At 44.7% G+C, this 72,089-nt stretch overlaps 1 protein-coding gene across 1 annotated transcript; it reads left to right on the top strand.

The window, feature by feature from the left end:
• The first annotated feature begins 30,853 nt into the window (after positions 1-30,853).
• Positions 30,854-60,182, top strand: LOC123747896 (neurogenic locus notch homolog protein-like). The gene is made up of 5 exons (XM_069322208.1): positions 30,854-31,019; positions 54,888-54,958; positions 57,902-58,185; positions 59,087-59,568; positions 59,956-60,182. The coding sequence occupies exons 1-5, from the start codon at positions 30,854-30,856 to the stop codon at positions 60,180-60,182; spliced, it is 1,230 nt and encodes a 409-aa protein (XP_069178309.1).
• The last annotated feature ends 11,907 nt before the right edge of the window (positions 60,183-72,089 follow it).

Raw genomic sequence — 72,089 nt, 5'->3', positions numbered from 1 at the left:
AAATGCCCACTTGGGGACTGTAAGCCCCATAGAACTCAGTATATAGGCAAGACAACAACATCTCTTTCCAGGCGAATACCGATGCATAAGCATCAGGCCTCCATTAAGGAACATATAATCTCTTCCCACAACCAGATCATCACCAGAGAAATCTTAACAAACAACACAGAAATCATCGATAGATACAGCGATAGCAGGCGGCTTGACATCTGCGAGGCACTACACATCAAGAAGTCAACACCAGCAATCAACAGCTAATTAATGCACAACTATATTCTACCCACTTCAAGACTCCGCACCAATATAGAAGCATCAGGAAATATGGGCCAATAGGCCCTTTGCAGTTACTTCCATTCTTCCCTTTAATTTACCCAATTTATACCCATTGTTTCGTGTTCTGTCTTGTGTTGAAAGTTTTGTTCACCTCATCCAAAACTGTTGTAACGTATCACCTCACCCAAATGCGGGTATATAAGAGGAAAGCTGTTTAAATTATAGCATAGTAGAACTCTGTTTAGTGTTTGCAGATTATAGTTGTGTGTGTGTGTAAACTAAAGTCTTTGACAATGTAATAAGTTATTACGAAACGTGTTCAAGTGTCGTGTCAGACTAGAAATAAAAATGAATTTTGGAGAATTGATTTTTCAATTACCATTGACAGTGAAAAGAAACATAAGAAATATTGAGAAAATTCGTGTAAGAGTTATTAATCTTACTTTTTCTGTCATATTTAATAATATATATTGTGACGATAATCTCTTTCAAGAGAGATTGAGCCTGCTCTTCCCTACCTAAAGTTACGTTCAGTTAACAAGTATAAGATGCTACATTCAAGATACGTCACCAGTAGCACAAAACGTTTTGACCAGGAGGCAAAACGTACCTTATACCCCCCTACTCCACACACCCTCCACGTCAGCTCGTCATCAACCAGCCAACTACCCATCCCAGCCTACCTGCTCCTGATTGGTGACTCGCCGACCACACACCTGCACACTGCACCTCAGCGCCATCTACCTGAGTCGATGTCTGAGCCTGGACCAGCCATCAACTTCAGAATATTCTTTGTGCTCTAAGAGTTGACATCTCTCTCTGGCATACTAAGCTCTCTGGCTTTTGTATACTAAGGGAGGTCTCAGCCATAGCCAATATTCTCAGCACCATTTTACCATCTACTATTTTGTCTCACATTGTTTTTGCATTTATCTTTGTTATTTAATTGCACTATTCATTTCCCCAAGATTTGTCTTTATTTTTATTTATGTTTAAAGTATATATTAAAGTTTCATTGTTCATACTTTGTGTTTTCCGTGTTCCTCCCTCTCACTTACCACAGACAACAGGCAAGCAGTCTATCTTTTTTTATAAGTGTGACCAGGCATTGACACCTGCCATTGGAGGACTGCCGAACATCTACACTCCAACACTTTCTCTTCACAATATATATATATATATATATATATATATACATATATATATATATATATATATATATACATATATATATATATATATATGTATATATATGTATATATATGTATATATATATATATACATATATATATATATATATATATATATATATATATATATATATATATACATATATATATATATATATATATATATATATATATATATATATATATATATATATATATATATATATATTATATGAATAAAAACTCCAAACCCCAGAAATGACTCGAACCCGGACCACCAGCAGCACATTATAACTGGGGAACATGTGCTCCTGGCGGTCCGGGTTCCAGTCACTTCTGGGGTGTGGAGTTGTCACTTGCATATATGACTTGGGATCATTCAGGGTTGTTCGCATTTGTGTTGCTCACATGGCCCCACAAAGTGAGGTGATTCGATAAAATAACTATGCCCAAGATTACCATCAAAGTTCCGTCAGGATGATGGGCAAGTAGCCTCGGCTACCATCATCTTTTTTATGGTCACTGATGGTCGAGTGGTTAAGGTCTCCTGTACACCAGTTGCAAAGTGCTCATGGCGGTCTGGGTTCGAGTTACTTCTGGGGTGGGGAGTTTCCAGTTGCATATATGCCTGGGGACCATTCAGGCATGTTCGCATATATGTATTTGTATATATATATGTGCATATATAAATAGGACAATTTAGGTGATCATGCTCTCTGAGATAATGAAATACTTTGGCAAGTAAAGCCTAAGACTGTTGAATGAGTATTACCATCGTTGGATGTTTTGAAATCTGGATGGAGATTAATTGCAAAAACCTTCTGCTTTGGTGTAAACTGTATTTATGTATTAAAGTTATACAGTATCAATTGGGTAAAGTAACGTTAGTTTTACTGAAGGTCGATAGTGACCGTTGGCTGTAAATTTAATTAAAGCTGTCAGAGATAAGTTATTATCTGTATTGTATTACCTTGTTTTAGTAAAATTTTTAAAACGCTGTGTTTCAGTAAGCCTTCTTTCCGATATTTGCCATGTCTGCCTCATACGTAAAAGTCTAGCAGTGAAATATTATCCATTGAGTGAAGGTAAAGAAATGGAAGGAATCGGGGGGAGCGTAGCCTCACATTGAAGACAGCTACTGAGGAATGTAGTGAACTGAAGTCTTTTTTTTTTCTTCAGTGCTGGGCGGAGGTGTGTGTCCCGATGATCGCTATAGTAACAGGGTGAGCAAGAGTGGTACCCACATCCCCTTGACCACTACCTCGCACCTCCCACCCTCTGGGGTCAGAGTACTAACCTTGCAAGTCCTCAGAGGAGCTGCTGAAGTCCCTGTGAATCGGCTGGTGCACATGGGAGGTTAAGCGGTGACTGCATTGCGAGGGCAGAGGAGTGCAGGGTAAGAGATCAGGATACGTTAGAGAACAGTGACGGAGTGTCACCCATACGCCTTGATAAGGCTCTGTTCCTCTTCTTCCTCCATAACACTACACCCCCACTAATAGTACTCTTAGATACACTGGAATCTTCTTTATTTCACTTTCAGCTTATTTCTCTACCATTTTTTATGTAATTTTAGAGGCAGACATGATACATTTTCCATGTAGATAATTTAGTTTTTGTGCAACAGGTCAGATAATAAGTAGCTACATTTTTGAACGCTCTCACTAAAAGAGTGTGAGAGTGCAAAATGGCAAAAATATTGATAGACTGGAAAAAAATATAAAATGAAGCACTCAGAATTATACTTGGCATTCCTATAATACCAAAGTTTTCAATATACAGACAGAATTTAATATATCTAGCATTCAAGATAGAATATTTGAAATCAATCTTATGATTGTACTAAAATTTCTGGCTGATAACAAAATAAACATTGTGGCAGTTGAACTGTTAGAACACATTCGTAATGGAACCAGCGAGTCTAAATGGATTCAAAGAACAGCCACTCATATTAAAATTATGGGACTGCACGATGTATATACTGATAAAAGAGTACAGCACTTTCTTCCACCCCTGGCAGGTAGTACCTTTTAACATCCTGACGCCTGCATACCCCACCAAGAAACTAATCACAACCAACCCTCATGCTCAGCGTGCTGCTAACTTAAGCACCCTAGAATACATTCACAATATACAAATTAAAAATAACATAGCAGAGACCACATGCGCTGAAGGATCACTCAATACAGCTACAGGGAGGGCGGGGAGCGCTGTTATTGCTCCTCAACCCGTTGGAAGCACAATTCAATGTAATATATGAGTTAGTAACTGGGCGTCCACAATACAAGCTGAATTGGTAGCAATACTGGTAGCACTCGAAATTATTGACAACACTGAAGTGGACAGCTTAATTATTTCCGAGTCCCTTTCCTCACTATTAGCAATAAATAGTTTGCAATAAAATAATAACGTGCTTGTCTCCGAAGCCAGACATAGATATATAAACATAATTAACAAGAAGGTAAATATCAAAGTGTTGTGGATGTCGGAAAATCCGACACCATTTAATATCATACAGACAGATAAGAGCTGTGTTGTATAAACAAGTTACCCATAGAAAACGTAACTTGTAGTGGAATTACCGTCTATAGAAAACGGGATATCATCACCACATACTATTATAATTCACCAGCTATTTTGCTGGGAATTATTCTTAAATACATTAGTCTTTGGACTTTACCATCATAAAAACATCTTATATAAATTAACTTAATTATCAATATTAAAGTAGAGTAAATGTGACCCTTCTATCACTTTCTGAAATCTGGACAAAGTAGGCCAGGCGTCAGAGTGAGGGAGGAAGTGCAGCCATTGTTGTGTCACCTCCGAGACGTGTGGAGCAAATTCGGCTCCTATCATTCTGGACAATGTCGGCCAGACGTCAATAGAATGGAGTGTTAGATGCAGCCATTGTTTATACGAGACCAGAGGCTCACACGGGAGCAAATTCGGCTCCTGTTAATTTTACTTGGACGTAGTGTTATGGATACCAAAGGTGTACCATCTGTCAACACGCTGTCAACAAATCAAGTTAAGTGTTCTTTCCGAAACCCATTATTTATCATTAGTGGCCATTAATGTCATTATATAGGGTGACCCGGTTAGATCACATGGAAGCCTCAAACTAAAGGTAATTAAGCCAGGTCTTCATGTTCCATGTACTGTTTTCTCTGATATAGCTTGTCATATATAGGATTCTGGCTTCACAGCTAGCGCACTTTTGACAGGTCAAGTCGAGGATGCAAGATTTGTGCACCAGTTACTGGGTGATATGGAAGCTACCTCAAAGAGGATAATTAGGTGTCTACACCCTAGTTATACCTGGTGGACTAACCTGCTGTACTATAAGATAAGGAACCTCTTCAATGTATGTAGTTAATTTTGTAGTTTGATTGGCTGCATATATATATAAACTATTAAACCCCCCCTAATGTGTAGAGGATCGATTTGTGAGATTATAAGATTATTGCAGAAATACAGTCCACTTATCATTATACAAATTGCTATCGAAGTATATAAATTAACGTAAATATAAATTCTATATAAATTCATATAAATTAAATAAATATAAATCTCACAGGTCGGTTCCCACATTATTTGGACCTTCGGAACCGGAATATTCGGTCCTTTGAACCCACATTTGGTCATCTTAGTACCGGATGAACCAGTTAACCAGTGGATTCATTAAATATACTAGTGCAGTGTTATTTAAACAAAGGCCAGCCAGTCAAAGACGGAAGCGTAGCCTCGAGGGAGCACAGGAGCCTCCCTCAGCCCAGTTCAGCTTCGTCAGCGGTTTCATGCACACCCACAGATATTTGGTGGCGTGTTATTTCGTGAAATGACAGCGCTAATATAGAAGCCAGCCTAATTGGTGACTGTGTCTTCGCGATATTGTTCACGGATTTCGTGGTGTTACATTTCGCGAGAGATTATCCACGAATTTTGTGGACTTTATTTCGCGAGGTCACTAATAACATTTAATACTTCTAGATAATATTAGAAGTTTCATAGAGGCTAATTAAGAGGCTATTAACAATAATTGTGTATATTATTTCTCCAAAATAGAGAATTATTTAATATATATTGCACTAGTGATCTCAATATAATATTTACTAATTGCCAACCCACAACAGGGTAGGATATTAACCATTGACTAGTTGAACTATTATCGTTCATCCTAGTCCCATTATTACCATAGTCAGTTGTACTATATTGAACAACCTAACACCATTAATGAATGGTCCAGACCCTATTTTGGGTGTAATTTTTATCAACTCGAGTTGAGTTGTATATATAATAATTTACTTATGATCATTACACCTTTGAGTGATTAATCAGTGTCAATTCCATCCTGGGGTGATATAGAAGAGCTAACCTAAAGGTACTTCCGGTGACACTGGTTTATCACTCAAATCATTAGTGTGGATGATTGTATATATATAATGTGTATTAATTTTAAGTGCTAACCTCTAGTAGAGGTAGGATTATTGCCTAGTGAGTTCAGAATTTACCCTAGGCTACCATTAGAGCTTGTTCAGTATTATGAGCAGCCCAAGTACAAGTCCCACAAGGCTTCACCAACGAGCCAGTATGGATAATGCAGGGAGAATGAAAAGAATCCTTGCAGGTCTTAAAGGCCACTTAACAAGACAGATCAAGAAATGTGAAGATTTGTCACAACAATCTCAAGATGATTATGCTGACCTGGAAAGCTATTATCAAGCAGCTGCAGGTAAATTTGAGCAAATCAAATGCCAAATGGCTGTCCTTGTGGGGACAGACTACTACCATCAATTCATTGGTAGCCCTACTAAATATCAGGGCATAACCATATTAAACTCTGCAGGAGGTAAATTACTCTCAGGCCCAGTATCAAGCCTGAGGAGACCTATGCCTGCAGATAAACAATACCAATAGAAATCTAAATTTGTCAGCTGATTATATTTCTCCAGTAGCATTATACTAAGGAGATTACAGCTGACTATACCAACAGAGGTTGATGTTAGTATCATCATTTAAAGCTGGAGATGAGTTCATGAGGCTTCAGTGGCAAATCAGTGAACAGTAGCCTAAAACAGCTACAAGTCACTGCGACCAATGTCACTGAACCCACTGCAGTCTCAGAACCATACTTTACTTTAATGATGAGCTATTCAATCCTCTGAATCAATTAACTAAATTAAACCCCAATAAATTTGATGACTGATTTGATACATTTATTATTTAATCAAGATGTATTCCATGGGCCTCAGTGTTTATATATCAGTGACCAGTTACCTGAAGAAACTTCAAGTTATATCTAATGTCACTGATCTCACTGCAGTCCCTGAATCATACTTGACTGTAGTACTTGATCACATTCAGTCTTCTGGGTTAAATAATATGTAATAAGGCTTGAATATTAGCCTTTCAAGAGTTGACAGGGAAATGAAATCGCATTAGACTTCTAACCCCTGCAACTCTAGTACGGGACATCCGTCCTGTACGAACAGACACACAAATGTGTGATTATTAACTACTAACATCAAATTAATCTAATAATTCGAAGGAGGAGTATCGGTGTGCGTCTGTTCTAATTAGGACTTCGACCCGTGAGCAGCCCCTGGGGAATTATGTCGGAAAATCCGACACCATTTAATATCATACAGACAGATAAGAGCTGTGTTGTATAAACAAGTTACCCATAGAAAACGTAACTTGTAGTGGAATTACCGTCTATAGAAAACGGGATATCATCACCACATACTATTATAATTCACCAGCTATTTTGCTGGGAATTATTCTTAAATACATTAGTCTTTGGACTTTACCATCATAAAAACATCTTATATAAATTAACTTAATTATCAATATTAAAGTAGAGTAAATGTGACCCTTCTATCACTTTCTGAAATCTGGACAAAGTAGGCCAGGCGTCAGAGTGAGGGAGGAAGTGCAGCCATTGTTGTGTCACCTCCGAGACGTGTGGAGCAAATTCGGCTCCTATCATTCTGGACAATGTCGGCCAGACGTCAATAGAATGGAGTGTTAGATGCAGCCATTGTTTATACGAGACCAGAGGCTCACACGGGAGCAAATTCGGCTCCTGTTAATTTTACTTGGACGTAGTGTTATGGATACCAAAGGTGTACCATCTGTCAACACGCTGTCAACAAATCAAGTTAAGTGTTCTTTCCGAAACCCATTATTTATCATTAGTGGCCATTAATGTCATTATATAGGGTGACCCGGTTAGATCACATGGAAGCCTCAAACTAAAGGTAATTAAGCCAGGTCTTCATGTTCCATGTACTGTTTTCTCTGATATAGCTTGTCATATATAGGATTCTGGCTTCACAGCTAGCGCACTTTTGACAGGTCAAGTCGAGGATGCAAGATTTGTGCACCAGTTACTGGGTGATATGGAAGCTACCTCAAAGAGGATAATTAGGTGTCTACACCCTAGTTATACCTGGTGGACTAACCTGCTGTACTATAAGATAAGGAACCTCTTCAATGTATGTAGTTAATTTTGTAGTTTGATTGGCTGCATATATATATAAACTATTAAACCCCCCCTAATGTGTAGAGGATCGATTTGTGAGATTATAAGATTATTGCAGAAATACAGTCCACTTATCATTATACAAATTGCTATCGAAGTATATAAATTAACGTAAATATAAATTCTATATAAATTCATATAAATTAAATAAATATAAATCTCACAGGTCGGTTCCCACAGTGGATTCCTTCTCACATTGGCCTGCAGGAACATAATAAAGTTGACGCCCTTCCTAAGGTTGCAGTAAATAGAGACAGTGTTGAACGGAATCTTGAGCTATCAAATAGGTCCCTTAAAAGTGTCATTAGAGGAGAACTCTTGGGTGAATTTGAAGAAAGCAGAACACTGCAAACTGAAATTAGCAGGTCCGTTGTTGACCATAATGAAATGTGTGAAGTAAAACATGTGTATAAGGCAAGTAACAAAGTCAACAGGCTAACAGGCGTTGTCACAGCTCGAATACAACTTGGCTACAAGTATCTTTGGCAGTTCAGCTTGTATAGGGATCTATATGAAGTAGAGTGCAAAGTGTGAGGACAAAGAGAGGGACACATTCGGACATTATATCTTGGACTGTAGTAAAATTGAGAAATTTTGAGATAAATCTAAAATTAGGTTGTATGAAATGGCAAACCATCTAATTACTATTGATAAATTACCTGAAATCCTTGCACTGTATCCACATTTCGCTACCAGTAGATAAACGACATATGAGATTAAGAAACAAGTAGTGTATTGTGAAGCCTAATAATAAACAACAGCTCCCCTATGACTCTCCAAGATCTCCGTTTCTGAGTGCTTCATTTTGCATCTTTTCCAATCTATCAATACTTCTCCCTTTCCTCACTACTAGCAATAAACAGTTTGCAATCAAGTAATAACGTGCTTGTCTCAGAAGCTAAATGTAGATATATAAACATACTTTCCGTTACCCAAACAATTATGTATTAGCGATAAGACGTACCATTAATGTATAATGATTTAATATAAATATATAGCTCTGGAAATAGAACATTCTCTGTAACTAGCTGACATTGCAATTATAAGGTGTGAAGGATAGATGTAATTGTTAATGTAATTATCACCATTGAGGTCTGATAAAGACCTTTTGTGCCTTCTGTAATGCTTCTTGCGCTACCCATTACAGGATGAGTATGGGGTGCACAATAAACTAGCCGCCTCCGGCGGCAACAATAACTAAAATCAATCTCACTAAAAGACTTTCTTTTCTCAAAAATCTAAATCAGTTTTCTGTATGCGTGCAAAAGCCGTTTCAAATAGTCATCATTATAATTTGATATATGTCTTTGAATAGCAGAGAAATGTCAATTTAATTTAGCCATATCAGTTGTTTCGTTTTTGTATAATGGAGTCGTATAATATTCCTCTTCAGTCCGTATAAACCCCAATGCTAAATAATATTCACTGTAGAAATGGTGATTCTTTGTGTCTGTCATTTCCCGTCCTTTGGTAGGAGGACTTAGCTAATTAATATACTTGGTTTACCAATATTTTTACTAACCTAATTGTCAACATTATTACTGGCACACTTCTCTTTAACTTCCTCGGATACACGAGTTCTCGTCACATATTTCCACACTGACCAAACCTTATGGGGCAGTCCATGTGGACATTTGTGTTCCTAGGCATCAGAGCTGTGATGAGTAACAACACAGTCTGCCACCAGCTCCAACTTCCACTCACTATAACCTCCAGCAGATAGAAATGGTTCACATGGACCACTGTGGACACACACAGTTACACACTTCCCTGTTGACTGATGGTTGAGAGGCGGGATCAAAAAGCCAGAGCTCAAACCCCGCAAACACAATTAGGTGAGTACTTCCTCCATACCTTCCTTAAAGAGGTTGTCAGAAGTTCATTTATCCTTCCTTAATAAACAGCATTTACTTACCAATAAATAGCAAAACAATAATTTAATACTATTCTCATTTATTGTAGCAGTAAACTGCAAATTTTAGATGCTTTAATAGAAGCAATAAACAGTAACGAGTAGAATGGAATGATCAGGGGAAAGCACCAATCCAAGACTTAATAGCACTGGGAAGGGGTCATGATAAGGTTATGGGATGGGATGGAGGGGAATGGAATGGTGCCCAACCACTTGGACGGTCGGGATTGAACGCCGACGTGCATGAGGCGGGACTGTAGCTCTACCGTCCAGCCCAAGTGGTTGGGCCTGGGGATAACAATGTTCAGGGCTTCAAATCAAGTCCCTGCCATTACAAAAATTCGAAGCCTCAACGAACATTCCCTCATTAAATAATAACTATCACGTGAATATTTAACGAAGCAAAACATTCACATCTTCATGGCTATATTAAGAGGCAACGTAATAACCTCAATAATTATTCTGTTTAATCAATTCCTCAAAAAAGTGTCAAATTGTATGTTATATCTTTGTTATATCACAAGCTTTGGCTTGTGAAGATATAACATAGAAAACTCTCGTGTAAAGCATGACTCAGGCTCGCGGAGCCCTGACCGAGAATCAATACTCTGGAGTATTATTAGGGCTTTGACAAGGAACAACTACCAAGTATTCGCCTAGTTCAGTTACTTATGAGCTCATCATGGTTGAGTTGGCTGTGCGTGTGCCTGGAACGTCCATGGGGTGAGAGCTGCCTCCCACCCATACCAGAGTGCCGGGGTAGGCCAGGATTGCGAGTTCGATCCCATTACATGACCTAAATTATAGTTTAGGAATATATTAGTCATGGACTAATATAAACTCGCTATGTATATTCACCGAGAGGCTTCATTCACCATCAGGTGGATGTATGTGGTGAGTGAGAAGTCATGATGGTCACTCACACTTGGGCAAGCACTGCTGGTCACTCACACTTGGGCGAGCTCTGCTGGTCACTCACACTTGAGCGAGCTCTGCTGGTCACTCACACTTGAGCGAGCGCTGCTGGTCACTCACACTTGGGCATGCACTGCTGGTCACTCACACTTGAGCGAGCTCTGCTGGTCACTCACACTTGAGCGAGCACTGCTGGTCACTCACACTTGGGCATGCACTGCTGGTCACTCACACTTGAGCGAGCTCTGCTGGTCACTCACACTTGAGCGAGCACTGCTGGTCACTCACACTTGGGCGAGCACTGCTGGTCACTCACACTTGAGCGAGCTCTGCTGGTCACTCACACTTGAGCGAGCTCTGCTGGTCACTCACACTTGAGCGAGCTCTGCTGGTCACTCACACTTGAGCGAGCTCTGCTGGTCACTCACACTTGAGCGAGCTCTGCTGGTCACTCACACTTGAGCGAGCTCTGCTGGTCACTCACACTTGAGCGAGCTCTGCTGGTCACTCACACTTGAGCGAGCGCTGCTGGTCACTCACACTTGGGCGAGCTCTGCTGGTCACTCACACTTGAGCGAGCGCTGCTGGTCACTCACACTTGTGCGAGCTCTGCTGGTCACTCACACTTTGGCTAGCACTGCTGGTCACTCACACTTGTGCGAGCTCTGCTGGTCACTCACACTTTGGCGAGCACTGCTGGTCACTCACACTTGTGCGAGCTCTGCTGGTCACTCACACTTTGGCGAGCACTGCTGGTCACTCACACTTGGGCGAGCACTGCTGGTCACTCACACTTGGGCGAGCACTGCTGGTCACTCACACTTGAGCGAGCACTGCTGGTCACTCACACTTGAGCGAGCACTGCTGGTCACTCACACTTGGGCGAGCACTGCTGGTCACTCACACTTGGGCGAGCACTGCTGGTCACTCACACTTGAGCGAGCACTGCTGGTCATTCACACTTTGGCGAGCTCTGCTGGTCACTCACACTTGAGCGAGCGCTGCTGGCCACTCACACTTGGGCGAGCTCTGCTGGTCACTCACACTTGAGCGAGCACTGCTGGTCACTCACACTTGGGCGAGCACTGCTGGTCACTCACACTTGGGCGAGCACTGCTGATCACTCACACTTGAGCGAGCACTGCTGGTCACTCACACTTGAGCGAGCACTGCTGGTCACTCACACTTGAGCGAGCACTGCTGGTCACTCACACTTGAGCGAGCACTGCTGGTCACTCACACTTGAGCGAGCACTGCTGGTCACTCACACTTGAGCGAGCACTGCTGGTCACTCACACTTCAGCGAGCACTGCTGGTCACTCACACTTGGGCGAGCACTGCTGGTCACTCACACTTGGGCGAGCACTGCTGATCACTCACACTTGAGCGAGCACTGCTGGTCACTCACACTTGAGCGAGCACTGCTGGTCACTCACACTTGAGCGAGCACTGCTGGTCACTCACACTTGAGCGAGCACTGCTGGTCACTCACACTTGGGCGAGCACTGCTGGTCACTCACACTTGGGCGAGCACTGCTGATCACTCACACTTGAGCGAGCACTGCTGGTCACTCACACTTGAGCGAGCACTGCTGGTCACTCACACTTGAGCGAGCACTGCTGGCGGTGATATTTATGCAGCACAGATATAAAGTTGAGCAATACTAAGGGCTCCATCACGCCGGGACTGTCCTGCCCCTGGTGTAGTGAGGTGCCGTACGGGCCCCCATAGCGTGACCACAGGCAGGGTGGTGTCATGGGTGTAGGGGCCCCCAGAGCTGGACCACAGGCTGGGTGGTGTCATGGGTGTAGGGGCCCCCAGAGCTGGACCACAGGCTGGGTGGTGTCATGGGTGTAGGGGCCCCCAGAGCTGGACCACAGGCAGGGTGGTGTCATGGGTGTAGGGGCCCCCAGAGCTGGACCACAGGCTGGGTGATGTCATGGGTGTAGGGGCCCCCAGAGCTGGACCACAGGCAGGGTGGTGTCATGGGTGTAGGGGCCCCCATAGCGTGACCACAGGCAGGGTGGTGTCATGGGTGTAGGGGCCCCTAGAGCTGGACCACAGGCTGGGTGGTGTCATGGGTGTAGGGGCCCCCAGAGCTGGCCCACAGGCTGGGTGGTGTCATGGGTGTAGGGGCCCCCAGAGCTGGACCACAGGCAGGGTGGTGTCATGGGTGTAGGGGCCCCCAGAGCTTGACCACAGGCTGGGTGGTGTCATGGTTGTAGGGGCCCCCATAGCGTGACCACAGGCAGGGTGGTGTCATGGGTGTAGGGGCCCCCATAGCGTGACCACATGCAGGGTGGTGTCATGGGTGTAGGGGCCCCCAGAGCTTGACCACAGGCAGGGTGGTGTCAAGGGTGTAGGGGCCCCTATAGCGTGACCACAGGCAGAGTGGTGTCATGGGTGTAGGGGCCCCCAGAGCTGGACCACAGGCTGGGTGGTGTCATGGGTGTAGGGGCCCCCATAGCGTGACCACAGGCAGGGTGGTGTCAAGGGTGTAGGGGCCCCTATAGCGTGACCACAGGCAGGGTGGTGTCATGGGTGTAGGGGCCCCCATAGCGTGACCACAGGCTGGGTGGTATCATGGGTGTAGGGGCCCCCAGAGCTGGACCACAGGCTGGGTGGTGTCATGGGTGTAGGGCCCCCCAGAGCTGGCCCACAGGCTGGGTGGTGTCATGGGTGTAGGGCCCCCCAGAGCTGGCCCACAGGCTGGGTGGTGTCAAGGGTGTAGGGGCCGCCAGAGCTTGACCACAGGCAGGGTGGTGTCATGGGTGTAGGGGCCCCTAGAGCTGGACCACAGGCAGGGTGGTGTCATGGGTGTAGGGGCCCCCATAGCGTGACCACAGGCAGGGTGGTGTCATGGGTGTAGGGGCCCCCATAGCGTGACCACAGGCAGGGTGGTGTCATGGGTGTAGGGGCCCCCAGAGCTGGACCACAGGCAGGGTGGTGTCATGGGTGTAGGGGCCCCCATAGCGTGACCACAGGCTGGGTGGTGTCATGGGTGTAGGGGCCCCCAGAGCTGGACCACAGGCTGGGTGGTGTCATGGGTGTAGGGGCCCCCAGAGCTTGACCACAGGCTGGGTGGTGTCATGGGTGTAGGGGCCCCCAGAGCTGGACCACAGGCAGGGTGGTGTCATGGGTGTAGGGGCCCCCATAGCGTGACCACAGGCAGGGTGGTGTCATGGGTGTAGGGGCCCCCAGAGCTGGACCACAGGCAGGGTGGTGTCATGGGTGTAGGGCCCCCCAGAGCTTGACCACAGGCTGGGTGGTGTCATGGGTGTAGGGGCCCCCAGAGCTGGACCACAGGCAGGGTGGTGTCATGGGTGTAGGGGCCCCCAGAGCTTGACCACAGGCTGGGTGGTGTCATGGGTGTAGGGGCCCCCAGAGCTGGACCACAGGCTGGGTGGTGTCATGGGTGTAGGGGCCCCCAGAGCTGGACCACAGGCTGGGTGGTGTCATGGGTGTAGGGGCCCCCATAGCGTGACCACAGGCAGGGTGGTGTCATGGGTGTAGGGACCCCCAGAGCTGGACCACAGGCAGGGTGGTGTCATGGGTGTAGGGGCCCCCAGAGCTTGACCACAGGCTGGGTGGTGTCATGGGTGTAGGGGCCCCCAGTGCTGGACCACAGGCTGGGTGGTGTCATGGGTGTAGGGGCCCCCATAGCGTGACCACAGGCAGGGTGGTGTCATGGGTGTAGGGGCCCCCAGTGCTGGACCACAGGCTGGGTGGTGTCATGGGTGTAGGGGCCCCCATAGCGTGACCACAGGCAGGGTGGTGTCATGGGTGTAGGGGCCCCAGAGCTGGACCACAGGCTGGGTGGTGTCATGGGTGTAGGGGCCCCCATAGCGTGACCACAGGCAGGGTGGTGTCATGGGTGTAGGGGCCCCCAGAGCTGGACCACAGGCAGGGTGGTGTCATGGGTGTAGGGGCCCCCAGAGCTTGACCACAGGCAGGGTGGTGTCATGGGTGTAGGGGCCCCCAGAGCTTGACCACAGGCAGGGTGGTGTCATGGGTGTAGGGGCCCCCAGAGCTTGACCACAGGCAGGGTGGTGTCAAGGGTGTAGGGGCCCCCAGAGCTTGACCACAGGCAGGGTGGTGTCATGGGTGTAGGGGCCCCCAAAGCTTGACCACAGGCAGGGTGGTGTCATGGGTGTAGGGGCCCCCATAGCGTGACCACAGGCAGGGTGGTGTCATGGGTGAAGGGGCCCCCAGAGCTTGACCACAGGCAGGGTGGTGTCAAGGGTGTAGGGGCCCCCATAGCGTGACCACAGGCAGGGTGGTGTCATGGGTGTAGGGGCCCCCAGAGCTTGACCACAGGCAGGGTGGTGTCAAGGGTGTAGGGGCCCCCATAGCGTGACCACAGGCAGGGTGGTGTCATGGGTGAAGGGGCCCCCAGAGCTTGACCACAGGCAGGGTGGTGTCAAGGGTGTAGGGGCCCCCATAGCGTGACCACAGGCAGGGTGGTGTCATGGGTGTAGGGGCCCCCAGAGCTTGACCACAGGCAGGGTGGTGTCATGGGTGTAGGGGCCCCCAGAACTACAACCCTCCTCCACTCTTCTCATTAGTGCTTAATTGACACTTTGACCTTATCAGCAGCCGTGTGATGGAGTTTTTAAGCAATTATTGAGATGAAATTGCTTGTTTCATTGATATCATTATTTTAACGCAGCCACTGGGGAGAGGGGCGAGTACGCCAGGCTGTTGTGTGCTCTTGTTAGTCATCTTCTATATATATGTATTTTGGTTTATTTCATTGGTTAATGTTCACATATTTTGTACTCGTTACTTTTTTAATTCGTGTGTTTGCCCTCAACTGGTGCCCAGGGCGTTTGTTTGCCCCTCAAGTGGTGCCCAGGGCATGTGTTTGCCCTCAACTGGTGCCCAGGGCGTGTGTTTGCCCTCAAGTGGTGCCCAGGGCGTGTGTTTGCCCCTCAACTGGTGCCCAGGGCGTGTGTTTGCCCTCAACTGGTGCCCAGGGCGTGTGTTTGCCCCTCAAGTGGTGCCCAGGGCGTGTGTTTGCCCTCAACTGGTGCCCAGGGCGTGTGTTTGCCCTCAAGTGGTGCCCAGGGCGTGTGTTTGCCCTCAAGTGGTGCCCAGGGCGTGTGTTTGCCCTCAACTGGTGCCCAGGGCGTGTGTTTGCCCCTCAAGTGGTGCCCAGGGCGTGTGTTTGCCCCTCAACTGGTGCCCAGGGCGTGTGTTTGCCCTCAACTGGTGCCCAGGGCGTGTGTTTGCCCCTCAAGTGGTGCCCAGGGCATGTGTTTGCCCTCAACTGGTGCCCAGGGCGTGTGTTTGCCCTCAAGTGGTGCCCAGGGCGTGTGTTTGCCCTCAACTGGTGCCCAGGGCGTGTGTTTGCCCCTCAAGTGGTGCCCAGGGCGTGTGTTTGCCCCTCAACTGGTGCCCAGGGCGTGTGTTTGCCCTCAACTGGTGCCCAGGGCGTGTGTTTGCCCCTCAAGTGGTGCCCAGGGCGTGTGTTTGCCCCTCAACTGGTGCCCAGGGCGTGTGTTTGCCCTCAACTGGTGCCCAGGGCGTGTGTTTGCCCCTCAAGTGGTGCCCAGGGCGTGTGTTTGCCCCTCAACTGGTGCCCAGGGCGTGTGTTTGCCCCTCAAGTGGTGCCCAGGGCGTGTGTTTGCCCCTCAACTGGTGCCCAGGGCGTGTGTTTGCCCTCAACTGGTGCCCAGGGCGTGTGTTTGCCCCTCAAGTGGTGCCCAGGGCGTGTGTTTGCCCTCAACTGGTGCCCAGGGCGTGTGTTTGCCCCTCAAGTGGTGCCCAGGGCGTGTGTTTGCCCTCAACTGGTGCCCAGGGCGTGTGTTTGCCCTCAAGTGGTGCCCAGGGCGTGTGTTTGCCCTAAAGTGGTGCCCAGGGCGTGTGTTTGCCCTCAACTGGTGCCCAGGGCGTGTGTTTGCCCCTCAAGTGGTGCCCAGGGCGTGTGTTTGCCCCTCAACTGGTGCCCAGGGCGTGTGTTTGCCCTCAACTGGTGCCCAGGGCGTGTGTTTGCCCCTCAAGTGGTGCCCAGGGCGTGTGTTTGCCCTCAACTGGTGCCCAGGGCGTGTGTTTGCCCCTCAAGTGGTGCCCAGGGCGTGTGTTTGCCCTCAACTGGTGCCCAGGGCGTGTGTTTGCCCTCAACTGGTGCCCAGGGCGTGTGTTTGCCCTCAAGTGGTGCCCAGGGCGTGTGTTTGCCCTCAACTGGTGCCCAGGGCGTGTGTTTGCCCCTCAAGTGGTGCCCAGGGCGTGTGTTTGCCCCTCAACTGGTGCCCAGGGCGTGTGTTTGCCCTCAACTGGTGCCCAGGGCGTGTGTTTGCCCCTCAAGTGGTGCCCAGGGCATGTGTTTGCCCTCAACTGGTGCCCAGGGCGTGTGTTTGCCCTCAAGTGGTGCCCAGGGCGTGTGTTTGCCCTCAACTGGTGCCCAGGGCGTGTGTTTGCCCCTCAAGTGGTGCCCAGGGCGTGTGTTTGCCCCTCAACTGGTGCCCAGGGCGTGTGTTTGCCCTCAACTGGTGCCCAGGGCGTGTGTTTGCCCCTCAAGTGGTGCCCAGGGCGTGTGTTTGCCCCTCAACTGGTGCGCAGGGCGTGTGTTTGCCCTCAACTGGTGCCCAGGGCGTGTGTTTGCCCCTCAAGTGGTGCCCAGGGCGTGTGTTTGCCCCTCAAGTGGTGCCCAGGGCGTGTGTTTGCCCCTCAAGTGGTGCCCAGGGCGTGTGTTTGCCCCTCAAGTGGTGCCCAGGGCGTGTGTTTGCCCCTCAAGTGGTGCCCAGGGCGTGTGTTTGCCCCTCAACTTATTTTTTTTTTATTTTTATTATTTTCTACCACAATCGTGGCCACACATTTACAATGCTAACCAGCATATATACATTTTCTTCTGTCCTCCATAGACAGGGTTAGAGATCAGTTAAATATATAGTTCAGGGATTTATTGAACAATCAACCACAGAAGGTGATTCGGTACTTTTAAAATGCTAAGCTAACCTACATACGTAAATACATATATACACAGATTTACGTATGCTCTACATAAAGTGTTCGAAGTGTCATTAATGTGCATTTACAAAGGTGAAATGCAATTCTGATCAGCTTCCATATGTACTTTATACACATATATATACATACACACACATATATACGTACATATACATATATACATGCATATATATACACACACATGCATTCACATACATTTGTCTCTTTTACTCTGACAGGGTGAGATAGCTGACAGAGAAACTAGTGTGCAATTAAGCACTTAATCACTGAAGGTGATTAAGGTGCCCCTCAACTGATGCCCAGGGGTGTGTGTTTGCCCTCAAGTGGTGCCCAGGGCATGTGTTTGCCCTCAAGTGGTGCCCAGGGCGTGTGTTTGCCCTCAACTGGTGCCCAGGGCGTGTGTTTGCCCTCAAGTGGTGTCTAGGGCGCTTGTTTGCCTTTAAGTGGGGCCCAGAGTGTGTGTTTGCCCTAAAGTGGTGCCCAGGGCGTTTATCTGCCCTCAAATGGTGCCCAAGACGTGTGTTTGCCCTCAAGTGGTGCCCAGGGCGTGTGTTTGCCCTCAAGTGGTTCCCAGGGCGTGTGCTTGCCCTCAAGTGGTGCCCAGGGCGTATGTTTGCCCTCAAGTGGTGCCCAGGGCATTTATTTACCCTCAAGTGGTGCCTGCTTTGCGATGCCGCTCCTCTCTCTCTCTCATGAATTATTTTCACCCCCTTTGGCTATGGATGGTTCGGAGGTGTTTATGAAGTTCCATTTTGAGCATCGTGAGAGGTCTGATAGTTACTCCTTTTATGCTGAAAATTCTAAGGACCAAAATATTTATAGAATTAACTCGGGGTTGATCATGTAAGAAATTATTTCCATGTTCACATTTGGAAGCTGTTCTAATATTTTCAGTGTAAATTATTATTGTATTATGTAGAGTGTAAATTATTATGTATCTCTCTTGCTTACGGTCTGATGAATACAGTTTGAAAAATTTCCAGCGGGCTCAATAATTTGGATGTTTTACTGAATAGATTCGAGCAGTAGGGGGTCCTGACGGCTGAGTGGACAGCGCTATTATTCGTAATCCTAAGGTTCCAGGTTTGATCACCGGCGGAGGTGGAAACAAATGGGCAGAGTTTCTTTCACCCTGATGTTCCTGTTCACCTAGCAGCAAATAAGTACCTTGGAGTTAGACAGTTGCTACGGACAGCTTCCTGGGGATGTGTAACAAAAAGAAGGCCTGGTCGAGGACCAGGCCACGAGGACGCTAAGCCTCGAAATCATCTCAAGATTACTTCAAGATGAAAGTAGAAGTTATCTGCATGTTTTCCAGGTCAGCAATTTCACCAGCTTTGTATTAAGCTATTAAGGTGCAACAACATTTTACCTTTGTTTGCACTAAGGTGTCTTACAATGTACCAGTATTGGTTTGTCATCGCTTGTTTGAACGTTCCTGTTATCCAGGGCGTCTTTTAACGCGCCCTTCTCACTATAGCGTGATTTTGACAGTTTTATGTGGTGCCTGTTTCGATTTCTTTATTTTTATAACTCAGAAGCTGTAGCTTCTCTTCGTTGAACATCATGCAGTTGTCTGTGGACCATTGCAAGGCCTGGTTGAAATCAGCTCGGAGTTTTGCAATGGCCACTATATTGTCAACTTTTATAAGAATCCAAGTGTTATATGCTTAGAATGATACAGAACTATAACATGTGTTCTTGTCTGTGTCCCAAGTGAGAATGAGGCAGAGTGCTGGATCAGGTACAACACCGGAACGAACTGACTTATTCTAGGTGTGATGATCCAGATTTTATTTTGTTGACTTAAACTTTGGCTTGTGTTCATTAGGAAATTAATAATCCATTTTAATAATTTTCCAGTAATTCTTTTTGTGAGCATATTGAGTATTATAACACCATGGTCACAACTGTCGAAAGCTTTCGCGAAATATGTTTATTTTTCATCGTCATTTAGCTTGTTTTCCAAGGAATCGAAGGGTCATGAATGTGTCATCTTTGTCTAGCACTTGTGAAAAGCAGGAGTGTCCTGCACTAAACTCATGTTACCCAGGTTGATGTAGACTTTCGACTCCCTGTGCTTTGTGATTTTTACTTCTTGGCACTTCTTGATTTTACTTCTTGATTTTACTTCATGTGTGATATTATTGCTTACGGTCAATAACATTTACCTCTGCTCCTCTACCTTCTTTGTAGAGTGACATGAACTCTCCTAGTTTAAGTTTGTAGGGGATAGTACCAGTAATTCGCCTTTTTCTTAGCATTTCGATTTTCGTGATGAAAATACAATTCCAGGAATATGCCCAGAATATACAATTCTGGGCATAGTGTGGAGTGCGTGAGCATGTTGTCTATGGCTACTTCAACGTCCAGTGGGGTTAAGGTGACAACCGATATATGATCGAGGTTGGTGTTCCGGTTATAAAGAATTTATTTAAGTTGTAAATCTTCAATGTGTTTATTGGCTTACGCGGAAAACAAAATCGCTCTGTATATAAAAAATGAACTCCTATTCGTGTCGTCATCTGTGTAAGTTCCAGCTCGCTTGCGTAAGGACTCAGTACTATAATATAGTTTTTGATGTAGACTTTGCATGGGATAGCAAATGTATTTTGGGTTTCTCTATACTGTCTCTCCTGGATTTTATGAGTACTGCGGTTTGAGCTCGATGGCTTCTATTTCTGAACATAACCTTCCTGGTCATTTATGAGAGTGTGAGGCGTTTGAGCAGTTCTTTCATTGGTTTTCCTCAGGTTCAGAGAGGGTCGTTCTCGTTCCAATTTGCCTTGTTTCTTCATAAATGAAATGTTACATCAGGAAATGTTTAGTGTAACTTTGATTACCATTATCTACACTTTTTTTCCCAGCCTATTTTCGTGAGATTATGATTTATAATTCCCAGTTGAGCAGTTTATGCAAAATATTTTCACCACTAACATCCTCGTAGCACGAGAGATTATTTCTGTCTATGACGACTTTTTCCAGGAAATGTTGGAAATAATTTCTCACATCAAAATTAAATAAATTTTAATCATTAATAATAAACTAGATTCTGATGAGGATTCGTCCTCTATTTAAATCTATAAATTTCATTAAATAATTTCCACATTTAAGCAATAATTCACTTTATTAAAAATATCTATTAAAATTTAATCAATGAAATAAAATTATATGAGGACTTGTCCTGTTACAATTATAGAACTGTACATTAGCATGTTATGGTTGACGCAATACTCTAAAACTTTCTGTTGCTATCTCTTCACTCAGAGATGATTGATGAACTGATATTGTTTTGTTAAATCTATTAAGTAAGGGTGCTAAGATTGAAAATAATACTTAATTAAAAGGTATGTCGAGTTAATAATATTAATTCGACTTCTTAATTCATAAGAATTTAGCCTCCACTACTACTTTATTTTTAACCTCTGCACTAACTATCAAGTCGAGAGATGCGTGAGGAATGAGTTGTCCGCTCTCCTCCGAAGATTTCACAACGGTAAGAAACTGTCGCACGGAAGTGCCCTTATCGTACCCTACGAAAGGACCCAAAGCAGAAAACGGGACAGTATGTCAATTTCGCGAGCCGCTTCCACTGTCTAGTACGACTATTTTTGGCCTTATGTAAAGAAGGCTGTTACACCAAGCTCTAGTATACACTACAATAAATTCAATAAATTTATGACTCAACGCCACAGGAAAAAAATACAAACGTACAAGAAATCCCTTTAATAAAGGTTTCAACTTTGAAGATATGAAGAAAACACAGTTATTTTCAGAGGTATAGCCTGCTTTGTGGTGTATGTACACACAGAGGTGTACCCTGCTTCGTGGTGTATGTACACTGAGAGGTGTACCCTGCTTCGTGGTGTATGTACACTGAGAGGTGTACCCTGCTTCGTGGTGTATGTACACTGAGAGGTGTTCCCTGCTTCGTGGTGTATGTACACTGAGAGGTGTTCCCTGCTTCGTGGTGTATGTACACTGAGAGGTGTACCCTGCTTCGTGGTGTATGTACACTGAGAGGTGTACACTGAGTGGTGTACATGCATTAGGAGAGGAACCTCCCCCCCCCATTAAAAAAAGGTTCTTTAGACTCAGTTTATGTTATACTTGAACTATTTTCAGAATTAAATTATATATTGTACGCTCGTCAATCAGCCCGTTCTCCTAAGGTTTCAAAACGACAAGAAAACGGTTAATTTAGAGTGTCCTCACTTAACCTAACAGACTAAGTCAGAGGACCCAAAACAGAAAACGCGACAGTACGTCACTTTCGCGAGCCACTTCCATTTTCTAGTACGACGATTTATGACCTTAGGCAAACGAGCGAAAAGCGACGTTCTCTGTAGGAGGAGAGGTTGTGTCAATAAGCGCTAGTGGTTGCCTTAATAACCCTCTGGAGGTTGACGGGTAATAAGCTAAATTCCACAAAAGAATGAATAGAGAAGCCAGGGCCACCGTCCCTCGCGTCCCTTACTGAGAGAAGCCAGGGCCACCGTCCCTCGCGTCCCTTACTGAGAGAAGCCAGGGCCACCGTCCCTCGCGTCCCTTACTGAGAGAAGCCAGGGCCACCGTCTCTCGCGTCCCTTACTGAGAGAAGCCAGGGCCACTATCCCTCGTGTCCCTTACTGAGAGAAGCCAGGGCCACCGTCCCTCGTGTCCCTTACTGAGAGAAGCCAGGGCCACTATCCCTCGTGTCCCTTACTGAGAGAAGCCAGGGCCACCGACCCTCGCGTCCCTTACTGAGAGAAGCCAGGGCCACCGACCCTCGCGTCCCTTACTGAGAGAAGCCAGGGCCACCGTCCCTCGCGCCTCTTACTGAGAGAAGCCAGGGCCACCGACCCTCGCGTCCCTTACTGAGAGAAGCCAGGGCCACCGTCCCTCGCGTCCCTTACTGAGAGAAGCCAGGGCCACCGACCCTCGCGTCCCTTACTGAGAGAAGCCAGGGCCACCGACCCTCGCGTCCCTTACTGAGAGAAGCCAGGGCCACCGACCCTCGCGTCCCTTACTGAGAGAAGCCAGGGCCACCGTCCCTCGCGCCCCTTACTGAGAGAAGCCAGGGCCACCGTCCCTCGCGTCCCTTACTGAGAGAAGCCAGGGCCACCGTCCCTCGCGTCCCTTACTGAGAGAAGCCAGGGCCACCGACCCTCGCGTCCCTTACTGAGAGAAGCCAGGGCCACCGTCCCTCGCGTCCCTTACTGAGAGAAGCCAGGGCCACCGACCCTCGCGTCCCTTACTGAGAGAAGCCAGGGCCACCGTCCCTCGCGTCCCTTACTGAGAGAAGCCAGGGCCACCGTCCCTCGCGCCTCTTACTGAGAGAAGCCAGGGCCACCGACCCTCGCGTCCCTTACTGAGAGAAGCCAGGGCCACCGACCCTCGCGTCCCTTACTGAGAGAAGCCAGGGCCACCGTCCCTCGCGTCCCTTACTGAGAGAAGCCAGGGCCACCGACCCTCGCGTCCCTTACTGAGAGAAGCCAGGGCCACCGACCCTCGCGTCCCTTACTAAGAGAAGCCAGGGCCACCGACCCTCGCGTCCCTTACTGAGAGAAGCCAGGGCCACCGTCCCTCGCGTCCCTTACTGAGAGAAGCCAGGGCCACCGACCCTCGCGTCCCTTACTGAGAGAAGCCAGGGCCACCGTCCCTCGCGTCCCTTACTGAGAGAAGCCAGGGCCACCGTCCCTCGCGTCCCTTACTGAGAGAAGCCAGGGCCACCGACCCTCGCGTCCCTTACTGAGAGAAGCCAGGGCCACCGTCCCTCGCGTCCCTTACTGAGAAGCCAGGGCCACCGACCCTCGCGTCCCTTACTGAGAGAAGCCAGGGCCACCGTCCCTCGCGTCCCTTACTGAGAAGCCAGGGCCACCGTCCCTCGCGTCCCTTACTGAGAGAAGCCAGGGCCACCGTCCCTCGCGTCCCTTACTGAGAGAAGCCAGGGCCACCGTCCCTCGCGTCCCTTACTGAGAGAAGCCAGGGCCACCGTCCCTCGCGTCCCTTACTGAGAAGCCAGGGCCACCGTCCCTCGCGTCCCTTACTGAGAGAAGCCAGGGCCACCGTCCCTCGCGTCCCTTACTGAGAGAAGCCAGGGCCACCGTCCCTCGCGTCCCTTACTGAGAGAAGCCAGGGCCACCGTCCCTCGCGTCCCTTACTGAGAGAAGCCAGGGCCACCGTCCCTCGCGTCCCTTACTGAGAAGCCAGGGCCACCTAGGAGGGGGAGGGCACTAATTTTATTATCAGTAAACCCCCCCCCCCCCCTGATAAATTAATATAAAAAATAATGATAACCTGCTTCCTCCACCAATGGAGTACACACTGTAGAGTGACCCTATAATGATCTAACCTATGGTGGAGGGGATCAACGTCACCTTATTTGAGGAATCGAATCAAATCTGTCCAATTGTCATGAGGACACACCCCACTGAGCCCCTGCGGCTTACCCTCTTCTTGCTCTTCGATGATCTTTCAGTTCCTCTTTATATTATGTCTTCTGTCGACCGAACTGCGACTGTTTCTCTCTTTCTCTAGAAATTCTCACAAGGACAGGTGCAAAGACAAGTTGTCTACAGACAAATATTTATTAAAAAATACAGAGATTAAAGAAATAGCAGCATATTATCCTCAGGTCCAACAAACTAGCATCAGGCCTATATATTATCAGTGTTCCAACAAATAAACTACACTAGGCCACTGCTTAATCTTCGCCAGCAACCTCCTGCCCCCTCACCGTCTGGACGAGGCAACTTGCATATAATATAACTCAACAAGAAAACATTAACGCTCTCACCTTACACGGTGTTATTCATAACACATGAATTCAAGCACTCTCTCAAACAATAATGACGTCCATATTTCTCTGTATTACGTCCTGAAAATCCTTATCAGGTTCATCTATCCATGGGTCCTCAAATTAAGTAGGAACTCTTGAAGCTCTCATGTTGCTGCTTCCTCCATTAGCAACGACTCCTGTCCATCAGGTACTACTGCTACCTGAAGTTCCACCATATACATGCAGTTCCACTACACAAGCTTCACCATACACATGGAGTTCCACTACACAAGCTTCACCATACACATGGAGTTCCACTACACAAGCTTCACCATACACATGGAGTTCCACTACACAAGCTTCACCATACACATGGAGTTCCACTACACAAGCTTCACCATACACATGGAGTACCACTACACAAGCTTCACCATACACATGGAGTACCACTACACAAGTTTCACCATACACATGGAGTACCACTACACAAGCTTCACCATACACATGGAGTTCCACTACACAAGCTTCACCATATACATGGAGTTCCACTACACAAGCTTCACCATACACATGCAGTTCCACTACACAAGCTTCACCATACACATGGAGTTCCACTACACAAGCTTCACCATACACATGGAGTTCCACTACACAAGCTTCACCATACACATGGAGTTCCACTACTCAAGCTTCACCATACACATGGAGTTCCACTACACAAGCTTCACCATACACATGGAGTTCCACTACACAAGCTTCACCATACACATGGAGTTCCACTACTCAAGCTTCACCATACACATGGAGTTCCACTACACAAGCTTCACCATACACATGGAGTTCCACTACACAAGCTTCCCCATACACATGGAGTTCCACTACACAAGCTTCACCATACACATGGAGTTCCACTACACAAACTTCACCATACACATGGAGTTCCACTACACAAGCTTCACCATACACATGGAGTTCCACTACGCAAGCTTCACCATACACATGGAGTTCCACTACACAAGCTTCACCATACACATGGAGTTCCACTACTCAAGCTTCACCATACACATGGAGTTCCACTACACAAGCTTCATCATACACATGGAGTTCCACTACACAAGCTTCACCAAACACATGGAGTTCCACTACACAAGCTTCACCATACACATGGAGTTCCACTACACAAGCTTCACCATATACATGCAGTTCCACTACACAAGCTTCACCATACACATGGAGTTCCACTACACAAGCTTCACCATACACATGGAGTTCCACTACTCAAGCTTCACCATACACATGGAGTTCCACTACACAAGCTTCACCATACACATGGAGTTCCACTACTCAAGCTTCACCATACACATGCAGTTCCACTACACAAGCTTCACCAAACACATGGAGTTCCACTACACAAGCTTCACCATACACATGGAGTTCCACTACACAAGCTTCACCATACACATGGAGTTCCACTACACAAGCTTCACCATACACATGGAGTTCCACTACTCAAGCTTCACCATACACATGGAGTACCACTACACAAGCTTCACCATACACATGGAGTTCCACTACACAAGCTTCACCATACACATGGAGTTCCACTACACAAGCTTCCCCATACACATGGAGTTCCACTACACAAGCTTCCCCATACACATGGAGTTCCACTACACAAGCTTCACCATACACATGGAGTTCCACTACACAAACTTCACCATACACATGGAGTTCCACTACACAAGCTTCCCCATACACATGGAGTTCCACTACACAAACTTCACCATACACATGGAGTTCCACTACACAAGCTTCACCATACACATGGAGTTCCACTACACAAGCTTCCCCATACACATGGAGTTCCACTACACAAGCTTCCCCATACACATGGAGTTCCACTACACAAGCTTCACCATACACATGGAGTTCCACTACACAAGCTTCACCATACACATGGAGTTCCACTACACAAGCGTCACCATACACATGGAGTTCCACTACACAAGCTTCACCATACACATGGAGTTCCACTACACAAGCTTCACCATACACATGGAGTACCACTACACAAACTTCTTCACACCGTCTTTTATAGTCTGTGTTCTTGTTGTACCTTCGTTCTTCATAACGAGGAGGCAAGGTGAACTCCATTCACTGTCGCTTACCTCGGCCAGATCGTTGTCCAGCAGATATCTCACTTCCTTTCTGATTGCCTCCGCTTTGTCAGGATTTATGATTTATCCTGTAAGGGTGCTGTGTGATGGGAGCAGCATCTCCTACTGCCTCATTAACCTCATGCACTGTCCTTCGATGTCTCCGCGGGGCATCAGTAAAAAGCAATCCATTTGCTATAAAATTTTCACCAATTCCTGGCGCTGGTTTTAATTCCTGGCTCCAAATGAACCAATTGCTCGTCCCCCTTGGCCAGGCTGTCCGTGTTAGACATCTTAGCTCCGTCTGCCCTCTCTTGCTGAATGTTTTCTTCCTCCATTTCTTCTACCTCAGGTTGGTCTCCCAAGCTGACCCAACCTTTTCTGATGAACGGATTGTATATGGTTCATTAATCATTCCTTCTGTGGTTCGTTTCTCATCAAACTCTCACGTGAGTTTCAGGTGTTACAAATTGCCAGGTCACCGCTGTCGTGCCTGTTTGCAATCTCTCATTACTTGCCCATACTTATTACAATTGTAAAACCTTATCTTCGAGTTATTCCTTCTCTATCCTGTGTTATTTTGACCACCTGAGTGACTGCTTTGATTCTGTCCATTTGTCGTGCTGGTGCGTCTCTGTACAGGCGCATCACCTGCACTAGGTTGCATCTCGCTGGTTTCGACCCGACTCTGTACAGACTTTGTCTCTCACTTGTCTCTTGCATCTGGACTCTGAAACCCTTTTTTTTATTGGGTTTTGGGCTCACTTGCTTATTCACCTGTCCAACAAAAATGTTCTCACCTCAGGATCCACTGGTTCTTATAGTTTCGTTGTATATCACTCCTCACCCTCTTTTCTTTCAAGATTCGACAGACTTCTGTGATCATGTACGCCGTGTCTGCTGCATCCATGACATTTATCACTCCTGCCTCCAGAATTATAAATTTTGTTTTGAGATGCATCATATCTAAAGACTTCTCCATTGTCATTAACATTGTCATTAAGTTATTGTATGACTCCACTCTGACAGCTTCAATCCACCTTTGGAAAAGTTGTTCTAGGTTCCTAGCTGTCTATATGAAACTGCTGGCTGGAGCTTTCATCATGTCCCGAAATCGCTTCCTATGTGGGGGTTTCCCAGCTAGATTAGTTTAATTTATTTATATATTGAATTATTGATTTATTGAACTTACTTTATTGAACTAATTTATTATTATTAATTCAAAGTGTACTGTATAGTTAAAGGTAATTCTGCTGGGAGTTACCTGTACACAAGTGTGGGGGTTATATACATAGCCAATACCACAAATAATGAATATTAATAAGCTACAAGATTTATGTGTGTTAATACTAGAGCTAAAATGGGTTAGTTAAGGAGTAACCACGTCTCAGCTGTTAAGTTGTTATAGTCTAGTCATCTAACATCAGACACTATTCACCACATGTAGTCCATCCTGGACCTGTATTAATGGCGGCTGTTGGTCCTTGTTAGAGCAAGTATGGCGTCCGTACAGGTTCATGTTGGTGTTAACAGCTCTCTGTAGTTTTTCTCAGTTTGTTCCAGGTTACCTGCCAAATATATACACCGTAATAATTGTACGACAATATTATAGTCAATAAATGTTATTTGTTTGAATCTGCGTAGTTGGTAAAACCGATGCTCACCCTTGTTTGGTGTTCGCCTACATTATAACTGAGTTGAATTTATCTAATGTTATCAAGCCTTCTAATAAAAGATAATTAATTCAAACTGGAAATAAAGATACTCCCTAAAGTTAATGAGGTCACTGTGGCTGAATCACTATTGGGCAATTGAAATATCAGATCTTTGTATTGTCGTGTGTCACGGACCTCTAGAGGAGCTTATTGTTCACATTCGCTCCAAGCCAGCCTTCCTACCATACGAACCCTCGACAAGTTCAGAGCCCTAATCTAAATTTCGTCATTAGGGAGGTAGACTTTAGTTTAATTGATAATTGTATTAGATCCAGTCATAGAGAATACATTTTTATTAATTATAATGTCTAGACTGGTGGTTTTAATGATACATGTTGAGGCTTAAATGAATGTTTTGATGACATCACAGATTTCCCATTTTCTCTGAACGGTCACAAAACCCATTTTCTTGTAATAAAGTTAGTGGTTAGTAATCTAGTGTCGGAATTTCCGACATCCTATAAGCTGAGAATATGGAGATAGTCGTCAGGAGAGGTGACAAGTCGCGAATATATGTTATTCTTAAAAAAATATGAATATTTGGCAAAAATGAGCCCCATCCTCACCGACCAACCCCATCCTCTCCGACCAAGCTAAATTCCAAAGGGTCACGAGAGCCACTACAGCCAAATTGAAAACGAAGGTAAACAGACTGATTGAGACTCTGAACGCCAAGAAGTCTGGACTCCACCTATTAAAGGTTACCGGGGAATACAAACCAGGTTATGCATATGGGAATGTCAAGACCCACAAATCTGGAAACCCACTTTGGCCAATCATCAGCCAGATACCCATACCCACATACAGACTGGTTAAGCGATTTAACTGCCTGCTGACTCCTTATGTGTCTTGTGCTTTCAGCCTGAAGTCTCCAAAGGATTTTATTAACTTGTTGTGGGGAGCACGGGCCCCAGGAATGAGAGCCACTCTGGATGTGAAGTCGCTGTTTACCAATGTGCCTGTGGACAAAACAGTCAGAATAATGATGGGCAGAGTGTATCGTGATCTGGCTTGTACTCCTCTAGACATACTAGAGAGCATACTGAGGAAGTTACTTGAAGCTTGCACTGAAGAGGCACCCTTCTTGAGTCCCGATGGGCACATGAATAAACAAGTGGATGGGGTTGCGATGGATTCTCCCCTAGGTATCCTGTTCGCAAATTTTAACAAAGGTACCATAGAGCAGAGGGTCTTATTTGACATGGACTTAAAACCTGCCATATAATGCAGGTATGTTGACGACATATTTATGCAGGCACCTGATGTTGGACGTTTGCACCAGTTGAAGGAAGCATTCGAGCAAAATTCGGTGTTAGGTTTCATTTACGAGATGGAGAGTGATGGGAAGCTGCCCTTTCTAGATGTAACAGTCGCGGAAAGAAATGGAGGCTTTCATACTGTGGTCTACACTAAGGCAACGAGCATAGGAATGTGCCTTAATGCCAATAGTAACTGCCCAGACAGGTACAAGAAGAGTGTTGTCAACGCTTATGTTGACCGAGCTCTCACTCACAGCTCTTGTTGGAAGCAGGTCGATGAGGAACTCTGCAGAGTAAGACAAATCCTAGTCAATAATGGCTTCTCTAGCGTTTATGTTGAAGATTGAAGATGTCCGAATTCATCTGGATGTTGATTATTGGTGTCAGCTCCCGAATGAACGCAGCTTCAAGCATACGAATCTCAGTAAATCTCTATGTTAGTGAATCTCAGGCTTGAGGTTCACTGTTGAGAAAAGTGAAGGAGGCAGGATTCCATTCCTCTATGTTCTTGTTGACGGTAATTCGGGTAGATTGATCACAGATGTGTACCGTAAACCTACTGATGCAGGAAAATGTATGAACGGTAAGAGTGAATGCACTGACATATAAGAAAGCGTCATCAATGCATATGAAGGTCATGCAATACCTACATGCTCTTCTTGGCAGCTCTTGCACCAGGAACTTGAATAAATCCGCCAAACTGTTGTGAACAACGATTACAGCAATACAGAATTCGATGAAATCGTAAGAAGCTAGGCTAGGATATTCAGGTCCCAGGGATGGAAAATTGCCCCCAAGAGAAGACATTGTAGTGTATTATAAAAATACATTCAATCAGGCGGCATACAAGAAGGATGAGAAGGTGATACAAGACATAATTGGCAGGAATTACAAACCTGGCAGTGAAAATGCAAGGATGCACCCTGTCATTTATTATAACAACCCTCGTATATCTTCCCTCATTATGAGAAATAACATTTCTGCCTCCTCTGACAAATTGAAGTGTACTAATGTAGTGTATCATTACAAATGAAACTCTGGAGACTGTGCACTCCAAATTATATGCTACATTGAGCACACGACGAATACATTGAGTAGACGTCTTACACTTCATTGGCAAGACTGAGGTATTACGCAACACCATTCTCAATACCACAACATCCTTAATCACCAAGACATGGTGAAAGATAAAGCAATAATCACACGCACCGACGACCGTAGGAAGCTTCGTATGCTGGAGGCTGTGTTCATAACGGGAGCTGACACAAGTAATCAACATCCAGATGAATTCGGCTTCGAGCATACAGATGTTCGATGGTCCTCCATTGATCTGGAGGGAAATTGTAAAACTTTCATTGGCGGACAATGACGGACGAATACAAGCCGGAGTCAGGCAACAATCACCTCACCCTACCCTTCGTCGCTCTCTAGGAATAAGGGGGTGAATCGTAGAGTGAGATGTCCCCACCCTTATATCTAGATTTCTCCTTGTAAGTTCAGTATTAACTTACAGTAAGTGCAAAATAGTGTAGTCTTGAAGATGTCACATTGCTTACGAAACGTCGAAAAATGGAAAGAGCTCGTGACTGTCTGGGTTCGAATCCTTCTGGGGTGTGGAGTTTTCAGTTGCATATTGGCTTGGAACCCATTCAAGCTTGTTCGCATATATATATATATATATATATATATATATATATATATATATATATATATATATATATATATATATATATATATAAATATATATATAAATATATATATATATATATAAATATATATATATATATATATATATATATATATATATAAATATATATATATATAAATATATATATATATATATATATATATATATATATATATATATATATATATATATATATATATATATATATATATGTCGTACCTAGTAGCCAGAACTCACTTTTTGGCCTACTATTCAAGGCCCGATTTGCCTAATAAGCCAAGTTTTCCTGAATTAATATATTTTTTCTAATTTTTTTCTTATGAAATGATAAAGCTACCCATTTCATTATGTATGAGGTCAATTTTTTTTTATTGGAGTTAAAATTAACGTAGATATATGACTGAACCTAACCAACCCTACCTAACCTAACCTAACCTATCTTTATAGGTTAGGTTTGGTTAGGTAGCCGAAAAAGTTAGGTTAGGTTAGGTTAGGTAGGTTAGGTAGTCGAAAAACAATTAATTCATGAAAACGTGGCTTATTAGGCAAATCGGGCCTTGAATAGTAGACCAAAAAGTGAGTTCTGGCTACTAGGTACGACATATATATATATATATATATATATATATATATATATATATATATATATATATATATATATATATATATATATATATATATATGTCGTACCTAGTAGCCAGAACACACTTCTCAGCCTACTATGCAAGGCCCGATTTGCCTAATAAGCCAAGTTTTCATGAATTAATGTTTTTTCGACTACCTAACCTACCTAACCTAACCTAACCTAACTTTTTCGACTACCTAACCTAACCTAACCTATAGAGATAGGTTAGGTTAGGTTAGGTAGGGTTGGTTAGGTTCGGTCATATATCTACGTTATTTTTAACTCCAATAAAAAAAAATGACCTCATACGTAATGAAATGGGTAGCTTTATCATTTCATGAGAAAAAAATTAGAGAAAAGATATTAATTCAGGAAAACTTGGCTTATTGGGCAAATCGGGCCTTGCATAGTAGGCTGAGAAGTGCGTTCTGGCTACTAGGTACGACATATATATATATATATATATATATATATATATATATATATATATATATATATATATATATATATATATATATATATATATATATATATGTTTGTGTGTGTAAACATGTGTAACATGGGTAAATGGTCCCCAAGCCAATATGCTACCAAAAATTCCACGCCCCTGACGGATTCGAACTCAGACAGCCAGGGGGTCCATGCACATGAGGATATCCAGTACTTAACCCACTAGACCACACTGACTGTTCAAAAAAAGATTGGAAGTCGTCAGACCCTAAAACCCAACCCACGATAGCACTTGGTGGTCAATTCTGGGACAGATATTTCATCGAATCACCTCGCATGTTGGGGCCACGTGAGTAACACCTGAAGCTCCTGTAGGGAGCTAGTAGGAGAACATGGCAGGGAAGCATCATAGCCAAAGTTAAAGGTCACCACGGAACTCGTTCAAAACATGGTCCAAAAAGGAGGAAGAAAAAAAAGGGAACTAGATGGATGACTCAGACAGTAAAACAAGCGTTGATAACTAAGAGGAACCTCTGGAGAACGTATAAGTCCACTACGGACATCATTGATTATGAGATATACAAAAGAGCACTAAACTCATCAACCAGGAAATCAAAAGAAACCGAAACAAACTACGAAAGAAAACTTGCCCAAAACAAAGAAAGATCTAAAATCATTCTATACCTATATTAGAAGTCAAACCAAAACAAAGGACTCGGTAGAACCCTTAAAAGATGAGACTAACCAAACTATAATGGACGACAGAAGGGCAGCAAACACTCCAAATTAATATTTGACATCAGTGTTAACACTAGAAGGTTAGATGACATCGCATCACCCATACAAGTGTTAGAAGGAGAAGAGAATGATTTTAGGAATATAACCATAACATGCGACACAATCAGGAAGAACATTGACACACTAATACACTCGACAGATCCCAGGTGTGGATGCAATATAATCCAAAATCATAATGAAATTGGCAGAAGAACTATGCCTACTACTAAATTTTCTTTTCACCCTGATGCCCCTGTTTCCTAACAGTAAATAGGTACCCGGGAGTTAGACAGCTGCTAGTGGCTGCTTCCTGGGGGTGTGTAACATATAGGAGGTTTGGTCGATGACCGGGCCGCGGAGACGCTAAGCCCGAAATCATCTCAAGATAACCTCAAGAAGATGGATAGAGGTATAGATAGATGAACAGATTAATGGATACAAAGATATATAGAGATGAAGAGATGGATTGATAGATGGAAAGACAGATCGCTCGTTGGATAGATAGATAGACAGATATAAACAGATAGATATGTAGATGGATACATAGATGAATATATGCATAGATAGATGAGCAGACATATATGAAAATGGAGAGATAGTGAATAAATGCATAAATAGATGGAGAGAAAGGAGAGAGACAGATGTGGGCAGTGTCGAGCACACTTCTGCTATACTCTAAAAATGTATGTTGATCTGTCAACAGTTGGAGGCCAGATTTCGACCTCACTGAAATTTGAAGGGGAAAATGGTATGGGGTACAGGACGGACATAGACTGGTCTAACTATAGGCCTAAATTTAAAGCTCTTACCACAAAATTCCTGGAGTGACAGCGCTTGCCTCCCAATGTGTTTGTCTCTTCCTGGTCACCCACAAATTCTTGATTCTACCTCACTGTCGACCACTCTATGCTCTGACTTGAGAGTGAGGTAAAGACACAGGCACAAGTTAGAAGTATGTTTATGTCAGTTAGAAGTATGTTTATCCTTCAAGAGACTCTGTTAACAGAGTCTCTTGAAGGATAAACATACTTCTTCTTGGGTCTACCACATTGAACTAGCAGGGTACGATCACCCTTTGGCTTCAAGCCGCCCTTCTGGTCCCAGAGGTTAAGATGAATTCCACAAATCGTCCTCCTCTTGCTCTTAGCACTTTCTACATTCGCAAATCCCTGTAGATTCCTCACCAAAACGCAAGTGTCTTCTCTTCTAAGGTACAACGGATTGCGTGTCTTGACCTGTCACTGACAAGCGATGTCGCAAACCCTCTGCACACATCACGCCATCAGTGATGACGTCATTACCTTCCCTTAGGGAAAGCCTCATACGGTTGACATCTCTTGCTGCTCCCACAAAGTTACTCGACATTGCCTTAATGCCTCGTCTGTAATATCAGACGGTGTTTTTTATTCTTCCAACCATACTAAAACATTTACCTGGGTCCTCTGTAGGACCAAATGAGGAATAACTCTCACTTTGGGACAGAACCAAACCCATGAGCCTATATGGGGTTCACAACACCCCCCAGGATGGCCACCTTGTGACGCTAAGAGAAAGGTAGTTGACTACTGGACACTTTCCTGGAGCACTAAGACAAAGTCCTGCAGAGCAATGACTGTTCCCTCTGCTCCTGCCAATAAATATTCGAAACGAAGCCTCAGTCAGCGATGTAGGATTGGCTTAGGCAATGGCCTACAGCCTTGTGTCACGAATACACACTCTTGTTGGCTGTAACCTGATCACTGATGTTCCCTGTTGCATTTTTTTTTATTATTATTATTTTCTACCACAAACGTGGCCACACATTTACAATGCTAATTAGTATATATACATTTTCTTCTGTCTTCCATGGATAGTGTGAGAGATTTGTCAAACATACAGTTCAGAGATTTATTGAACACTCGGGACCCCCCAAGGCGGAGTCTTAAGCCCTACACTATTCAATGTACTTATGAACGCAGTTGCAAATATTGATTTTCCAGAAGGAACAGAAGTGGGATATGCAGATGATGTCCTAATACAAGCTCCCACCTTGGGAAAAATTTAACAGTCCATTGAACTCCTAGGAAGGAAATGTATTGAGCTCGGTTTCACTCTTTTCACAAACAAGACGAAGGCATACTCCCATCACAAGTGGGGAGCAAATGAAGAACTGCAAATTAATGGTGTAACACTTGAATGGGTTGACCACTATCGGTACCTTGGCGTCACTGTCGGCTCTAACAAGGGGAAGAAAGAGGAGCTCAATCAACTCATAGGAACATGCAAAAGTCGACTCAGGGCACTGAAAGCTATGACCTGGAATGGACATGGAGCCTCTATTGCCGTGCTTAAAATGATGTACACAGCCTATGTGCGCTCCGTCATAGACAATGCCGCACCAGTTCTGTGCATCTACTCCCAAAGCGATATGAAAAGGCTTGAAAGCATTCAAAATGAAGCCATGACAATCATTCTTGGAGTTCCAAGAACTGCCAAAACGTCTAATCTACGAGAAGAGTTGTTCCTCCCCCAGTGTTAAAAGCAGAATTAAGGAGATAAATGCTAATCTTGCAATTAGGATAGCCAGATATCCCCATTACAATGATATTGCTAAGAAAAAACTGAGTTCTGTGCTACTTTCAGGGGAAAACAGGAGAAGCAAAAAATGGCATCATCTTGAGGTTATCTTGAGATGATTTCGGGGCTTTTTAGTGTCCCCGCGGCCCGGTCCTCGACCAGGCCTCCACCCCCAGGAAGCAGCCCGTGACAGCCGACTAACAGCCAGGTACCTATTTTACTGCTAGGTAACAGGGGCATAGGGTGAAAGAAACTCTGCCCAATGTTTCTCGCCGGCGCCTGGGATCGAATCCCGGACCACAGGATCACAAGTCCAGCGTGCTGCCTGCTCGGCCGACCGGCTCCATCATAGATCAGTCTGCTACCTAGAAGAACTTCACCTGCTTGAGCAAGCCCGTGAGCTCATGCCTGTAGAGAGATTACCTCCCTGGGAGGATGACTCATGCAAGATTATCATCAATGAAATGGCAACAAAAAAATCCAACATGTTACCACAAGAAATGAGGCACAAGTATCTCGAGGAAATTTATAAAGAAGCCGGAGATGAACTAGATCAAATCTACACTGACGGGTCATCTAATCCTGTCAATGGCAGGGCTGGTGCAGCATACACGGTGATCAAGGATAATACTTTCCAAAGCAGAAATGAAGAAAAAGTGCGTATTGAGAACTATGCCTCTTCAACGCAAGCAGAGCTAACTGCCATTGTTATGGCATTAAGGTTTCTTGAACGGAACACTAATGGTGCAGTGATTTGCACCGATTCAAAAGCAGCACTGCAAAGCCTAAGTAAAAGTCGGGCAGAAAATCTTGCAATAGTCTCTGAAATTAAGAGAGCCATGAGAGTACTTACCAATCAGGGAAGAGTCGTCAAGTTTCTGTGGATCCCCTCCCATGTTGGAATATGTGGGAATGAACGAGCAGATGTGCTGGCTGCTGAAGGCGCTGAAGGAGACCATATTGAATACTTCATACCCAAGACTCTACTACAAATTAGAGGTATTGTCAGGCAACATCACCGTGACAAGGTAACTGAGGAAAGAAGGATAGAAACACAAACCAGTGAATCTGTACGCTGGTACAACATGGTTGCAGCTGGCAATCCCAGTCATTATGGACGAATAGGAGGAGGACGTCGGAGAGAATCAGTAATAGCGAGAATCCGTCTGGGATACAAATATCCATGGAGATACGAAATGGAAACGACTGTTGATCAGCGAAGTTGCAGAATTTGTGATGAGAGTGACGGAAACCGCCTTGACCACTATCTACGTGAATGTTAACACCTGAGAGACATTAGAAATATGTGTAGAATAATAAACCCCACATTGTTTGAGTTAGGAAAACACTATTTGTCAAATATTGATACTGTTCTTAAAGATTCCCCCATTTTGCACCCGCAAGATAACGTAAGCTTTTAAGGGTTGACAGATGTTAATCTTCTTGTTTGAGGAGCTGTTCACTTGAGACAGTTAAGCAAGTCCCAGCTGTGTCTGGGTACAAGTGACAGGATGAACAACCCAGCGGAGTTTCTTCCTTTTGGGGTGTGTTGTACATGCTGCTATGGCGGTATGTCCACTCACAAGATAAGTGGCGCTGCCCAATAAACTCGCCCATCGGGGCAAAATTTAAAATTGAACAACTACAGAAGGTGATCGTAGTGCTTTTAAAATGTTAGGCAAAGCTACATACGTAGATACACAGATTTATGAATGCATTAATGTAAAGTTATAATGGTGAAATGTAATTCTGATCAGCTTCCACATATACTTTATACACATACATACACACACACACATACATATATCCATACACACACACACATACATACACATATATTTGTCTCTTTTATTCTGGCAGGGTGAGATAGCTGACAGAGAAACTAGTGTGCAATTAAGAACTTAACCACTGAAGGTGATTAAGATGCTTTTACAAGCTCAGGTTATATAGTTACATTACATGGTTAATCTAGGATACAAGTCCAATATATCATCAAGTTGCATTAACAGTCACCATCAAGGCCGTCGCTTACTCCCAAAAATTATCGTTAAATTGATATTAACTCATGATCTGGTTAGCTAGAGTGTCACTCTCAGACCCGCTCTTCCCTCAAGGGCACTACTAGGAAGGAGTCAGCAAGAGACAGCATTAATAAGTTAAACAGCTTTTACTAAAATAATAATATAATGCCCTATTCAATATCACAAATGAATAAATATCACAAATAAAGTCAACTTTAAGCTTTATTTTTTCAAAGCCTCTTCCAGCTTGACTTCTGGTAGCCTCGTCTATAATGATTTACACAAACTCTCTTTGTATGTCTTTTTCTGAGCAACTCACTCAAGGCCCCTCCTCGGCCAATATACCTTTTCATTACAAATAAATACATATATTAAACCGTAATAATAATAATCAAGTCTTCAGAATCATACATATCAATGAGAAAATTAAAACCCGCCTAGTTTCAAATATATCACGCGTTCGCCAGACAAATATGTGTACAATAAATCTCACTGCTGCGGTCATTAATATCTTTTATCGCGTCATTCACGTGCTATCACTCCGTTATCAAAACCACAAATAACATATCATATAAAGAATTATATTGGCACATTAAATGCAAGAATAATTGATAATGTAAATTTAATGGGTCTGGAATACTGGTGAAAATAATTGTTCAAAAGAAAATCACCCTCCACCTTCTGGGGTTCCTGCTACTAGCTGCCAACAGAGAAGTAACTACCTATACTATTAGGACCGATATTCTTTATGGGGTCATGATAGTATAGTCGTCTTCTTTCTCGACTCAAAATCAGGAATTGCAGGTTCGAATCCAGGCGGGACAGAAATAATTGAGCATATTTTCTATCACCTAATGTCCCTGTTCACCAAACCATAAATATGTACGCAGGAGTTAGTCAGCTGTTTGTGAGGTTCCATCGTGGGAAAGGTCAGCAATTCGACCTTGGGGCAGGGGACGTCGATGTAAGCCTGTCACTCGACCAAATGAATTATCAGCATCATTATTAGTATAAAAAGTCATGAGCTTGAAGGGTGTCACTAGAATGGGGTTGAGAATCTCCTCTCTACTAAACCCTTATTGTTGCATGAAAACTAGTGTGACACTGCCACAAGAACACTAGTGTGACACTGCCACATGAACACTAGTGTGACACTGCCACAAGAACACTAGTGTGACACTGCCACATGAACACTAGTGTGACACAGCCACAAGAACACTAGTGTGACACTGCCACAAGAACACTAGTGTGACACTGCCACATGAACACTAGTGTGACACTGCCACATGAACACTAGTGTGACACAGCCACAAGAACACTAGTGTGACACTGCCACAAGAACACTAGTGTGACACTGCCACATGAACACTAGTGTGACACTGCCACATGAACACTAGTGTGACACTAACACATGAACACTAGTGTGACACTGCCACATGAACACTAGTGTGACACTGCCACATGAACACTAGTGTGACACTACCACATGAACACCAGTGTGACACTGCCACATGAACACTAATGTGACACTACCACATGAACACTAGTGTGACACTACCACATGAACACTAGTGTGACACTACCACATGAACACTAGTGTGACACTTCCACATGAACACTAGTGTGACACTGCCACATGAACACTAGTGTGACACTGCCACATGAACACTAGTGTGACACTGCCACATGAACACCAGTGTGACACTGCCACATGAACACTAGTGTGACACTACCACATGAACACTAGTGTGACACTGCCACATGAACACTAGTGTGACACTACCACATGAACACTAGTGTGACACTGCCACAAGAACACTAGTGTGACACTGCCACAAGAACACTAGTGTGACACTACCACATGAACACTAGTGTGACACTGCCACATGAACACTAGTGTGACACTGCCACATGAACACTAGTGTGACACTACCACATGAACACTAGTGTGACACTGCCACATGAACACTAGTGTGACACTGCCACATGAACACTAGTGTGACACTGCCACAAGAACACTAGCGTGACACTGCCACATGAACACTAGTGTGACACTGCCACAAGAACACTAGTGTGACACTGCCACATGAACACTAGTGTGACACTGCCACAAGAACACTAGTGTGACACTGCCACATGAACACTAGTGTGACACTGCCACATGAACACTAGTGTGACACTGCCACAAGAACACTAGCGTGACACTGCCACATGAACACTAGTGTGACACTGCCACAAGAACACTAGTGTGACACTGCCACAAGAACACTAGTGTGACACTGCCACATGAACACTAGTGTGACACTGCCACAAGAACACTAGTGTGACACTGCCACATGAACACTAGTGTGACACTGCCACATGAACACTAGTGTGACACTATCACAAGAACAAAACAGCAATCACACTAAATTTAATTGTCTTATCTCTAATATGTCTGTCCGATGACTTCTGGCAACTGGTTCCAAGGATTTCCCCAGGAGTGAGGAACTCTGTTCCTCAACTTCCTCAGCATGAGTCAGGACCTCTGGTCCTCAACTTCCTCAGAAGGACTGATAACCTCTGTTCCTCAGCATGAGTCAGGACCTCTGTTCCTCAACTTTCTCAGAAGGACTGATAACCTCTGTTCCTCAACTTCCTCAGCATGAGTCAGGACCTCTGTTCCTCAATTTCCTCAGCAGGAGTGAGGAACTCTGTTCCTCAACTTCCTCAGCAGGAGTGAGGACCTCTGTTCCTCAGCAGGAGTGAGGACCTCTGTTCCTCAACTTCCTCAGCAGGAGTGAGAACCTCTGTGCCTGAACTTCCTCAGCAGGAGTCAGGACCTCTGTTCCTCAACTTCCTCAGCAGGAGTGAGGACCTCTGTTCCTCAACTTTCTCAGCAGGAGTGAGGACCTTGGTTCCTCAACGTCCTCAGCAGGAGTGAGGACCTCTGTTCCTCAACTTTCTCAGCAAGAGTGAGGACCTTGGTTCCTCAACGTCCTCAGCAGGAGTGAGGACCTCTGTTCCTCAACTTCCTCAGCAGGAGTGAGGACCTTGGTTCCTCAACGTCCTCAGCAGGAGTGAGGACCTCTGTTCCTCAACTTCCTCAGCTGGAGTGAGGACCTCTGTTCCTCAGCAGGAGTGAGAACCTCTGTGCCTGAACTTCCTCAGCAGGAGTCAGGACCTTGGTTCCTCAACTTCCTCAGCAGAAGTGAGGACCTCTATTCCTCAACTTCCTCAGCAGGAGTGAGGACCTTGGTTCCTCATCTTCCTCAGCAGGAGTGAGGACCTTGGTTCCTCATCTTCCTCAGCAGGAGTGAGGACCTTGGTCCCTCATCTTCCTCAGCAGGAGTGAGGACCTTGGTTCCTCAGCTTCCTCAGCAGGAGTGAGGACCTTGGTTCCTCATCTTCCTCAGCAGGAGTGAGGACCTTGGTTCCTCAGCAGGAGTGAGGACCTTGGTTCCTCATCTTCCTCAGTAGGAGTGAGGACCTAGGTTGCTGAACTTCCTCAGCAGGAGCTACACACCCTCGTGGCTCCCTGGGCCAGCAGTTCCTGTGTCATGCTAACTCTACACAGATCACTGCCTGCCGACATGTTACAATTAGTCCAGGAATGCATGTACCTCACGCCTTTAACTCATGGGCTCCTCACAAGTAGTCCCTTGAGATACAGTTATTTTGTCTGCTACTTGAAATAGACCAGCCCTCTCTCAGCTGCCTGCAAAGCTACTCTAATGGGCCGATTCTCACACCGTCGCCAGGCGCTCCAAACTGTCACTAATAATATAGATCAGTTTCCTCAACCACCTTGGGCTCTAACATCTCGGCCCTCCCCCCCCCCCATCGTTACACAGTTGTCACTGTTATTCCAATGGGGCGGTTCTCACATAACTGAACGGGGCTCTAGCCTCTGGGCTCCAACTGCTGATGAATAACACAGTTGCTTGCTGATGGGCCAATCTCTTATAGGCCAGAACTACTGCATTTGTCCCTTAACTTCATCAGTGTTCACATAAAGATGTTACATGACAAGTATTGCCTTCAGGGTTCACTTGTAGGCCAAACCGTCAGTTTGTGTGGTTAATGGGTCTGCTTCCTCGCTGATGGCACGCACGCCGCCAGGAGAGTCCGAGTTGCACACTCCTTGACGTTATCTTGAGGTTATCTTGAGATGATTTCGGGGCTTAGCCTGAAATCCCAAGAAGCAGCCTGTAGCAGCTGCCTAACTCCCAGGTACTGCTTATTTATTGCTAGGTGAACAGGTGCATCAATGTGAAAGAAACTCTGCCCATTTGTTTCCGCCTCCGCTGGGGATCGAACCCGGAACCTTGGGACTAAGAATCCCGAGCGATGCCCACTCAGCCTTCAGGCCCCATAACTCTGAACATCTTTATTGACTTCTCACCACCTCGAGTTCCATCTTTGCAGAAAAACCGAGGCTGCATCCGCCTGCTCCATAGGAATCTTTTCACCCTTCTGGTGCACTAGTAGCATGGCGCCCTTCCTTGTAAGTCTGGCAACATGGTCGTACTTCCTAACGATGAGGGTTCTCTCACATCAGGTCTATTTCACGATCGCTGCCGCTTTCCAATCCTCGAAGCCGCCTTCTGCTAAGCTCTGGTGAAAGCGCTTACAACAATGTCCACTACTGGACACCACATTAATCCTCTTCTAGTTCGGATTAACTGACAAGCCTCAGGTTGACCATATCCAGCAGAGCGACAGTTGGGCAGATGTGACCTGGCTAAACTTGAGCCTAAAGTGAGGTGTCTCTGCCAGTCTGCGTGCTTTCCTTGCAAGAAGTTGCTGTCTTGTTTTGTACTGATTGGTTCCTACAGGAATCATCGTTTTGGTTACCATGGCAACCAGTTCCCTTCATCTGTTAGAAGATTCTAAGTCATCTTGCACTAAGGGGAAAAATGTCCTTGCCTCCTCTGAGGCGCTCTCAACATTTATTCACCTTCTTATAATCACAAAATGCATCCATACTTACCCTAACTGATTTCCTCTAATTAAAATATAACATTAGGAATAAATAAAGGAACAAATCAACGCCTATCTAACGCCGACAATTCTCATGCAGGAGGAGTCCCAGACTAGGCTGACTTGGAAAAAGAGAGTCTCTGTGGTATTGTTTCATTCAACCTAACTGATATATTGGTCTTATTTGACCTGTGTTTCATCTTCATACAGTGCCATCATTCAATACATGCTGATTGTTACGGCCTCACTTAGCCATTATCTCGGGTTATTTTTGTTACCTATCGTTCGTTATGGCTCGTGACCCTACAGCAGCCAAGCTTTAATTACGTCTAGGGATACGAGAAAACTGCTGTTCTCAAGAGCGAGTCACCAGTATAACCCCTTGATAAGTAATGAGCACATAAATAAAAATCTTCCTTTAGGACTGAAGAATAGATGCAAAATATTATATAGATATATATTCAAGACAGTATAATATAAAAACACAGATGATCAAGTTAACTTATACAACAAACAAGGTATTGTCATTCTCCTAATATAGTAAAATAAATTATGGCACAACAAGAAATAAACAGACTTATCTCCCACATGTTACTCCTTCGAGTCCTGTTCAGCTACTGACTCTCGCTCTGGCGCTACCCACATTCTCACCTCCCGTCTGCCTCATCCCAGGATGAGGGATGGAAACTAAGGACTTTTTAATATTTAAAACTAATTGAACAACCACTTGTTCTCAAAACACACAAGAATGCAAATTACAGATAATAGTTACTTACAAAATATATAAGTACAATGCCACCTGTTTAATTACAGAAAATAAACAATTACCTAACTAAATAAAAGTGACATCTGGAACTCTCAAACTGAACAGGTCCAGCTTTCCCGTATCTAACAGGTACTAGACGTGTGTAAAAGCAACCGCGCTCCTGTCCACTGACGCTGCCAAACCACACGATAATTTACCAAAACACAATGTGTGTACATATACAGGCAATGATAAAATAAAACAAAATGCTATTTCAAATTTATATACGTATTCTGCTAGGAGTACGTAACAATTTTCATCAAACTTTCTATTGGGCCTTAGTGCTTCTGCTTACCAGATCCAACCCCCCAGAGTCAGTGGGGGGTTGTCAGTTATTAAGAACTGAGCAGTAATAGACAACCCAACGGGGAATGGGAGGTAAACACTAACCAAAACCATCACCACGTGTAACTTCTTACCTATATTCACCTATTACATATATAGAACACATAACACCGTATGTGTCAGTTTCCCATAGGACACTGCAAAAGAACTTCTGCGGTCTTCTATCCCGGCGAGTATCGTACAACACTTAAGGTTCCTTCCCTGAGCCTTTCATCAACGGTACTCACGCCGGCAAGTCTACTTTTCTCAGCAATTCACGGGCCAGTCCCCAACAGTATCAAAACACTACCTCGAAACTCCAGCAAGACGCTGGTTGGAGTTTCTTCTAAAGGCTTCACCTCTAACAAGCCTTAACTTTGAGGACAGATAAACGCTAATTCCATCTAGAACACAACTATGTTACTAGATGGATACGTCGTTCAACCACCAATAGCACGCTGGCTACCACAGACAATTCACTGTCTCCACTGAATAGGCTCTACATGTTCCCACTGAAACAAGTATTGCGTTCAGGACTGCCCTTGCTGGTCACTCTGGGTGAACTGCCTTGTGTCGACCAAGCTACCCCCTCATCACTGCTGAGGCGCTAAAATGTGCAAAAAGTAATGCTTTAGTTCCTTTGCAGAAACATAATAAGAATACATTAACGAAATACTTCTTTCCAAAAATTATGGACAATGGCCTTAGGTGAATAGTAAAGACCAGGAAATGAATACCTAGGTAACTAACTATATGCTATGTTCTTATAAACATTGGTTATCTTTACCTTCTTCGCCTTGATATAATTATTAGCCTCCTATATGTTAATGAATAAGGAATCTATACTAGCGAGGCTAGGCTGTTCATGTCAATCCAATATGAGGAGTATAAAATTGATCTTATCAGTTTCCCATACTAGGATGACATCAGATACGCAATGAAATCAAGTGGAATTCCGGTTGTATAATTTTACGAACGTGTACATCTTTCCTCAATCTTTGACGGCTTTGGTTACATTTATTAAACAGTTTACAAGCATGAAACTTCCTAATCAATTGTTGTTGTTGTTATAAACAGCCTCCTGGTGCTTCGGAGTTCATTAACTGTTTAATAATTGTAAACAATGCCGCCAAAGATTGAGAAAAGATGTATTCACCTAGTTGTGCTTGCGGGGGTTGAGCTCTGCTCTTTCGGCCCGCCTCTCAACTGTCAATCAACAGTTTCTACTACTACTATTTTTTCCCCCACGACACACACACACACACGCACACCAGGTAGCAGCCCGTGACAGCTGACTAACTCTCAGGTACCTATTTACTGCTAGGTAACAGGGGCATAGGGTGAAAGAAACACTGCCCATCGTTTCTCGCCGGCGCCCGGGATCGAACCCGGGACCACAGGATCACGTTTCCAGCGTGCTGTCCTCTCGGTCACCGAGTCCGGAGTCCGTAAGTCCGTAAGTGCTTGCGTAACTGCTTCGTTAACCTGGCCCCCTGGTACCTATATTATGGGCTCGATGTGGTGACCGTGAAGACTCCAGGGGTCCGGGGATCAGGTTTCCACAACTTGGCCACGAGTCTTCCTAGAAAATTTGGTAACTAATAATGAAGAGAAAATGCTGCCAGAATAACTTAGCGGTACTTGGGAAGAACACGAGGACAGGAGGAGAAGAAGCTAGAATATGAGAGATAGATTAAAGGAACGGTTCCTAACTGCGTAGAACAACGGGGATCGAACGCCGACCATGCAAGACTGAAATCCGTCGCTATCCCACCAAATACAGCCATATCGCTAAAATATATACTAGCCAAATGAGCCATAATATTATACTATAAAAATATAAGCAATAATAAAATTTTAAACCAATTACTCTTAGTTGTTTTAGGGTTGATGCCGGTGTCCGGCCGGTCCCTCATTACTGAGGGATGAAGCTCAACACTACTGACAGCTGTCAACAGTGTTGACAGCTGCTGCTCAACTACATGCCAAATAAATGCTATTAATAGTTTGATAATGATTAAATGATAAGAAAAATGCAGCTATGGCTGGTTATTGGTAAATCACGTTTGCTAACCCTGGCTGTATATTCTTTATCTCCACTTAAGTAAATTGATTAAATTTACTTAACTGGAGATACTTGGTTAATTAAATTGTACTTAAATTAATGAGGATATAAATATATAATGAGGAAATTATGTTAATCATCACGATACTGATTAAATTGACAAAATCAGTAGAAACCATAAGGAGGAGTCGAACCTATATGCTCTGGGTACTCCCAAAGAGCATGACATACACCACTATACCACGACACGGTCAAAAGCAATGCAACCTCGAATTCAACTGAATCCTCTAGGGCTCATGAGGCCTATATTGAAGACAAGTTAGAGTTTCCATACATGGCCGCCATGTACTCTGGGTGTGGCGTAGGAGTTCACCACCAGACACCATGTACTCTGGGTGTGGTGTAGGAGTTCACCACCAGCCGCCATGTACTCTGGAGGTGGTGTAGAAGTTCACCACCAGCCGCCATGTACTCTGGAGGTGGTGTAGGAGTTCACCACCAGCCACCATGTACTCTGGAGGTGGTGTAGGAGTTCACCACCAGCCACCATGTACTCTGGAGGTGGTGTAGGAGTTCACCACCAGCCGCCATGTACTCTGGGTGTGGTGTAGAAGTTCACCACCAGCCGCCATGTACTCTGGGTGTGGTGTAGGAGTTCACCACCAGCCGCCATGTACTCTGGAGGTGGTGTAGAAGTTCACCACCAGCCACCATGTACTCTGGAGGTGGTGTAGGAGTTCACCACCACCATTCCACTTCAAATATACAAAGAAACCCCGTTATTGTGATGTAACATTGATAAAATCAGTAGGCGCTATGAGGAGAATTCGAACCTATGCTCTGGATACTCCGAAATACACATTTAGGATTATAAAGACAAAAAATGTGGATTACTGAAATCCTAAGGTAAATAATTGGGTGTTACCACACAGGCTAACGAGCTGTCATTGCAATCATTACGTCGGCTGTTCGACCCCCTGACCATTCCAGGCACCAATGGAGTAGTAGCTTAGCTAGACGGTCGATGGTCGACGGTCGTACACTTACGTAACTGGCGGTTCATCAGTCACTGAGACACATCCACTCCTCGCTGATTACATGGCCACCTTCCCCTGACATTCCTTGACTCGGCTTCCAGCGACGCGTGGTGCTCTTCCCTCGCCCGCTTCGGCACACCTCAGCCGCACCTCACAACACTCGCACGAGGCTATGTACAGGCTGCTTGGATGTGCACTTTCACACACACACACACACACACACACACACACACACACACCCACCCACCCTCCCACCCCACCCTTCCTCTCTCTCTCGCCCTCTCTGCTCTCTCTCTCTGTGCTCTCTCTCTCGCCCTCTCTGCTCTCTCTCTCTGTGCTCTCTCTCTCGCCCTCTCTGCTCTCTCTCTCTGTGCTCTCTCTCTCGCCCTCTCTGCTCTCTCTCTCTGTGCTCTCTCTCTGTGCTCTCTCTCTCTCTGTGCTCTCTCTCTCTCTCTCTCTCTCTCTCTCTCTCTCTCTCTCTCTCTCTCTCTCTCTCTCTCTCTCTCTCTCTCTCTCTCTCTCTCTCTCTCTCTCTCTCTCCCTCCCTCTCTCGCCTTTCCTCTCTCGCCCTTCCTCTCTCGCCCTTCCTCTCTCGCCCTCGCCCTCTCCCTCTCTCACCCTCGCCCTCTCCCTCTCTCGCCCTCTCTTGCCCTCTCTCCCTCTCTCGCCCTCGCCCCCTCTCTCCTCTCGCCCTCTCCCTATCTTTATTGCTCTCTCTCTTGCCCTCTCTCTCTCTCTTGCTCCCTCTCTCTTGCTTTCTCTCTCTATCTGGCTATCTCTCTCTTGTTCTTTGTCTCTTGCTATCTCTTTCTCTCTTGCTCTGTCTCTGTCTGTCTGTCTCTCTCTCTCTCTCTCTCTCTCTCTCTCTCTCTCTCTCTCTCTCTCTCTCTCTCTCTCTCTCTCTCTCTCTCTCTCTCTCTCTCTCTCTCTATCTATCTATCTATCTCTCCCTCTCTCTCTCTCCCTTCACCCTCTGCCTAACCCTATCAAAACATATCAGGTGAAAGGGACAAGACAAGATGGCAGGACACACCAGGGACACAGGGAATAGTCAAAGTAACCAAACGAAGGAAATGTTAGCCCAAGTTTTGTAGTAATTCAGGAGGGAGATACATGAAATGAGGATTACAATTAACAACCTGCAAAGCGAGCTGACATCAGCAAGGGAGGCGATCAAATCCCTCACAGAGAAAAATAATGAGGCTGAGCATCAAATTACCATCCAAAGGGAAGGTGGATATGTTGCATTGGAAGGAAATGCCGCTGTACGTGAAACATTTGCGGAAATACTGAGAAAGAGCTCAGAAGCAATGGACACAGTGAAGGAGGTAGCCATGCAAGCAGCTACCCCACAGGAAGCAGCAAGGTGTACCAGTCAGCTGCTAGAAAGAAAAAGATCAGTGGTAGTTGTAGGCATCAAAGAACAGGAAGGATCCAATAGGCAGGAATGGAATAGCAAGGACAGAGAGGCAGTACATGGGATACTGAAGGGGTTAAAGATGGAAGGGGCTGAACAAAATATTGAGAAGGTTTTCAGGTTGGGCTGGTACAACAAGGACAAAAACTTTGCTTTCTTGCTTTCATACATTCCCTATTAAACCACGGATTCTTCTTTTGTTGCTCGTTTTTTTCCTGTCGGGGTGGGATAAACCTGTTTACTGCCTCCTGACACTTTTGGGTGGCATAGTCCATCATGTCTTGTACGGACTTAGTTCCATTAGCGTTCCTTTAGTTCTCCTTACCCCATTCCCTACCTGTCCCCCTTCCCTTGAATCCCCACCCCCACCCCAAAATCCTCTGAGACCCTGCAAACCACCTCACAGATCCTCACACCCAGAAAGGTTGGTTTTCTGGTTGGCCACCATCAATATAATAGAGAGAGCAACCTCTGTGGCTAGCAGGAACGGATCCAGACTACTAATCATAGGAGACTTCAACCACGGGAAGATAGACTGGGAGAACAGAGACCCACATGGAGGACCAAACACATTGAGAGCTAAGCTGCTGGACGTGGCAACCAAAAACTTTCTAAGTCAACACGTCAAGGGACCGACAAGAATGAGAGGAGAGGATGAACCAGCTTTGCTTGATCTGATATTTACCCTTAATGAGTAGGATATAAGGGAAGTTAAGTTGGAAGCCCCCTTGGGAATGAGTGATCATAGTGTATTGCGCTTTGAGTACCTGATTGAGCTAGGAATTATCTTCCCCCAAAAATAACTGGGAAATAAAATGGGACACAGAACTCAGAACTAAGTCCGTACAAGACATGATGGACTATGTCACCCAAAAGAGTCAGGAGGCTGTAAGCAGGTTTGTCCTGGCCCGACAGAAAAAAACAAAGAAGCAAAAGAAGAATCCATGGTTTACTAGGGAATGTATGAAAGCAAAGGAGCTGAACAAAAAAGCATGGAGAAACTTCCGTAATAACAGACCACCTGCCTGCAGTCTCTTTGAGAAAGACAGAGAGAGTCTTTCTCTCTCTTTTTTCCAGAGAGAGAAAATGACTTGGGGGTTGACATCCCGCCAGACCTGTCCCCTGCAGCCTATATCAAGAGGATAACATCAGCGGCATATGTCAAGCTGGCCAACATAAGATCGGCATTCCGAAACTTGTGTAAGGAATCATTCAGAACTTTGTATACCACATACGTCAGGTCAATCCTGGAGTATGCAGCCCCAGCATGGAGTCCATATCTAGTCAAGGATACGACTAAATTGGAAAAGGTTCAAAGGTTTGCCACAGGACTAGTACCCGAGCTGAGAGGTATGAGCTACGAGGAGAGACTACGGGAATTAAATCTCCCTTCGCTGGAAGACAGAAGAGTTAGGGGGGACATGATCACCACATTCAATATTCTTAAGGGAATTGATAGGGTAGATAAAGACAGGCTATTTAACACAAGGGGCACACGCACTAGGGGACACAGGTGGAAACTGAGTGACCAAATGTGCCAAAGAGATATTAGAAAGAACTTTTTTAGTGTCAGAGTGGTTGACAAATGGAATGCATTAGGAAGTGATGTGGTGGAAGCTGACTCCATACACAGTTTCAAGTGTAGATATGATAGAACCCAATAGGCTCAGGAACCTGTACACCTGTTGATTGTCTGGGAGTTAGTCAGCTGTCACGGGCTGCTTCCGGTGTGTGTGTGTGTGTGTGTGTGTGTGTGTGTGTGTGTGTGGTGTGGAAAAAAAATAGTAGTAGAAACAGTTGATTGACAGTTGAGAGGCGGGCCGAAAGAGCAGAGCTCAACCCCCTCAAGGACAACTAGGTGATTACACACACACACACATACACACACACACACACACACACACACACACACACACACACACACACACACACACACACACACACACACACACACACACACACACACACACACAGCCTCGTAGGGCCTCGTAGCCTGGTGGATAGCGCGCAGGACTCGTAATTCTGTGGCGCGGGTTCGATTCCCGCACGAGGCAGAAACAAATGGGCAAAGTTTCTTTCACCCTAAGTGCCCCTGTTACCTAGCAGTAAATAGGTACCTGGGAGTTAGTCAGCTGTCACGGGCTGCTTCCTGGTGTGTGTGTGTGTGTGTGTGTGTGTGTGTGTGTGTGTGTGTGGTGTGGAGAAAAAAAAAAGTAGTTAGTAAACAGTTGATTAACAGTTGAGAGGCGGGCCGAAAGAGCAAAGCTCAACCCCCGCAAAAACACAACTAGTAAACACACACACACACACACACACACACACACACACACACACACACACACACACACACACACACACACACACACACACACACACACACACACACACACAAACACAGCATGGAGCCCGTATCTTGTCAAGCACAAGACGAAGCTGGAAAAAGTCCAAAGGTATGCCACTAGACTAGTCCCAGAACTAAGAGGCATGAGTTACGAGGAAAGGCTGCGGGAAATACACCTTACGACACTGGAAGACAGAAGAGTAAGGGGAGACATGATCACAACCTACAAAATCCTCAGAGGAATCGACCGGGTAAACAAGGATAAACTATTCAACACTGGTGGGACGCGAACAAGGGGACACAGGTGGAAACTGAGTACCCACATGAGCCACAGAGACGTTAGAAGGAACTTTTTCAGTGTCAGAGTAGTTAACGGATGGAATGCATTAGGCAGTGATGTGGTGGAGACTGACTCCATACACAGTTTCAAATGTAGATATGATAGAGCCCAGTAGGCTCAGGAATCTGTACACCAGTTGATTGACAGTTGAGAGGCGGGACCAAAGAGCCAAAGCTCAACCCCCGCAAGCACAAATAGGTGAGTACAAATAGGTGAGTACACACTCACATGCGCGCGCGCCATTCCGTGGGGCCGGACGGCTGAGTGGACAACGCTCGGGATACGTAATCCAATGGGTTTACGGGTTTAATCCTGCCATCATCGAGGATAGATCCCCAGTGATGGCAGAAACAAATGGGCAGAGCTTCATTCACCCTGATACATCTGTTCACCTAGCAGTAAATAGGTACCTGGTAATTAGACAGATACTACCTGTGTACTCACCTAGTTGTACTCACCTAGTTATGCTTGCGGGGGTTGTACAGGTTCCTGAGCCTATTGGGCTCTATCATATCTACACTTGAAACTGTGTATGGAATCAGCCTCCATCACATTACTTCCTAATGCATTCCATTTGTCAACCACTCAGACACTAAAAAAGTTCTTTCTAATATCTCTGTGGCTCATTTGGGCACTCAGTTTCCACCTGTGTCCCCTAGTGCGTGTGACCCTTGTGTTAAATAACCTGTCTTTATCAACCCTGTCGATTCCCTTGAGAATCTTGAATGTGGTATGTGTGTGTGTTGAATATGTGTGTGTGTGTGTGTGTGTGTGTGTGTGTGTGTGTGTGTGTGTGGAAAAAATATACGTTGATTGACAGTTGAGAGACGGGCCGAAAGAGCCAGAGCTCAACCCCCGCAAGCAGAACTAGGTGAATACACACACACACACACCCTGAGGCAAGACGAGGTTGTGGTAATGGCACAATTACAACCAACTGAGGAATCATGCAGTATGATGATATACTCCAACATGTGAGTACAGTCTAAGTCCATTCTCATATATTTAAAACAACACACAGGTCAAAATAACACCGTTTATCTTTATACACGACGAGCGCAATAATGTTTCAAAGTGTCGGTTAGGCACATTGGCGCCTTTGTTTCCACAATGACGTCCCAGATGATGATTTAGCAGTCAGTTACCCCTGCTGTCACTTAGTTCACTTTGTGGTCCGTATCTGATTGACTATCACTTCTAAAGCTTCTCAATTTAGTCCTTGTAGCGAGTTACACAACCTGTGTGATTCTGCAGGAGACTCACCGAGTAACCACAATACGAACGTTGATAACGTTTCTGTAGTCTGATGGATACTTTCCATGTCTGATTTTGGCCGAAATTGACAAAAATTTATTCTGACCGCACGGGGACGACTCCTCGATGCAGACCTCAAACTTAATGAGTGTTGACCTGACCATCTTGCCCCCAGGCGGTCCCATGGGCAGTGAGTCTCACCAACTACCCTCAACACATACTCGGATGGCTGTCCTTCTGCTCATTGTGGTCTCCATAATAACAGGCGTTCGACGGCCATTGCAATACCTTAGACGGTCCGTGTTATACCCTGTTCGACGACAGTAAACACGACGGTCCCATTTGCATATTAAAGCATTTACGGACCATCCACATGGAGGTGCACCATGTGATGAATGCTCCTGACGTGCACAATACTTGCAATTAAGGCAATTTCAATTTCCATATTCTCACACTCTAGGCAGAATCATCAGGCAGGACAATGCCCTCACACCCTCTGGGTCCTTCTCACCATATAATCATCTTACATTCTCAAAACACACTTATCCTACCTAATTCCATCATACAAAATGTGTCAGCACGAACAAATGAAATGAAATCAAAGGTTATCAAACAGAATCAATGCTCATACCGGCGAAGTCCCAGACTAGGGACTGGAATTATGACAAAAGTCACATAAATGTCAGAACATGTATCTTTATACATCTTTATACATAGCCACAAATGTCAGCACATGCATCACTATAAAGAATACTGTAACCATCGATGACAGCATATGTATGTTACTGCAGACAATATATTCACAATCAGTGTTATCATATGTGTTACTAGATAATAAAGCCATCATCATTGTCAACATATGTATCACTGTAGATAATAAAGTCACCATCATTGTCAACATATGTATCACTGTAGATAATAAAGTCACCATAATTGTCAACATATGTATCACTGTAGATAATAAAGTCACCATCATTGTCAACATATGTATATGTTCACAATAGTCACCATAAATGTCACCGTATGTATTACAGTAAAAGGCTTAGAAAAATCCTAGTAGCATATCTGGAGAGAAATGATTTGTTGACAAACCACCAACATGGGTTTAGGGATGGCAAATCTTCCCTCACGGGGATACAGAATTCTTCGATAAGGTGACAAAGATTAAGCAAGAAGAAGACGGGTGTGTGCAGACTGCATTTTCTTGGACTGTCAGAAAGCCTTTGACACAGTATCCCTTAAGAGGCTGGTGTATAAATTGGAGAAATAGGCAGGAGTTACTGGTGGATAAGGTGTTTCAATTGGATAAGGGAGTACCTCAGCAGTAGGAAGCAGAGTTGCTGTGAGAGGTGAGACATTCGAATGTGATGTCACCAGCGGAGTTCCACACGGTTCTGTACTCGGAGATATCTTGTTTTTGATATACGTAAATGATCATCCAGAGGGTATTGACTGATTCCTCTCAATGTTTGCTGACGATGCCAAAATTATGAGATGGATTAAGACAAAGGAGGACAGCATGAAGCTACAAGATGACCTGGACAAACTGATGAAATGGTCCAATAAATGACTATTAGGGTTTGACCTAACCAAATGTAAAGTACTGAAGACAAGTGTAGGGAGCAGGAGGCCAGATTCAAGATACCATTTGAGAAATGAATTTCTTCAAGAATCAGAGAGAAAGACCTGAGGGTTGATATCACACCTGACCTGTCCCCCTGAAGCCCACATCAATAGTGTGTCATCAACGGCATAAGCAAGGTGGGCCAATATAAGAATTACCTTTAGAAACTTTAGAAAAGAATCAACCAGAATCTTGTATACCACATATGTCAGATCAATCCTGGAGGATGCAGCTTCATCATTGAGTTCGTATCTAGTCAAGCACATGACTAAATTTCAGAAAGTTGAATAGTAGGCTACCAGACTAGTACCCAAGCTGAGGGGTATGAGTTACAAGGAGAGACTGCGGGAACTAAACCTCACGTCGATGAAAGATAAAACAGTTAGAGGGAGACATGATCACGACATAAAAGATTATGAAAGGAACTGACCGAGGAGACAAAGACAGTTTATTTAACACAAGGGAGGTTTATTTAACACGCATTAGGAGGCACAGGTGGAAACTGAGTACCCAAATGAGCCAAGAAGATATAAGAAAGAACTTTTTTTTAGTGTCAGAGTAGTTAACAGGTGGAATACATTAGGCAATGATGTGGTGGAGGCTGACTCCATACACAGTTTCAAATGTAGATATGATAGAGCCCAGTATGATCAGGAATCTGTTCACCAGTTGATTGACAGCTGAGAGGCGGGGCCAAAGAGCCGAAGCTCAATTCCCTGCAAGCACAATTAGGCGAGCACTCCAGCATCAAGCAGACACGTGTATCATCAGTACCCTGATGATACACGTGGATCATCAGTACCCTGATGATACACGTGGATCACGCAATGACTTAAATGCAGATTTATGAGAACATATAAGGACGAACATTAATAGTGCAAAATATAACATCTAAAACTTCAATCGATCAAAATATTTCCTTTCAGTATTACACAAGACACACTCGTCATCAATCAACGTAACTAAGTACAACGATCATATAACACGGAGAAACCGGGTATGATAAAATTGTTAAACAATATATTGATTAAATTTGTACTTTATTCATATTATGAAAGGCTTATGTTTGTAAAGACAAGCATAACGTTAACATAACAAAATACCAATCATGGCACGGCGTTATGTTATCTTGCATATTCCGGGGTCGGCGTTCGATAGTCGAGTACTTTGGCATGGTGTTGACCAGATCACACACTAGAAGGTGAAGGGACGGCGACGTTTCGGTCCGATTTGAGAATGGTCCAGGACGGATCGAAACGTCGTAGTCCCTTCACCTTCTAGTGTGTGGTCTGGTCAACATACTTTAGCCACGTTATTGTGACTCATCGCCTGCATTTGGCACGGTTCTGGCACTGTGTACTCACATCACACCTTCTTTTCCCCATACACCTCTGATAGTTTCATTGTGTTGAACTGGGGATACTTTAACAAGGCTGCTGCTGCTGCTGCTGCCTGGACTGCTGCTGCCCGGACTGCTACTGCTGCTGCTTCTGTTGCTGCCTGGACTGCTGCTGCTGCCTGGACTGCTGCTGCTGCCTGGACTGCTGCTGCTGCCTGGACTGCTGCTGCTGCCTGGATTGCTGCTGCTGCCTGGACTGCTGCTGCTGCCTGGACTGCTGCTGCTGCCTGGACTGCTGCTGCTGCCTGGACTGCTGCTGCTGCCTGGATTGCTGCTGCTGCCTGGACTGCTGCTGCTGCCTGGACTGCTGCTGCTGCCTGGACTGCTGCTGCTGCCTGGACTGCTGCTGCTGCCTGGATTGCTGCTGCTGCCTGGACTGCTGCTGCTGCCTGGACTGCTGCTGCTGCCTGGAATGCTGCTGCTGCCTGGACTGCTGCTGCTGCCTGGACTGCTGCTGCTGCCTGGATTGCTACTGCTGCTGCCTGGACTTCTGAATAGTGACCTCACCAGCGTTCCTGGAGTGTGATCATTTTAGATGTTGACCCATTGTTACTTGAACGGCCGGCACATTCTCGTCCACAATATCAATCAAGTGGGAGTGTAAGACTGTGTTGTAGTGACAAGTGGGAGGTGGAGTGAGGAATTAGGGGCACTGAGGCGGTATGTTGCATGCAGTATGAATACTTTCTCGTATTCGTATTGCATGTAACATTCATTCTCTCTTCTATTTAGCTTTCTTCGAAAGGAAGGGCATCGTGAATACAAACGTTGAAAGGGAAAATAAACCGCGAGATACACACCAAGACGCAACAGCCCATCACAACCCTTCCACTTTCTATGAAAGACACGCAGTCACTGAGGTGGTGAGCCAGGCTATTGTCATGGTCGACTATGAAAAGTTGCCACTGTGTATTTTTCCGATCAGTTTGCATAAAATCCGATTGTTAGAAAGCAATTAGGTGAGACCATGGAGGCACACTGCACCCATTGACACCAGTATGGGTTGCACCGAGCTGCACCCGGATTGATTAATCAACATAATCGTATAAAATCGATGTTTTAACATATTGGAATGAACTTTTCACGACTCTGATGCCATATGCCAAGAGATTTGTTTAACATGTTTCATTTTTTTTTTTAGATTTTTGACGTATATTTTACATTTCACGGCCTCTTACCTAATTCAGTATTTTCCCAGTTATCCTAGCCTGGTTCACCATTTTGTACAACAGTTTTTCTCGGGGAACTAGTATCAAATTCCTTTTAACAGTCAAGAAAAAGTCATTTTACAGCCTTTTTTTTTTTTTTTAGTAACCTTGTCATAAAACTCAATCAAGTTTGTCAGGGGAAAACTTTCTAATTCGACATCCATTCTATTTTTTTTTTTTTACAAAAGCTGATCCTCTCAAGATACTATTGTGACTATGTTTACCTTTTTTCCTGACATCTGGGAGACTTCCCGTCTCAAATCCTTTTATTCCCATTTTAGTCAACGGTTGACAGAGTACTTCAGCAGCCATGATGAGGGTAGGTCTGACCACATTGATTTTGTCACATATGGGTCCTGCCGGATTTTTTTTTAACTTTTTCCACTGTGAATATAATACCATGCAATATTTATTCTGGCCATTCATCATGCATCCTTGGTCTTCACGCTGGTTCTACTGTAAATATTTCTTGAAATCTTTCATCGAGTTCCTCACATGCCTCCTTATGCCTCTGTGAGACCATCCATTAATTTCTCAATCTGAGTTAATGATTTCTCACTGTCATTATTCTCCTTATCTGTCAATGGAACAGCTTTCCTTGTTCCTCAGCTTTTGTAGCAATGTCATTTTCAAACAACGTCTCGGCTTTCCTCCTAATCCTGTGTCTGTGTTGTGTTGGTATTAGTGTTGTATTGAGTCAGTGTTGTGTTTCTGTTAGTATTGTGTTTATGTCAGTGTTGAGTCAGCGTTATGTTTGTGTCGGTGTTGTGTTTGTGTCAGTGCTGTGTTTGTGTCAGTGCTGTGTTTGTGTCAGTGCTGTGTTTGTGTCAGTGCTGTGTTTGTGTCAATGTTATGTTTGTGTGAGAGTTGTTATTATGTCAGTGTTGTGTTTGTGTCAGTGCTGTGTTTGTGTCAATGTTATGTTTGTGTGAGAGTTGTTATTGTGTCAGTGCTGTGTTTGTGTCAGTGCTGTGTTTGTGTCAGTGCTGTGTTTGTGTCAGTGCTGTGTTTGTGTCAATGTTATGTTTGTGTGAGAGTTGTTATTGTGTCAGTGCTGTATTTGTGTCAGTGTTGTGTTTGTGTCAATGTTATGTTTGTGTGAGAGTTGTTATTGAGTCAGTGTTGTGTGTCTGTTAGTATTGTGTTTATGTCAGACTTGAGTCAGCGTTGTTTGTGTCGGTATTGTGTTTGTGTCAATGTTATGTTTGTGTGAGAGTTGTGATTGTGTCAGTGTTGTGTTTGTGTCAGTGTTGTGTTTGTGTCAGTGTTGTGTTTGTGTCAGAGTTGTTATTGTGTCAGGGTTGTGTATGTGTCAGAGCTGTGTTTGTGTCAGAGCTGTGTTTGTATCAAAGCTGTGTTTGTGTCAGCGCTGTGTTTGTGTCAGGGCTGTGTTTGTGTCAGAGCTGTGTTTGTGTCAGAGCTGTGTTTGTGTCAGGGCTGTGTTTGTGTAAGGGCTGTGTTTGTGTCAGAGCTGTGTTTGTGTCAGTGCTGTGTTTGTGTCAGGGCTGTGTTTGTGTCAGAGCTGTGTTTGTGTCAGAGCTGTGTTTGTGTCAGGGCTGTGTTTGTGTCAGGGCTGTGTTTGTGTCAGAGCTGTGTTTGTGTCAGTGTTGTGTTTCTGTTAGTATTGTGTTTATGTCAGTGTTGAGTCAGCGTTATGTTTGTGTCGGTGTTGTGTTTGTGTCAGTGTTGTGTTTGTGTCAGTGCTGTGTTTGTGTCAGTGCTGTGTTTGTGTCAGTGCTGTGTTTGTGTCAATGTTATGTTTGTGTGAGAGTTGTTATTGTGTCAGAGTTGTGTTTGTGTCAGTGTTGTGTTTGTGTCACTGCTGTGTTTGTGTCAATGTTATGTTTGTGTGAGAGTTGTTTTTGTGTCAGTGTTGTGTTTGTGTCAGTGCTGTGTTTGTGTCAATGTTATGTTTGTGTGAGAGTTGTTATTGAGTCAGTGTTGTGTTTCTGTTAGTATTGTGTTTATGTCAGTCTTGAATCAGCGTTGTTTGTGTCGGTATTGTGTTTGTGTCAATGTTATGTTTGTGTGAGAGTTGTTATTGTGTCAGTGCTGTGTTTGTGTCAGTGCTGTGTTTGTGTCAGTGCTGTGTTTGTGTCAGTGCTGTGTTTGTGTCAATGTTATGTTTGTGTGAGAGTTGTTATTGTGTCAGTGCTGTGTTTGTGTCAGTGCTGTGTTTGTGTCAGTGCTGTATTTGTGTCAGTGCTGTGTTTGTGTCAATGTTATGTTTGTGTGAGAGTTGTTATTGAGTCAGTGTTTTGTGTCTGTTAGTATTGTGTTTATGTCAGTCTTGAGTCAGCGTTGTTTGTGTCGGTATTGTGTTTGTGTCAATGTTATGTTTGTGTGAGAGTTGTGATTGTGTCAGTGTTGTGTTTGTGTCAGTGTTGTGTTTGTGTCAGTGTTGTGTTTGTGTCAGTGTTGTGTTTGTGTCAGTGTTGTGTTTGTGTCAGAGTTGTTATTGTGTCAGTGTTGTGTTTGTGTCAGTGCTGTGTTTGTATCAAAGCTGTGTTTGTGTCAGAGCTATGTTTGTGTCAGGGCTGTGTTTGTGTCAGAGCTGTGTTTGTGTCAGAGCTGTGTTTGTGTCAGGGCTGTGTTTGTGTCAGGGCTGTGTTTGTGTCAGAGCTGTGTTTGTGTCAGAGCTGTGTTTGTGTCAGGGCTGTGTTTGTGTCAGAGCTGTGTTTGTGTCAGGGCTGAGTTTGTGTCAGAGCTGTGTTTGTGTCAGTGCTGTGTTTGTGTCAGAGCTGTGTTTGTGTCAGGGCTGTGTTTGTGTCAGAGCTGTGTTTGTGTCAGAGCTGTGTTTGTGTCAGGGCTGTGTTTGTGTCAGTGCTGTGTTTGTGTCAATGCTGTGTTTGTGTCAGTGCTGTGTTTGTGTCAGTGCTGTGTTTGTGTCAGAGCTGTGTATGTGTCAGCGCTGTGTTTGTGTCAGAGCTGTGTTTGTGTCAGAGCTAAGTTTGTGTCTGTGCTGTGATTGTGTCAGTGCTGTGTTTGTGTCAGAGCTGAGTTGGTGTCAGAGCTAAGTTTGTGTCAGTGCTGTGTTTGTGTCAGGGCTGAGTTTGTGTCAGAGCTAAGTTTGTGTCAGTGCTGTGTTTGTGTCAGAGCTGTGTTTGTGTGTCAGAGTTGTGTTTGTGTCAGTGCTGTGTTTGTGTCAGGGTTAAGTTTGTGTTAGTGTTGTGTTTGTGTCAGTGCTGTGTTTGTGTCAGTGTTGTGTTTGTGTCAGTGCTGTGTTTGTGTCAGTGTTGTGTTTGTGTCAGAGCTGTGTTTGTTTCAGTGTTGTGTTTGTGTCAGTGCTGTGATTGTGTCAGTGCTGTGTTTGTGTCAGTGCTGAGTTTGTGTCAGAGTTAGGTTTGTGTTAGTGCTGTGTTTGTGTCAGTGCTGTGTTTGTGTCAGTGCTGTGTTTGTGTCAGAGCTGTGTTTGTGTCAGAGCTGTGTTTGTGTCAGGGCTGTGTTTGTGTCAGTGCTGTGTTTGTGTCAGAGCTGTGTTTGTGTCAGTGTTGTGTTTGTGTCAGTGCTGTGTTTGTGTCAATGCTGTGTTTGTGTCAATGCTGTGTTTATGTCAGTGCTGTGTTTGTGTCAGTGCTGTGTTTGTGTCAGAGCTGTGTTTGTGTCAGAGCTAAGTTTGTGTCAGTGCTGTGATTGTGTCAGTGCTGTGTTTGTGTCAGAGCTGAGTTGGTGTCAGAGCTAAGTTTGTGTCAGTGCTGTGTTTGTGTCAGGGCTGAGTTTGTGTCAGCGCTAAGTTTGTGTCAGTGCTGTGTTTGTGTCAGAGCTGTGTTTGTGTGTCAGAGCTGTGTTTGTGTCAGTGCTGTGTTTGTGTCAGGGTTAAGTTTGTGTTAGTGTTGTGTTTGTGTCAGTGCTGTTGTGGGAACCGACCTGTGAGATTTATATTTATTTAATTTATATGAATTTATATTTACGTTAATTTATATACTTCGATAGCAATTTGTATAATGATAAGTGGACTGTATTTCTGCAATAATCTCATAATCTCACAAATCGATCCTCTACACATTAGGGGGGTTTATTAATATATATGCAGCCAATCAAACTACAGAAATAGACTACATACTATTAAACATTGAAGAGGTTCCTTATCTTATAGTACAGCAGGTTAGTCCACCAGGTATAACTAGGGTGTAGACACCAAATTATCCTCTTTGAGGTAGCTTCCATATCACCCAGTAACTGGTGCACAAATCCTTCCTCGTCTTGACCTTTAGTTTGAGGCTTCCACGCGATCTAACCGGGTCACCCTATATCCTGACATTAATGGCCATAAATGAATGATAAACGGGTTTCGGATAGACACTTAACTTGAATTTGTAGACAGCGTGTTGACAAATGGTACCTTTGGTTTCCATAACACTACGTCCAAGTAAAATTAACAGGAGCCGTATTTGCTCCCGTGTGAGCCTCTGGTCTCGTATAACAATAATGGCTGCCCTCCTCCTCACTCTCGCCTGGCCTACTTTGTCCAGATTTCAGAAAGTGATAGAAGGGTCACATTTACTCTACTTTAATATTGATAATTAAGTTAATTTATATAAGATGTTTTTATGATGGTAAAGTCCAAAGACTTATGTATTTAAGAATAATTCCCAGCAGAATAGCTGGTGAATTATAATAGTATGTGGTGATGATATCCCGTTTTCTATAGACGGTAATTCCACTACAAGTTACGTTTTCTATGGGTAACTTGTTGGTAATACAGCAGCACTTATTATCTGTCTGTATGATATATTAAATGGTGTCGGATTTTCCGACATAATTCCCCAGGGGGCTGCTCACGGGTCGAAGTCCTATTTAGAACAGACGAACACCGATACTCCTCCTTCGAATTATTAGATTAATTTGATGTTAGTAGTTAATAATCACACATTTGTGTGTCTGTTCGTACAGGACGGATGTCCCGTACTAGAGTTGCAGGGGTTAGAAGTCTAATGCGATTTCATTTCCCTGTCAACTCTTGAAAGGCTAATATTCAAGCCTTATTACATATTATTTAACCCAGAAGACTGGATGTGATCAAGTACTACAGTCAAGTATGATTCAGGGACTGCAGTGAGATCAGTGACATTAGATATAACTTGAAGTTTCTTCAGGTAACTGGTCACTGATATATAAACACTGAGGCCCATGGAATACATCTTGATTAAATAATAAATGTATCAAATCAGTCATCAGATTTATTGGGGTTTAATTTAGTTAATTGATTCAGAAGATTGAATAGCTCATCATTAAAGTAAAGTATGGTTCTGAGACTGCAGTGGGTTCAGTGACATTGGTCGCAGTGACTTGTAGCTGTTTTAGGCTACTGTTCACTGATTTGCCACTGAGGCCTCATGAACTCATCTTCAGCTTTAAATGATGATACTAACATCAACCTCTGTTACTATAGTCAGCTGTAATCTCCTTAGTATAATGCTACTGGAGAAATATAATCAGCTGACAAATTTAGATTTCTACTGGTATTGTTTATCTGCAGGCATAGGTCTCCTCAGGCTTGATACTGGGCCTGAGAGTAATTTACCTCCTGCAGAGTTTAACATGGTTATGCCCTGATATTTAGTAGGGCTACCGATGAATCGATGGCAATAGTCTGTCCCTACAAGGAGACCGAAGTCGGTGAGGTGATCAGACTTAATATTATCTGCCAATTTTATTCCTCTATTTCTCAGGAATTTGGCTGTTGCTCTCAGACCTTGAACTTGTAGGTCTACTGGTATTTTGTCCACCACAATGGCTTGTACTCGACAGACGTACCTGCCTAAGCGTACTGATGGTTGTACCACCTGGTAGACTTGAGGTCCTGCATCTGTTACAAACCCTGAGATGTTGAATGACGTCTGGGCTACAGGCCTTAATTGTAATTCATCTACCAGCTTTTTAGTGATATATGTTCTCTGGGATCCTTGGTCAAACAACCCACGGGTATGGACCTTGGCCCTCTTATTCAGGATGGTAATTTGGGCAGTAGGCAAAGTCGTATTACCTTTAGACTTTGCCGAATGGACACTCTTTGTTTGTTGCACCTTGCAGTACTGTACTGTGGTGGGAATGCTATCTTCCACCTTGGGTCTTGAATACGTTAATTTCGTATATTTGCACAGTGCTGCATGGTGCCTACCTCTTCTACACCTGTTGCAGGTGTTGAATTGGGTATCACAATAGTCTATGTTGTGTGACTTGAGACACCTTGCACATCTCCCTAATTCCTGGAGTCGCTCCATACGAGTGTCTCTGGTTGGATAATTAGCACAACAGTATGTTGAATGTTTCTTTTTGCAGAACATACAAGTCCCCCAGCCTACTGCACGTTTGGAAGTTACCGGTTTGGGTGAACTAGTAACAGTAGGCTTGGAGGTTGCTGCTGCATTGTCAGATTTTCTGCAACTTGATGTTTGAGTAATTGGTTGATGTTTATTTGGGGTGGTTGTTTTACCCTTTAATTGACTATTATTTTCTATTTCTGAAGGCTTGCAAGAGGCTTTAACTTCCTCATTTGCTCGTCGTTTGTTTATGATGGAATGTAAACCTTCAGTGATGTCCTGTACTGTCAGGATGGTGTTATGTTGATGTGCATATAATTCATCTAGTATATCGCTGGACAATTTTCGTTGAAGGACTACTTTGGTCATCCATTCACTAGTAGTTATATCAACCTTAAGACTGAATATTCTTAGTAGTGACTCAAACTCCATGCTGAAGGATTGTAATGAGTCAGCAGTCTGATCAGGTTGAGGTAAATCCAGCAATTGTAGTACTAGATGTATGACAGTTTTCTCATTGCCAGCATTATTCCTAGGAGGCTGGACTGGGAAATTAGTGCTGTCGCTATTTTCATTTACATTTTCTACTACTGGTTCAGCTTCACCTCTAGTTTGGAGGCATGTTAACTTAGTAGCTTCAGGTATTGGGTTTTCAGAAACCACAGAGACTGTGGATAAATTGTCTGAGAACTGCTTAATTTCTGGTGGTATAATATTGGGTGAAGCTGTAGTGAGTGAAGCTTTCCTGGGTGAAGCTTTATCCTTGTTGATTAAAGGATCTAATCTGGCTTTACATTTATTCTCAAAAAGATCCAGATCATCCATAACATTATCTACTTTATTTGATGTACTTGCTATTTGTTCTGATTCAATTATCCTGTGTAAATGTTCCAACCTGCCTTGAGTTTCTTCTTCATATTGTGCTAGGTCAGACAGGAATGGTTCCACATCTTCAACTACTATGTCGTCGTCGTCGTGGACCTGATTTTGGTAAGATTTCCTATTTGCTTTCAATATATGCAATTGGGTTTGAATCTGCAACAGTGGTATTTTCAACCGATGATAATTAATTACAGGCTCATATAACAACTGTTCATATTGGTTGAGATCTCTTGTTAGTTGGCGTTTGCTTGATATTAAAGCACGCTTTGCTTTCTGTGGATTAGTCATGGTGACTTGTTAATTGAGCACCACTGGCTCATAAATTGTGAGCAAGTACTAATGGTAGCCTAGGGTAAAATTCTGCACTCACTAGGCAATAATCCTACCTCTATTAGAGGTTAGCACTTAAAATTAATACACATTATATATATACAATCATACACACTAATGATTTGAGTGATAAACCAGTGTCACTGGTAGTACCTTTAGGTTAGCTCTTCTATATCACCCTAGGATGGTAGAGACACTAATTAATCACTCAAAGGTGTAATGATCATAAGTAAATTATTATATATACAACTCAATTCGAGTTGATAAAAATTACACCCAAAATAGGGTCTGGACCATTCATTAATGGTGTTAGGTTATTCAATATAGTACAACTGACTATGGTAATAATGGGACAAGGATGAACGATAATAGTTCAACTAGTCAGTGTTAATATCCTACCCTGTTGTGGGTTGGCAATTAGTAAATATTATACTGTGATCACTAGTGCAATATATATTAAATAATTCTCTATTTTGGAGAAATAATATACACAATTATTGATAATAGCCTCTTAATTAGCCTCTATGAAACTTCTAATATTATCTAGAAGTATTAAATATTATTAGTGACCTCGCGAAATAAAGTCCACAAAATTCGTAGATAATCTCTCGCGAAATGTAACACCACGAAATCCGTGAACAATCTCGCGACACAGTCACTAATTTGGCTGGATTCTATATTAGCGCTGTCATTTCACGAAATAACACGCCACCAAATTTCTGTGGGTGTGCATGAAACCGCTGACTAAGGCTGAACTGGGCTGAGGGAGGCTCCTGAGCTCCCTCGAGGCTAGGCTGCCGTCTTGACTGCTGGCCTTTGTTTAAATCACACTGCACTAGTATATTCAATGAATCCACTGGTTTGGTTAACTGGTTCATCCGGTACTAAGATGACCAAATGTGGGTTCATAGGATCAAATAATCCGTCATCCGGTTCGAAGATGACCAATTAATGTGGGAACCGACCTGTGAGATTTATATTTATTTAATTTATATGAATTTATATTTACGTTAATTTATATACTTCGATAGCAATTTGTATAATGATAAGTGGACTGTATTTCTGCAATAATCTCATAATCTCACAAATCGATCCTCTACACATTAGGGGGGTTTATTAATATATATGCAGCCAATCAAACTACAGAAATAGACTACATACTATTAAACATTGAAGAGGTTCCTTATCTTATAGTACAGCAGGTTAGTCCACCAGGTATAACTAGGGTGTAGACACCAAATTATCCTCTTTGAGGTAGCTTCCATATCACCCAGTAACTGGTGCACAAATCCTTCCTCGTCTTGACCTTTAGTTTGAGGCTTCCACGCGATCTAACCGGGTCACCCTATATCCTGACATTAATGGCCATAAATGAATGATAAACGGGTTTCGGATAGACACTTAACTTGAATTTGTAGACAGCGTGTTGACAAATGGTACCTTTGGTTTCCATAACACTACGTCCAAGTAAAATTAACAGGAGCCGTATTTGCTCCCGTGTGAGCCTCTGGTCTCGTATAACAATAATGGCTGCCCTCCTCCTCACTCTCGCCTGGCCTACTTTGTCCAGATTTCAGAAAGTGATAGAAGGGTCACATTTACTCTACTTTAATATTGATAATTAAGTTAATTTATATAAGATGTTTTTATGATGGTAAAGTCCAAAGACTTATGTATTTAAGAATAATTCCCAGCAGAATAGCTGGTGAATTATAATAGTATGTGGTGATGATATCCCGTTTTCTATAGACGGTAATTCCACTACAAGTTACGTTTTCTATGGGTAACTTGTTGGTAATACAGCAGCACTTATTATCTGTCTGTATGATATATTAAATGGTGTCGGATTTTCCGACAGCTGTGTTTGTGTCAGTGTTGTGTTTGTGTCAGTGCTGTGATTGTGTCAGTGTTTTGTTTGTGTTAAACCTGTGTTTGTGTCAGTGCTGTGATTGTGTCAGTGAGGTGTTTGTGTCAGAGCTGTGTTTGTGTCAGTGCTGTGTTTGTTTTAGTGTTGTGTTTGTGTCAGTGCTGTGATTGTGTCAGTGCTGTGTTTGTGTCAGTGCTGAGTTTGTGTCAGAGTTAAGTTTGTGTTAGTGCTGTGTTTGTGTCAGTGCAGTGTTTGTGTCAGTGCTGTGTTTGTGTTAGACCTGTGTTTGTGTTAGACCTGTGTTTGTGTCAGTGTTGTGTTTGTATCAGAGTTGTGTTTGTGTCAGAGCTCTGTTTGTGTCAATAATGTTATGATGTCAGCCAGTCATGTGTGTGTCCCTGCCCATGTGTGGGTTCCTACCCATGTGTGTGTTGCTGCCCATGTGTGTGTGTTGCTGCCCATGTGTGTGTAACGTCCATGTGAGTGTGTAGTAACATCCATGTGTGTGTGTGTAACGTCCATAAGTGTGTAGTAACGTCCATGTGTGTGTGTGAAACGTCCATGTGTGTGTAGTAACGGCCATGTGTGTGTGTGTAGTAACGGCCATGTGTGTGTAGTAACGTTCATGTGTGTGTAGTAACGTCAATGTGTGTGTGTTGCTGCCGATGTGCGTGTGTGTAACGTCCATGTGTGTGTGTGTAACGTCCATGTGTCTGTGTAGTAACGTCCATGTGTTTGTAGTAACGTCCATGTGTGTGTGTAGTAACGTTCATGTGTGTGTAGTAACATCCATGTGTGTGTGTAGTAACGGCCATGTGTATGTGTAGTAACGTCCATGTGTGTGTGTAGTAACGTATATGTGTGTGTAGAAACGTTCATGTGTGTGTGTAGTAACGTTCATGTGTGTGTAGTAACATCCATGTGTGTGTGTAGTAACGGCCATGTGTGTGTGTAGTAACGGCCATGTGTGTGTGTAGTAACGTTCATGTGTGTGTAGTAACATCCATGTGTGTGTGTAGTAACGGCCATGTGTGTGTGTAGTAACGGCCATTTGTGTGTAGTAACGGCCATGTGTGTGTGTAGTAACGTCCATGTGTGTGTGTAGTAACGTCCATGTGTGTGTGTGTAGTAACGTATATGTGTGTGTAGTAACGTCTATGTGTGTGTAGTAACGTCCATGTGTGTAGTAACGGCCATGTGTGTGTAGTAACGGCTATGTGTGTAGTAACGTCCATGTGTGTAGTAACGGCCATGTGTGTAGTAACGGCCATGTGTGTGTGTGTAGTAACGTCCATGTGTGTGTAGTAACGGCCATGTGTGTGTAGTAACGGTCATGTGTGTGTAGTAACGGCCATGTGTGTGTGTAGTAACGGCCATGTGTTTGTAGTAACGGCCATGTGTGTGTAGTAACGGCCATGTGTGTGTAGTAACGGTCATGTGTGTGTAGTAACGGCCATGTGTATGTAGTAACGGCCATGTGTGTGTAGTAACGGCCATGTGTATGTAGTAACGGCCATGTGTGTGTAGTAACGGCCATGTGTGTGTAGTAACGGCCATGTGTGTAGTAACGGCCATGTGTGTGTGTAGTAACGGCCATGTGTGTGTGTAGTAACGGCCATGTGTGTAGTAACGGCCATGTGTGTATAGTAACGGCCATGTGTGTAGTAACGTCCATGTGTGTGTGTAGTAACGGCCATGTGTGTGTGTAGTAACGGCCATGTGTGTGTAGTAACTTCCATGTGTGTGTAGTAACGTCCATGTGTGTAGTAACGGCCATGTGTGTAGTAACGGCCATGTGTGTGTAGTAACGGCCATGTGTGTAGTAACGGCCATGTGTGTGTAGTAACGGCCATGTGTGTGTAGTAACGTCCATGTGTGTGTAGTAACGGCCATGTGTGTAGTAACGGCCATGTGTGTGTGTAGTAACGGCCATGTGTGTAGTAACGGCCATGTGTGTAGTAACGGCCATGTGTGTGTAGTAACGGCCATGTATGTAGTAACGGCCATGTGTGTGTAGTAACGGCCATGTGTGTAGTAACGGCCATGTGTGTAGTAACGGCCATGTGTGTGTAGTAACGGCCATGTGTGTGTAGTAACGGCCATGTGTGTGTAGTAACGGCCATGTGTGTGTAGTAACGGCCATGTGTGTGTAGTAACGGCCATGTGTGTGTAGTAACGGCCATGTGTGTGTAGTAACGGCCATGTGTGTGTAGTAACGGCCATGTGTGTAGTAACGGCCATGTGTGTAGTAACGGCCATGTGTGTGTAGTAACGGCCATGTGTGTAGTAACGGCCATGTGTGTGTAGTAACGGCCATGTGTGTAGTAACGGCCATGTGTGTAGTAACGGCCATGTGTGTAGTAACGGCCATGTGTGTTTAGTAACGGTCATGTGTGTGGTAACGGCCATGTGTGTAGTAACGGCCATGTGTGTAGTAACGGCCATGTGTGTGTAGTAACGGCCATGTGTGTGTAGTAACGGCCATGTGTGTGTAGTAACGGCCATGTGTGTGTAGTAACGGCCATGTGTGTGTAGTAACGGCCATGTGTGTAGTAACGGCCATGTGTGTAGTAACGGCCATGTGTGTGTAGTAACGGCCATGTGTGTAGTAACGGCCATGTGTGTGTGTAGTAACGGCCATGTGTGTGTGTAGTAACGGCCATGTGTGTAGTAACGGCCATGTGTGTATAGTAACGGCCATGTGTGTAGTAACGTCCATGTGTGTGTGTAGTAACGGCCATGTGTGTGTGTAGTAACGGCCATGTGTGTGTAGTAACTTCCATGTGTGTGTAGTAACGTCCATGTGTGTAGTAACGGCCATGTGTGTAGTAACGGCCATGTGTGTGTAGTAACGGCCATGTGTGTGTAGTAACGGCCATGTGTGTAGTAACGGCCATGTGTGTGTAGTAACGGCCATGTGTGTAGTAACGGCCATGTGTGTAGTAACGGCCATGTGTGTGTAGTAACGGCCATGTGTGTGTAGTAACGGCCATGTGTGTGTAGTAACGGCCATGTGTGTGTAGTAACGGCCATGTGTGTGTAGTAACGGCCATGTGTGTGTAGTAACGGCCATGTGTGTGTAGTAACGGCCATGTGTGTAGTAACGGCCATGTGTGTAGTAACGGCCATGTGTGTGTAGTAACGGCCATGTGTGTTTAGTAACGGTCATGTGTGTGGTAACGGCCATGTGTGTAGTAACGGCCATGTGTGTAGTAACGGCCATGTGTGTGTAGTAACGGCCATGTGTGTGTAGTAACGGCCATGTGTGTGTAGTAACGGCCATGTGTGTGTAGTAACGGCCATGTGTGTGTAGTAACGGCCATGTGTGTAGTAACGGCCATGTGTGTAGTAACGGCCATGTGTGTGTAGTAACGGCCATGTGTGTAGTAACGGCCATGTGTGTGTGTAGTAACGGCCATGTGTGTGTGTAGTAACGGCCATGTGTGTAGTAACGGCCATGTGTGTATAGTAACGGCCATGTGTGTAGTAACGTCCATGTGTGTGTGTAGTAACGGCCATGTGTGTGTGTAGTAACGGCCATGTGTGTGTAGTAACTTCCATGTGTGTGTAGTAACGTCCATGTGTGTAGTAACGGCCATGTGTGTAGTAACGGCCATGTGTGTGTAGTAACGGCCATGTGTGTAGTAACGGCCATGTGTGTGTAGTAACGGCCATGTGTGTGTAGTAACGTCCATGTGTGTGTAGTAACGGCCATGTGTGTAGTAACGGCCATGTGTGTGTGTAGTAACGGCCATGTGTGTGTAGTAACGGCCATGTGTGTAGTAACGGCCATGTGTGTAGTAACGGCCATGTGTGTGTAGTAACGGCCATGTGTGTAGTAACGGCCATGTGTGTGTAGTAACGGCCATGTGTGTAGTAACGGCCATGTGTGTAGTAACGGCCATGTGTGTGTAGTAACGGCCAAGTGTGTGTAGTAACGGCCATGTGTGTGTAGTAACGGCCATGTGTGTGTAGTAACGGCCATGTGTGTGTAGTAACGGCCATGTGTGTGTAGTAACGGCCATGTGTGTGTAGTAACGGCCATGTGTGTGTAGTAACGGCCATGTGTGTAGTAACGGCCATGTGTGTAGTAACGGCCATGTGTGTGTAGTAACGGCCATGTGTGTAGTAACGGCCATGTGTGTGTAGTAACGGCCATGTGTGTAGTAACGGCCATGTGTGTAGTAACGGCCATGTGTGTAGTAACGGCCATGTGTGTTTAGTAACGGTCATGTGTGTGGTAACGGCCATGTGTGTAGTAACGGCCATGTGTGTAGTAACGGCCATGTGTGTGTAGTAACGGCCATGTGTGTGTAGTAACGGCCATGTGTGTGTAGTAACGGCCATGTGTGTGTAGTAACGGCCATGTGTGTGTAGTAACGGCCATGTGTGTAGTAACGGCCATGTGTGTAGTAACGGCCATGTGTGTAGTAACGGCCATGTGTGTAGTAACGGCCATGTGTGTGTAGTAACGGCCATGTGTGTAGTAACGGCCATGTGTGTGTAGTAACGGCCATGTGTGTAGTAACGGCCATGTGTGTAGTAACGGCCATGTGTGTGTAGTAACGGCCATGTGTGAGTAGTAACGGCCATGTGTGCAGTAACGGCCATGTGTGTGTAGTAACGGCCATGTGTGTGTAGTAACGGTCATGTGTGTAGTAACGGCCATGTGTGTGTAGTAACGGTCATGTGTATGTAGTAACGGCCATGTATGTGTAGTAACGGCCATGTGTGTGTAGTAACGGCCATGTGTGTAGTAACGGCCATGTGTGTGTGTAGTAACGTCCATGTGTGTAGTAACGGCCATGTGTGTGTGTAGTAACGGCCATGTGTGTGTGTAGTAACGTCCATGTGTGTAGTAACGGCCATGTGTGTGTGTAGTAACGGCCATGTGTGTATAGTAACGGCCATGTGTGTAGTAACGTCCATGTGTGTGTGTAGTAACGGCCATGTGTGTGTGTAGTAACGGCCATGTGTGTAGTAACGGCCATGTGTGTGTAGTAACGGCCGTGTGTGTAGTAACGGCCATGTGTGTAGTAACGGCCATGTGTGTGTGTGTAGTAACGTCCATGTGTGTGAAGTAACGTCTATGTGTGTGTAGTAACGCCCATGTGTGTAGTAACGGCCATGTGTGTATAGTAACGGCCATGTGTGTAGTAACATCCATGTGTGTAGTAACGGCCATGTGTATAGTAACGGCCATGTGTGTGTAGTAACGGTCATGTGTGTGTAGTAACGGTCATGTGTGTGTGTAGTAACGGCCATGTGTTTGTAGTAACGGCCATGTGTGTGTAGTAACGGCCATGTGTGTGTAGTAACGGTCATGTGTGTGTAGTAACGGCCATGTGTATGTAGTAACGGCCATGTGTGTGTAGTAACGGCCATGTGTATGTAGTAACGGCCATGTGTGTGTAGTAACGGCCATGTGTGTAGTAACGGCCATGTGTGTAGTAACGGCCATGTGTGTAGTAACGGCCATGTGTGTAGTAACGGCCATGTGTGTGTAGTAACGGCCATGTGTGTGTAGTAACGGCCATGTGTGTGTAGTGACGGCCATGTGTGTGTAGTAACGGCCATGTGTGTGTAGTAACGGCCATGTGTGTAGTAACGGCCATGTGTGTAGTAACGGCCATGTGTGTAGTAACGGCCATGTGTGTGTAGTAACGGCCATGTGTGTAGTAACGGCCATGTGTGTAGTAAACGGCCATGTGTGTAGTAACGGCCATGTGTGTGTAGTATCGGCCATGTGTGTGTAGTAACGGCCATGTGTGTGTAGTAACGGCCATGTGTGTAGTAACGGCCATGTGTGTGTAGTAACGGCCATGTGTGTGTAGTAACGGCCATGTGCGTAGTAACGGCCATGTGTGTAGTAACGGCCATGTGTGTGTAGTAACGGCCATGTGTGTAGTAACGGCCATGTGTGTAGTAACGGCCATGTGTGTAGTAACGGCCATGTGTGTGTAGTAACGGCCATGTGTGTGTAGTAACGGTCATGTGTGTGTAGTGACGGCCATGTGTGTGTAGTAACGGCCATGTGTGTGTAGTAACGGCCATGTGTGTAGTAACGGCCATGTGTGTAGTAACGGCCATGTGTGTAGTAACGGCCATGTGTGTAGTAACGGCCATGTGTGTGTAGTAACGGCCATGTGTGTAGTAGCGGCCATGTGTGTGTAGTAACG

Source organism: Procambarus clarkii, chromosome 10 (assembly GCF_040958095.1).
Source record: "Procambarus clarkii isolate CNS0578487 chromosome 10, FALCON_Pclarkii_2.0, whole genome shotgun sequence".
Classification (NCBI taxonomy): domain Eukaryota; kingdom Metazoa; phylum Arthropoda; class Malacostraca; order Decapoda; family Cambaridae; genus Procambarus; species Procambarus clarkii.
The sequence above is the reverse complement of the archived record's forward strand: the minus strand, read 5'-3'. Positions and strand labels throughout refer to the sequence as shown.

Bases quoted from the DNA above. Each gene is read 5' to 3' on its own strand.
- LOC123747896 (XM_069322208.1), top strand. From the start codon at position 30,854: ATGGTGAAAGATAAAGCAATAATCACACGCACCGACGACCGTAGGAAG. The intron at 31,020-54,887 runs GTAAAACTTTCA...ATTTCCTTTCAG, and splicing joins CATTGATCTGGAGGGAAATT to TATTACACAAGACACACTCG. The intron at 59,569-59,955 runs GTTGGTGTCAGA...TGTTTGTGTCAG, and splicing joins TGTGTTTGTGTCAGAGCTGA to TGCTGTGTTTGTGTCAGAGC.